The sequence below is a fragment of the Lactuca saligna genome, chromosome 1 (genome assembly GCF_052625555.1).
Source record: "Lactuca saligna cultivar CGN05327 chromosome 1, ASM5262555v1, whole genome shotgun sequence".
NCBI lineage: Eukaryota > Viridiplantae > Streptophyta > Magnoliopsida > Asterales > Asteraceae > Lactuca > Lactuca saligna.
In genome coordinates, this window is record NC_136417.1 from 27,015,515 (window position 1) to 27,087,603 (window position 72,089).

The 72,089-nt window shown below is 35.8% G+C and overlaps 4 protein-coding genes across 5 annotated transcripts; 1 reads left to right on the forward strand and 3 right to left on the reverse strand.

The window, feature by feature from the left end:
* Positions 1–16,903: 16,903 nt before the first annotated feature.
* Positions 16,904–20,866, reverse strand: LOC145029869 (signal recognition particle subunit SRP54 2-like). The gene is made up of 9 exons (XM_078978324.1): positions 20,376–20,866; positions 19,816–19,915; positions 19,546–19,699; positions 19,280–19,430; positions 19,049–19,197; positions 18,711–18,811; positions 18,462–18,619; positions 17,520–17,634; positions 16,904–17,431 (listed from the first exon to the last, which is right to left on the reverse strand). The coding sequence occupies exons 1-9, from the start codon at positions 20,604–20,606 to the stop codon at positions 17,103–17,105; spliced, it is 1,488 nt and encodes a 495-aa protein (XP_078834450.1). The 5' UTR covers positions 20,607–20,866; the 3' UTR covers positions 16,904–17,102.
* Positions 20,867–46,877: 26,011 nt separating this feature from the next.
* SUS2 (Pre-mRNA-processing-splicing factor) lies at positions 46,878–56,773 on the forward strand. Its single transcript, XM_078978332.1, has 17 exons — positions 46,878–47,399; positions 48,057–48,180; positions 48,289–48,381; positions 48,462–49,342; positions 49,705–50,495; positions 50,593–50,678; positions 50,765–50,947; positions 51,061–52,135; positions 52,224–52,350; positions 52,444–53,107; positions 53,198–53,451; positions 53,550–54,166; positions 54,263–55,260; positions 55,359–55,556; positions 55,644–55,922; positions 56,015–56,257; positions 56,376–56,773. The coding sequence occupies exons 1-17, from the start codon at positions 47,089–47,091 to the stop codon at positions 56,565–56,567; spliced, it is 7,116 nt and encodes a 2,371-aa protein (XP_078834458.1). The 5' UTR covers positions 46,878–47,088; the 3' UTR covers positions 56,568–56,773.
* Positions 56,774–63,776: 7,003 nt separating this feature from the next.
* Positions 63,777–65,285, reverse strand: TMM (Leucine-rich repeat (LRR) family protein). The gene has a single exon (XM_078978337.1). It carries the CDS (start codon positions 65,251–65,253, stop codon positions 63,799–63,801), a length of 1,455 nt encoding a protein of 484 aa, XP_078834463.1. The 5' UTR covers positions 65,254–65,285; the 3' UTR covers positions 63,777–63,798.
* A 1,888-nt stretch (positions 65,286–67,173) lies between these two features.
* On the reverse strand, positions 67,174–71,303 carry GSH1 (glutamate-cysteine ligase). 2 transcript variants are annotated; one of them, XM_078978345.1, is made up of 17 exons: positions 70,946–71,303; positions 70,150–70,471; positions 69,910–70,060; positions 69,693–69,800; positions 69,530–69,622; positions 69,328–69,411; positions 69,174–69,242; positions 69,018–69,088; positions 68,859–68,927; positions 68,668–68,761; positions 68,476–68,565; positions 68,291–68,371; positions 68,103–68,195; positions 67,949–68,029; positions 67,779–67,848; positions 67,497–67,629; positions 67,174–67,402 (listed from the first exon to the last, which is right to left on the reverse strand). In XM_078978345.1, exons 2-16 carry the CDS (start codon positions 70,461–70,463, stop codon positions 67,541–67,543), a joined length of 1,557 nt encoding a protein of 518 aa, XP_078834471.1. In that variant the 5' UTR covers positions 70,464–70,471; positions 70,946–71,303; the 3' UTR covers positions 67,174–67,402; positions 67,497–67,540. The 2 variants fall into 2 exon arrangements, with proteins under 2 accessions (XP_078834471.1, XP_078834468.1); XM_078978342.1 differs by lacking the exon at positions 70,946–71,303 and adding an exon at positions 70,619–70,671 and having other exon boundaries at positions 70,150–70,500.
* Between the last annotated feature and the right edge of the window lie 786 nt (positions 71,304–72,089).

Below are 72,089 nucleotides of genomic sequence, written 5' to 3' on the forward strand. Positions count from 1 at the left end.
AATTAGCCTTGTCTTCATCAACCACATGAGAGATACGAAATACCTTTTATGTGCTCTAAATCCAAGTTAGAACAACTATGGGATTAAGGACACTAGAAAACTCTGTAGCACCACTACTCTTGAAAGTTTTGAATGGGGGACGTTTTGCCTCCTTTTTAGAAGATTCTCCGGTGACCTCCTATTTGCCTTTATCATTATTATTTTGTGTTGTTCGAGAGTCTGTCGAATAACACCAATAAGTTTATCCATAATTCGCTCCTCACAAGGGGATACTGGAGTATCTCCTTCATCGGGACGAGGATCTCCACCCACCTATGGCGTATGGTTACTCACCTATTCAGCCATTTCTCTGAAATTTGGAGTAATATAGTATTTTAGAATATTAAGATTTATTATTACCTAATACTTTACTTAAGTCTTTTCTATGGATTGTATCCATATACTTACAACAAATCCGTTCATATTTTGAACTTCCAATAGTTTAAATCTAAATACCAATCCGTGGAATTTAGTTCGCTTAAACTACTGCTTTGATATCATGATTAAGAGACCCAAACTTTCATAATTGAAACAATATTACTCTAAGTTACTCCAAATTACTTCAAAACATGCTACATGCATATTCATAAATAATATTTTACACTAATAATTTGATTACAAAAGACTGGATACAAACCGACTAAGTTTTAGTATATTACATAACTACCCATGAATTTATTATTCATATACATACATAAACCCACGTACAAAAGTAATAGTATAAACTATTCTAAATCTTCCAACAGTATAAGACTATATTGGATGCTTATTACCTGCAATTGTTAAACACTAAGAGGGGTAAGCGGTGACGCTTAGTGAGTTTAATAACAGTTACAATATAACGCTATGTCATATACATATCAATATGATAGAATCAAAGAGGGATAAAGAACAACAAAGGCATGTGTGTATTATATGAAATGCTTTCCATATCATCCAACAATCTGATTCACTGATTTACAATCAATAAGACATAATAAATTCCATACTTGATATACATCAATAAAACTTCAGCCCAAGTGGCATAGATGATATAATTTTTGGATTATCAATTTGCTAGAATATATAGGATTTTAGCCCTACATAGCCCTATGCCAATACCAAAAGTGACACAAAGCATGCTCTACATGGCCAAAGGCATAAGGCCAATACCAAAAGTGATATGAGACATGCTCTACATGGCCAAAGGCATAAATCTGATATAACATAATAATACGAGACATGCTCTACATGGCCAAAGGCTCAAAGCCAATACCAGAAGTGATACAAGACATGTTGTACATGATCAACGATATAAAATTCAAGATAACACAGGAAAGCACATTGAACATATAACACATAACATACATTTGTCCCTATATTGAAACTCTCTATGAAATAGTCTATTGATAAATGATAATTTGGGCAGCACTTCGACTCTAAATATGACTTTTTGTGATGAAACTGGGGATTTTAGTTGAAAACCGGCCTTACTCGGGCAGGGTTTCGACTAAAAAATACGATTTTCTCGGGAATTTGGGAGCGTTGGGACTCGCTTCGGGTGTCGGGGTTGATATTGGGACTTCGGGGGGTTAAAAGTAGGCTAAAGAAGGGTTTTAGAGTGAGAGAATGTAGATTTTGTAAACAAAATATGACTGCCTTCGGTTGCTATTTATAGGAGACCGAGAGTTCGCATTACATTGGGCGTAAATCTCCAGTACGCTGGGCGTACTGTGTGGCGGTGTTCTACGCTAAGCGTAGCTCCGGTACGCTGGGCGTACGAGATGTGTCTTCTGATCGGAACCTGGGCCTCGTTCGTGGCTGAGTTGGGACACACATCATCATGCGAAGGCGTTTGGTGGCTAATACGTGTCTTCATAGTACGCTGGGCATACATACGAAGTACGTTGGTCATACTTCTCCGGCCAGCCTCGTAATTTGTGTCATAAACTTCAAAATTCCGTAACTTTCACATACGAACTCCGTTTTTGATGTTCTTTATATCCACGCGTAGGTGAGATTATGCTCTACAACTTTTGTTTAGACTCCGTCGGCTAATTTTGAATTTATTTTTAATGTTATATTTTTAACGGGTCGGGACAGGGAAAATCCATTAAAATTTCATAACTTCTTTATTTGACATCCGTTTTCATCTGTCTTTTTACCGTTGTACTACTATTGATGAGACATTTAATTCTTGTTTAGGTTGTCTCGGCTAAAAAGTAAGACTATATAAAAGTAGGGGAAATAGAGATTGCTACCAAAACGTATTGGCAATTGATGACTTCAATTTGATTTTTACATTTGTTGTGACCGGGTAGGAATGGGTAGTGCATGACACTAGAATATTATCAGAAGCAGTAGCCGATCCACAAACATCATTCCCGTTTCCACCAACAAGTAAGTTTTTGTTTTTTTTAATATTTTTATCTTAGTTTGAAATTTGATTATTGTTTTGTATTTTTTACAGACAAATATTATCTTTGTGACGACGTGTATGCACACACTCGAGGATTTAAGCCCCATTATCGTAATGTGAGGTATTGGCTTTGAGATTTTCGTCAAAGACGTGCATTGACCAATAAAGAAAATTTTAACCATGGACATGCAAAACTTCGGAATGTCATTGAGCGTGCTTTTGGCATTTTGAAAGTACGATTCCCTATTGAAGAAAATGACACCATTTCCGTTTGTTACACAAAGAAACATTATCATGATATGTTTCGCGCTTCATAGTTTTATAAGGAAAGAAAGACTGAGTGATGAGTATTATGCATGATACGATGAACTCAATGTCTCGTTTTGAAATAACAAAGTGGTCGTTGATGATGATGAAGATGAGATTCCAACACATGGTATTGCAGCAGACCGTGAATATCTGACTTAGTTACGGGATAAAATTGTTGAGTAATTGATGCACAATATAGATTTAATTGTTTTAAATGAAACTGTTATTGTAAAAAAAATATTATTATATGACTAATTTAGTTGCATGAATTTTATTTCCAGTGTTGTATGACCATTATTATTAAAATTTTGGTGTTGAAAAATCATTTTAATTTTGTAAAATCATTTTATTTAAAATTCAGTTTATTTCAGCAGCCTGCAGACGTTAAAAAACAAACAGTCTTTTTATTGCATATTATAGACGTTTGGTTCACTTCTTCTGCTGCAGAGGCTTGCAGATGTGGTCTGCAAATATTTTGGCTTCAGAAAAACAAACAACAATCTTAACTAATCTAAAATCCATAAAAAAAATCTATATATTTCTACCAAGCATCTTAATGAATCTAAAATCCATAAAAAAAATTATATACTTCTACCAAACTTAAAATCCTTTTACAAATTAGAAATAACTAGTCTAAGATTGTACAACCAATCAACAAGGTTCATTTTACATCTTTTTCTCTTATTAAAAATCTACAAACGACTTTGGGAAACATTTATAACTAGTCAATATAACAAACTTATATGATTATGTTAATGTTATTTACAAATTAATAATAAGAAGATAGTATTTTGTTATATAGAATGAGTAAAAACATGTTACCTTGTAGAACCATCGAAAATATCTTAAGTTTATAAACAATTTATTTATTTATTTATTTATTTATTTATTTATGGTTAAAACATGTGCCAGGGAAACAGTGCGAGACTTGCAGTTGTCCCATAAAAATGACCTAATACAACAAATGGTTATTGGGCCCATTACTAGCGGAAGAAAAGCGACTGCGTTGTTCATGCCATCCAATTTCCAACCCAACATATAATTATTGCTGCTTACTCTAGTACCCTTCTTCATTTCGAACGAACGGGTTGGCCAATTTTAGTTTTGAGTAAATTACACGAATAATCCCTATGGTTTGGGGTAATTTGCGTTCTTGATCTCTAACTTATTTTTTTAACTTGGAAGATCCCTATGTTTGTTTTTGTTACGCATTTGATCCCTACTGTTTATTTTTGTTACGCGTTTGGTCTCTGTCTTATCTAAAAAGACTATTATTTAAAGAGGAAAAAATGATAGGGTAGGTGAGGTAAGGTGATGGGTGGGATTAGGGTTGTGTTTATTTAAATAAATTAAAAAAAATCAATTGCATAATAGTCTTTTTAGGTAAGATAGGGACCAAGCGCGTAACAAAAACAAACAGTAGGGACCTTCCGAGTTAAAAAAATAAGTTAGGGACCAAACGCGTAAATTACTCTAAACCATAGGGACTATTCGTGTAATTTACTCTTTAGTTTATTTTAAATTAACGAAAAGACAAAACTGTATAAATGGTCCTTGTTAGCTGAAAATTGTCATTTTGATCCAAAAAAGTTTAGACTGACATCAGAGATTCAAACTTTTCATTTTCTTATAAGTTTAATCCAATTTGCTTTAAACATTTTTATAATGACAGTTTTGCCACTGAATTTATCCTTTGTATTTTCTTTTTTGAAAATTTTTATTATAAAAATTAAAAAAATACTCTCTCTCTCTCTCTCTCTCTCTCTCTCTCTCTCTCTCTCTCTCTCTCTCTGAAAGTCAATGAACAAATAGAGAAACTATAAAACTTCATTCCCTTCTGATCAAAGTAATATACATGAAAATATGTAAACCTTGTTTCTACATAATCCTCATCTTCCTTTGACTGATTCGCCATCAACCCACCTTGTCACTATCACCAACGGAAACAATCATCGTCACCATCTCTCTTATCTTTTGATCGGAGCAACCCTAATTGTTGTATCTCCGACCACCTAATAACACCTACAACAACATCACTACCACTCCTCCGAATTTGTGATGCCGACGAGAGGAGAAAACGGGCAAACACATCGACCACAGTCGATTGTGGCAGTTCTTTAAATAATTTCTAAATCGAGTCTAAAGAGAAGTTGCTAAGCCCGATTTACGAACCCCAATGTTAGAGAATAAGGATTCTACTTAGACGACGGAGAAGAAGGATCATCGCTGCAAACCCTAGCTCATCCCTTTCTTAGATCTTTCATCATCCGAGAATAAAGGTTATCTGAAGGCGCACAATCTCTTTAATCTTTGTTCGATCTTCGCCTCTGACTATGTATCTTTTTCTTCTTTTATCCCGACTGGTGAGAAACGGTGGTGCACCCATCTTCTACCCTACTGTATTTGTATGTATTTATCATTTATGGAATTTGATTTGTGTTTGAGTATTTATCCCCAAAAAAACGATTTTTTTTGTGGGAATTAGATCAGATTCCAGATTCAGATGAAGGAATTATCAGAGCACCTTAAGTGTTCACTGTTTTGTAGAGGGAATACAGACAAAAGAAACAAGGTGTTGGTGGAAATCTCGACGGTAGAAGGTGGTTGCTGGTTTTTACGTTGGCAGCGGTAGTAGTGGTGTGGTGAGGCTGCCTCCGTTACTTTTATGTTCGATACAAATGACGAAGGAAAAGGGAGGGAATCAATTACCAGTGATCGGAGAAGGAGTGAATGGGGCTAATCACAGAAAATAGTTGGGAAAATGGGGTAGTGGCAACGGTGGTTTATAGTGGTTAAAACCCATCGTGTGTGGGTTTTTCTGAGAGAGAGATAGAGAGAGAGAGAGAGAGAGAGAGAGAGAGAGAGAGAAAGAAAGAAAGAAAGAAAGAAAGAAAGAGTATTTTTTTTAATTTCTATAATAAAAATATTAAAAAAAGAAAATACAAAGGATAAATTCAGGGGCAAAACTGTCATTATAAAAATATTTAAAGCAAATTGGACCAAACTCGTAAGAAAATGAAAAGTTTGGACCTCTGGTGCTAGTCTAAATTTTTTTGGATCAAAGTGATAATTTTCAGCTAACCACAGGGACCATTTATGCAGTTTTGTCTAAAGAAAATATTGTTTTTCAAAAAATACTAATATATTGATGTCTCCATTGAAAATAGACTTTCGAAAGATTTATAGAAAAACTGATGCATAAGAATATACTTTTCCGGTAATTTTATTAATCATTTGTTTTCATATATATATATATATATATATATATATATATATATATATATATATATATATATATATATATATATATATATATATATTAATGATTAAAATTGATAATAGAAAATTAAAGAATTATAAAATTTTATTAAAGTAGTAGATTGAAAACATGATGGTGAAAAATTATTTTGTAAATAATAATGTATACACAAATAAACTTAGATTCAATAATAATAATAATAATAATAATAATAATAATAATAATAATAATAATAATAATAATAAAACCCGGATTGAATTGAATATGGAATGAAAGACGAGTATAACTGGAAATTCACTTTGATGTAAAATGTTTTGGTGGAAATGACAAATGGACAAAATGTTTCATTTATTATATATATATATATATATATATATATATATATATATATATATATATATATATATATATATATATATATATATATATACATATAAGTTCAATTGAGAAAATAAAAAAGGTTGAGAATAGGGGAATTATTCTCACCCACTTATTTATTTTTGTCGCAAAAGCCTTCATCGCACCATCGAAATGGAAAATGAATAGACATGTGTTTTCTAACAAAACATATTTCCTTAAACTATGTTAATCATTACCTATATATATATATATATATATATATATATATATATATATATATATATATATATATATATATACACACACACAAAAACATAGTTTTTTTCGTTTTATTTTTATTTTTATTTTTAAGAAGTTATTTTTATCGAAAAATTATTTTAAATATTTCAAAATTCATGATTTTTTATTGGTTACAAGTACACATCCATATTGATATAGTTTTAAGCTTATATATATATATATATATATATATATATATATATATATATATATATATATATATATATATATATATATATATATATATTTCTAGCTATCGTTATTCATAAGTGAATAAAAATAGATCGGCTTTTTACTATAGTACATTCGTTATTCATTCATTAATAAAAAGTATAAGTAACTTTTTTTACTATTTAAGTATCATTTATATATGAATATAGCATATGATAAACATAATGTATTCATATTTAAATATTAGACGATGCATTCACTTGTGAATATTAGATGATAAATTCACTTATGAATATTATATGATATTTTCATATGTAAATATTACGTAGTATTACATGATATATCACATGTGAATATTATATAATATATATTCACTTGTAAATATTAGATGATATATTCACTTATGAATACTACACAATATATTCACATATGAATATTAAAATGTGTTTTCACAAATATATTTTGTTTATATGTTATTCACATATGAATAACATACATACTTGTATATTTGTTTTTTGTTTTAATAATATATACTGATTCGGGTGAGAAAACATATCAATGTGAATATAACGTGGTAATTTAGTTATGTATTTCACCAAACAGTTGGAGTGCATACAAATTAACTTTTTTAAAAATGTTAAAAACATGATACTTTGACTATTTAAATCTTACAAAATAGTAGACTGATAGAGAATTATATGAAAATTTAAAAAAAAAAAAAAAAAAAAAAAAAAAAAAAAAAAAAACGATTTGATTTTTTTCTAACCTTAATTTTGAAGTTTTATTTGATGATCGATGTTGAATGAATGGTATGAAGGAGATTTTTTTGTTGATTATCGATGATGTTGATCGCATGACATTTTGAGTATAATTAATCGTAGATATTGAAGATCTGATCGTATTCAAGCAGAATTGAAGGTTGGATTAAAATAACCAAAAATAAATTTTTGTTGTCAACTGTTGAATGGTGTTGATAAATGTGTTATTGATGAAGATCGATGATTGATTAACACTGGATGACGTTGATGATGGTTTAATTGAAGAAATATGGATGATTGTTGAAGGTTAGAGGAGAAATTTGGATGATGAACGATCAATTAAGAATGAGTTTGAATTGTTATCTAACTCTCTACCGTTACATATTTGAGATTGAAGGTTATTATCATATTTACAAGTTTGTGACCGTATCTTTTTATGCTTAGATTAAATGATTGGCTGAAAATGATTCCCTCATTCTCAACCTTTTTTCTTTCTCAATTGAACTCTCTCTCTCTCTCTCTCTCTCTCTCTCTCTCTATATATATATATATATATATATATAGGTCGTTCGATGAGGATTCAAAATACGACGAATACTTCAAGGACTAACCACGACCAATCAAACTCAATAAAGGTATTTATGTCCAACAACAAATTAAATCGCCTGTGAAATAAATAAATAAAAATAAAAAAAAACTGGCAGGTAAGGCCCTTAATCAAATATGGGCCCCCAAAATTCCACGTTATAGTTGCTCTTGCTCTAATATGGGTTTACTGTTGTGCATATAACGAGTCTGATGCAATTTTAAAGATTTGGGCATCTAAAAAAAGTGAAGCATGACCCATTGCATTAACAAATTCCAATTACCGAACAATTTAATTTCTTTAATATTAAATGTCCTGTAACTTGATTTTTAGTATTATTATATTGTATATTACAAATTATCACAATATATATATATATATATATATATATATATATATATATATATAAATGTTCAGGTTCATTTAAGACCATTCTAATTTTGTAAAACCGTGAGACCAAATCTAAAAATAATTTTAAAATGCAAAATAAATGGAAAAATCCAAAAAAAAAAATTTTAAATATTATTTTCGGAACTTGAATTAACTATAAAAAATAAAATAAAAAAATAAAAAAAAATCCCGTTTTTTTTTTTTAAAATACGTGAAATATTCTAAATAGAATATTACACTGTATATATTCTAAAAATAATTTTAAAATGCAAAATAAATGGAAAAATCAAAAAAAAAAAAAATTAATATTATTTTCGGATCTTGAATTAACTAAAAAAAATAAATAAAATAAAAAAATGTGTCTCACAGTCTCACAAAATTAGGCCGTCTCATATGAACCTAATATATATATATATATATATATATATATATATATATATATATATATATATATATATATATATATATATATATATATATATATATTTGTTAAATTATATTTTCTACAAATTATCACATAGTCACCACATTTTTTTGTTTTAATATTTTTTTTTTTCATATTTATAGTTTCTTTTGTTTTTTTTTTGTCTTTATGATTTTATGATTTTTTTTCTAATTTTTTGAATTGTACTTCGTTTGATTTTTAAAGTTTAAAAATAATAAAAGTTTTGAATATTAATAATCATAATATTTTTGAATCATATTATTTTGGATTATATCATTTTGAATCATTGTATTTTGAATCAAAATATATTCAATTTAATTAAGTTTTTGTTCATAACAAATATTTGATCGTTATTTTTTTGGACCATTCAATTTTGGATTAAAATATAAACTATTAAGGAACATATCATTATTAAACATAACATTTTGCATCATAAATGCTTTGGATGATATAATTTTCAATCAAAAAAATTTCAACCAAAAACTATATTGTCTCATAACTAGTTTTGGATCATAATTTTTTTAATCATAAAATCTATGATTAAGTATCTTAACATTATTGAATCGTAGTATTTTTAAAATTTTCTCAGAAACCCACTAAAATATTATGAAGACCTATTTTTTTTTAGGGTGATTAAGAACCCTAATTATTAGGGTGTTGCACCCTATTAAATGCCTTATACCCTTTGGGTGGCCTCCTTATCCGTCTTCTCTGTCCAGAAAACCCTAGTTCGTGTACCTCCTCGTACTTTGTGGTATGATTTATGGGAAAACTCTGATGTGAAACTTATTTTGAAAACAATATGTAATAAATGATGGTTGTTAGATTTATTTAAAAGTTTTAAAATTTTCAAAATTTTGATGAATGTTACGTATGTTTTAATTTGTGGTCCATCTAACTCAAAGTAATTATATTTTTGTAGATACACTAAAATCCATCAGCCTACACAACTTTCTAATAAAGATGGCTCTTCCATTTTTTTTTAAAGATAGCATATGTTTTTAATTACATTTTTTTAACATCATATGATATTAAAAATTGAAAATCGAAAACGAGTTACTGGTTCGTAATTGCTATCAATTTAATAAAATGAAAACGAAAGTAAATCTGACCTTCTTCCTGAACTTGAACATCATCATCGAAAAATCTGACAAAAAATTATCAACATCTAGAGCTTGAGTTTGCAATTGCTAACATTAAGATCTTGAATTGCATCATTTAAAAATCATAGTCGATACTAATTTCTACATATCCTTCTCCATCTTCATCGATGATCGAAAAGTAAGTCGAAAAACAAGTCGGTAGTAGCGAAGAAGAGAAATTCGATCATCAACATTTATCTTTTGAGATCTAGCAACTACATTGATTGCTCTGGAAGATGGATTCATCATCCTCGGGTTTGGATTTCATTATTTTACTTCCGATCAAGAAGAGTAGGAGGAATCAGATAAGTACCTTGGTAACTGCAATGTAAATGTTACGATCTTTGATTCCGACAACCGATCGTCGATTTTCTTACAGAAATGAACCAATATCCCTGATTTGTTTGGGTGTATTCACTCTAAACCTATGGATCCATATGAGGAATGTGAATGATGGACTCCTTATTCCCTTTTGATAGGTTTACCCTCAAGTATTTTGCCCTTAAAAAGAAAAGCTAAAAAGAGTTTTTATTAATTTCACAACTGTCACCACCATTTTGAATTAAATAAGTTAAATAAATAAATAAATAAATAAATATATATATATATATATATATATATATAAAAATAAAAATAAATAAATAAATAAATAAATAAAAAAAACGCTATTTAATCTCAGTCGCTCGTCTTTGAAAAGCAATAGTCTAGATTTGTCCTTACAGTCCTCACTAATTTGTAAGTCCTCACTCAATCATATATATATATATATATATATATATATATATATATATATATATATATATATATATATATATATATATATATATATATATATATATATATATATATATATATATCAACATTCTAATAGAAACCATTAAGGATGTTTGGTATTGCATATTAAGATGTTTATTTTCTTATTGCATATTAGTGTCTAATGAGCATTTGTGAATGTTTAGATGGAATAAAATACTAAAAATATGTATAAACATTTTTAATAAGTTGTTCTTTTAAATTTATTTGAAAATGCTTATACTTTCGATTATTATATGTGAACTAAATTACCCTTTTCAATGTTTTAACTCTATAAAACCATATGGACCATAACCTTGTGTTACTTTTTAATATAAAACCATATGGACCATAGTCTTGTGTTACTTTTTAAATAGCCAACGATATAGATCAATTTACCATAAAAAACTTGTGTGTTTTTTATATCATTTTTGTAAAAAGAAATTTCAAAACACCGATAAAAAAAAACTTGTGTGTTTTTAATATCATCTGTGTAAGAAGAAATTTCAAAACACTAATAAAAAACGTATCATTTTAATAGGTCATATGGTGCAAGTGAGTGGTGGATAAGTGGTTTCGGAAACGCATCCAAGAACACCACAATCTGGGTGGGGGGTAAGGTGTAAGTTTTTTTGGTGAAAGCTTATCCGATTTCTCTTTCTTTCAATTGACTAGCTTTATTTTATGTATTTCTTTATTTTATTTTTTTAGTTTTTAATATATATATATACTATATTATAAAATATAATAGTCATATCTTGATTTTATAGAGGTATAAAATATATTTTTTTTTGTGCAAATAACAAATCATTATCACTTGCCAAATTTTTGAAAACTTGAATTGACGAATGTTATCAAAAATTTAATTTGAATCAAAATAATAATTTTAAAATATTAAATTCAGCTATATAAACTAATTTATATTTCATAAACTAGACACCGGTAATAAGTAATTTAAATCAAATATATAAACCGATAATATAAATATAAGTTATAAACATAAATTTGTTAATTAAAAGTGGTAAATATTTTATTATATATAACAAATAATAAGATCTAATAACTATTTCCCTGATAAGAAAAGTATTCACCAAAAAAGCTATCTATCGTCGTTGTTTTGTGTGGATACACATCTACTATATCCAAAAAAGCTAACAAATAATAAGATCTAATAACTCATTCTGGGTCTACGTGACTCTTATCCATGTATACCCGGAGGGTTCTCCCCCACTTCGATCCTGCTTACCCCTTGTTGCTTCACATTCAAAAGAGATCCTGACCTTTACTACCATTCCAAAACTTCTACTGGGGAACCCAAGCCCGTCAGGTAGGAATTTGACCATTCCATCCAAATCACTGACCACTCCGAACTAGCGAAACGAACCAAATCTCTCCCAACCATGCTACCGTTACTGCATCCTCCGAAACTTCTCCATATGAGCACATCCCCTAACTACCAACCAATTATCCGAGGTATGAAAATGGCATATAACATAATCACAAGCAAGCCACACTAAAACACCACACTTATAGCACAAATTGATGCAGAACCAAAACCATATAATCATGTCATAAGCTGACAGAAAAGCAAAAGTTACGCACCTTCATTACTCAGTGCTGCTCGAATCCCTGCTGAAATCTACCGGAAAACTCGGCTATGATCTGTAGGCACCCTTGCCCGGCCTCGACAACTGTTGGCGGTACTTGAAGTCCCAAGGGCAGGAGCTGGCACCTGCCCTGCTGGATACAAACTCGGACAGTGGGCCTTCTTGTGGCCCCTCTGACTGCAATGGAAACACAACGAATCAAGTCCCTGGGCGATGGTAACAACACAGTCTCTGCTAAAATGACCAATCCGGCCGCACTTGAAACACCCAGCATCGCCACCACTTCTACGCCTACACACACCCATGTGCGTCCTTCCACACTTCCCACATCGACTGCGGCCCTGATAGTTCCTCGTCCTCAAATCTGAACCCTTGGGCCTCTTACTCGAACTTGTGGCAACCTGAGTCTCATCCATTTTCCTCTTCCCTTCCGACCCCCTGCCCGACTCTTGCTCCTGCGTTACCCCAACGGCAACGCCTGCCGACTGAACAGCAACTGCCTGATCCTGGAGCCTCGCTATCAATCTATCGGTGGTCCTCACAACCATGTCGGGCAGATCCTCACGAATGGCTCGCGAAACTTCCTCAACTAACCAATCATGCAAAGGTCTCTCTTGGGGACAGAATGCCCCACCCACCCCTGCCCCATGATGGCAGGAACTAGAATTGGGATCTCCCTCCCTGATGGATCCCTGAACTCCATAAGATTCGGGACCTAGACGAGCCCCAATCTGTCCTGAAACTAACCCGACCCTAAAGGCCTCAAGATGACTGTCCATGAGCTCCACAATAGCCTCTCTAACTGAACCGAAAATCGCTGGAGTCTGATCAATGATGTTGCGCATAATCTCTGCGGAAATGAAATCCCTCATCTGATCATCAAGCTGCCCGGCTCTTAAGCCCGAGCCAGACCCCTCCTCGACACCTGAACTGCTAACTGGTAGCTCGCGCAATGACACCAAGCTGAAATTATAACAAAATTCGTGATCAATTTACACACTACCGCTGAGGGATCTTTCACACACTCTACTAGTTCCTTGATTTTGCCTCGGCCCCTCTTGAATCGAGTACGGATCCTCTGTTTTCAGTAGTATGGGCCCCTACCCGTACTTTCCACATCTACCCGTACTTTCCTCAAGAGTTACCTCAACTCCACCAAGTCCCCTTTACTCTTCTACTGATCTCTGCTACTCTCATCCTAGGCTTGCCTTAGGGAACCTCTGACTCTACCCAAACAGTCCTCAGCTGCTGAAGGCCTCCTTGTAATGCCAATTAGCCACCACCTGAATACCATCACATGTGATGAGGCTCGAATAATCCTTCGAGTAAAAGTCTCGTCCCTACAACGGTTGGACTCAGACAAGAGCTGCGCAGTAGGGCCAAATCTAGCACTCTTAGATTATCCAACCCTACTCACATGTGATGTGACGTATTCACCTAATGGCTAACTCCCATCACTCAGAGTCCCACAAAGCACAAAGCAAGCAGCATTCGGATAAAGGAAACATACTCAGGCAAAACAATTCTCATAACAAGAAACTGCACTAGCATACAATGCTAAGCTCATGCTATCAGGCATAACCTACACAGGCTATCCTACTACTGTCTACTCAATACTAGCATGTAATTCTTATCAAGCTGAAACACATAAAACAGGCACATAAGGCGTCATCCTAGATCCTTAGTCTTATTCTAGCATGCTGTTCTACTGAAGCTGAAACTGAAACTGAAACTGAACTGAAACTGAAGTTGATAATGATAATCATAACATAACTTGTATGGGTAAATTGGGAGTACTTACTTGAGCTCGGCTGATTGCATGCACCACACCCTTCTTTCTTTTCAAAACTCTTTTTGCTTTTTCTAAAAATTGTTTTCTTTTCTCAAAATTCTTTTGTAACTACGATTTTTCTTTTGAAAACTATATACCACTTCCTTAGTTTGAGTTCAGACACACCCAGGAGCGTGCCTGAATCCCTCAAACCAAGGCTCTGATACCAACTTGAAACGACCCAAAAATCACGACTAAAAATTTCTTTAAAAACATTACTAGAATCATATTTATAAAAACTGTATCATAAGTCATAACATAAATTCTCGAGTATTAATTGAAAACATAATATCATTATCAGAGTCAAACATTCCCAGGCTAATTGACTATGGTGTGTGCACTGCAATCTCCCCGAGCTCCTCTTTTGAAAACTGAGTACCTGAAACCAAAACTGAAAACCGTAAGCACGAAGCTTAGTGAGCTCCCCCAATCTATCACATACCATGCAACAACATATAAAGCACATACTGGGCCTTGCCCACTGCATCGGACCAATGTCCGGACTAACTGGGGCCTTGCCCCCTACATCGGACCGAAGTCCGGAAACTGACTGGGACCTTGTCCCCTGCATCGGACCGAAGTCCGGACTAACTAGGGCCTTGCCCCCTGCATCGGACCGAAGTCCGGAACTGACTGGGACCTTGTCCCCTGCATCGGACCGAAGTCCGGGCTAACTGGGGCCTTGCCCCCTACATCGGACCGAAGTCCGGAAACTGACTGAATCATAGCATAGCATAACATATCAACTAGCATGAACACATATACTGCATACTACATCGGGCCGTAGCCCGAAACACATAACACATAGCACATAGCACATAAATCCTGTCTGAGCCACGAAGGCATCAAACATACTAACTACTGCATCGGACCGAAGTCCGGAAACTACTGCTAACTGAACGGGCCGGCATTGTGGCCTTAGACCCGTCCCTACTGGAAGGAAACTCACCTGATGCTGCTGAACTGCTGCTGCTAATCCTTTTGACTGCTACCTGACCTCTGACTTCGACTGCTGCTCCACTAGCTCTTCAAGCTACCAATATCAATATAACACTTAGTCCAACTGACCTCCAAAGGTCACTAGGTCAATTCTGATCAAGGTCAAAATCCTGGTCAAAGTCAACCTTCCGGGTCAACCCTACTCGCCGAGTCTATCTACTGACTCGCCGAGTTCATATGCTCTGGGTCTTTCTTATTCGCGACTCGACTCGCCGAGTCAATCCATGACTCGCCGAGTCCAACTAGGTCCAAGTCCTGTCCTGTCCAACTCGCTGAGTCACCACCCGACTCACTGATTCGAGCTCCAACTCGAAGGGTTTAGGGTTTCGCGATCTGACTCGCCGAGTCCAAGAACAGACTCGCCGAGTCCTAGACAATCTTCAACCAACTCGTCGAGTTGCTCCTCCAACTCGCCGAGGCCATGCCTAACTTCATCCGACTCGACGAGTTGTTCATCCTACTCGTCGAGTTCCTCCTCATCTTCAAGCTACTCGCCGAGTCCACTCGAAGGACTCGCCGAGTCTATCCAGTCCTCACTTCATGCAGTGGCTTTTTGAGCCAAACAGAGTTTCCAACTCATAGATTCATACTTCTAGGGACTATCCCCCACGTAAAGTGGCAAACTTTACGTGTAGATTAAGAGATCTAGGCTCAAAACGCACTAAATTAGGGTTTATGGCAAACATGCTTCTTCAACATGCCAAGGGCTGATACTTTAGGGGATTCAAGACCAAAACCAACATGGATCTGAGGTAGCAACCTCAGATCTGAACCTCCAACTCGGATTGGTTACATAACATACCACAATGACCAAAACTCACATATAAGAATAGATCTAGATGCAAAAAGGGAGTCCAAGCAACAGTTTATTACCTCCAATTGTTCTGAAATGACTCCACAATCCCAGATCTACAGTCCCTTCTTGCACCTCCAAGGTCTTTCTTCCTCCTCCAAGCTTTAGTGCACTCTTCAAGGCAAGATCTAGCTCAAAAACGGATATGGCGGCTAGGGTTTGGTGTTCTGGGGTAGAGAGGCAGTAAAGGAACCCTAGGAAGGAGAATGAGACGCTTATATAGGCTCCAAGTCCCGAATTTAGGGTTTTCCTCGTTCAGACCCAACTCGTCGAGTCTCCTTGGCCGACTCGCCGAGTCGGTCGCTTTCACCACAACCCGGATCCCGCTCGGACTCGTCGAGTCCCTCCAGGGACTCGCCGAGTCTCCCCTAAACTTGAGGTTTTCTTTCTTTTCTTGGCTTTCCAAACTTTGGGGTGTTACATAAAAACTCATTTTAACAAACTAAGTTGTACCGTATGCATATAAAGTTGTATCAGTCCAAACGGGTTCAAGAATCGGAAAACTTGGACCTGAACCCCATAAGTCTCATCCGATCCGGTCCACAGTCCACAATATTCTCTGAAATCAATCCGGTCCAAGAGTCAATCCGGTCCAATTGTTCACCCTACATCCAACATTTTGGTGTTTGGACATTTTGCATGAGACGGGAAATTACAGTTGTTGTCCTATTATTCAATCCAAATCTGTCAAACACAATATAAAGTTGCTCTTTTGTTATCTCATGTCGAAATCATGTACAATCTACATAAGCACATCCAAATAGTCTTTTACAATCTCTATGATAACCACATAACTAGTTTCAAAAATTCTAGCGAAATGTATAATTAAGCAAAAACATTTATGTTGCATTTTAACCAAGTTGATGCCATGGTCTACTACAGTGCTACTTATCAGCACCACCAAACATACCCATCATGTCTTTGCTAGAACCCATTTGTTTCATCAGATTTTGTAAGCCACCCATGCCACCAATTTGCTTCAACATCTGTGGTGGAAGCACCTTACTCATGTGTTGTGCATTCATGTTTCTTGATAAGGCACTCATATCTCCCTTTTTAGGGATTTTAAGCCCTTTCATTTTGCTCCATATTTTTGCTAGCCTTTTATATTCTTCAAACATTTCAACCACTTCTCTCAACTGACGACCCGCACCTCTTGCTATTCGCATCATCCTTGAATCGTTCATCAGCTTTGGGTTTGTGCTATCTAACTCTGCAAATGAAAAAGGATTGGAATTGTTAATTCCGATGTTTGGATGTGGATTTATGATTACTTGTTTCATGGGTTGGTTGATTCCGACCTTCGTTAGTCATTGAATCCATCATTGTCATGTATCGTTTGATCTTTGCTTGGCTTTCTTTTTCACGCCCTTTTGGCATTAATTCGGAACTGAATCCTGGAAGCATTGAGAAAACCTATGCCATAAAACCAACCATATTAAAACACATGCATATTCCCTCATGACTTTTCGTGTTTTTAAAACAACAAATAGAAAAATCAAAATTTTGTTAGCAGAGTATTTTGAAAGGAATTTGGAACCTGTCAAAGAAATGGGAAGTGGCATAATGTTTGTTGAATAGATGGAACTTGAAGTAAACTATCATGCATTTGGTTGGCAGAAAATGGAATGAAACCCAACAATAGATATTATTTTTTGTTTACTTCAATATATAAAGGTATTTTGGTCTTCTAATAAAAATGGAAGAATGGAATTGGAATTACACACCTAACTCATATTTATACTCAACTAGCACCGACCTAACTGATCTAATAGGAGAATGACCTTATCGCCCTTACTAACGAACTAAAGCCACAACTGTAATATCTAATCCTTATATGAGGTACACCAGAACGGAATCTCGAATTCCAACTCTGCTGGAATCCACCTGTAATATCAGATCCTTATATGGTACACCAGAATGGAATCTCGAATTCCAATTCCGTTGGAATCCACAAACCAAAGGATTAGGAATCTGAAGGAACTGAGTTCTGTTATGTGCATTTGGTTGGCAGGAAATGGAATGGAATTCATGAGCAAGAAGAGAGAAAGCAGATGGAGAATCCAAAGACATGAGAATATTTGATTTTTTTTAATGAGGACATGTTAGGAACTAAAAAGAGGATTGAAATGGAATTAAATTCCAACTCCGGTCAACTCCCACAGAATCACAGAACCGATTTCAATCATGTGAAAGTAAAAATAAACTTAAACAAGAAAAGTAAAAGTAAAAGCATCAAGAACCTGGTTGATGGGACCCATTTTGAGCAAGTTCTGAAACTGCTCATACATAATCCTCATTGTAAAATTCCCTTCTGAGAGTTTTTGCAGAAGCTCAGGCTGCTGATCCATAGGAACAACCTCTTGAATTTTGTCCATGAATCCAGACAAGTCACCCATGCCTAAAATTCAAATGCAACACAAAGTTTCCATCCATTATTTCATATAGAATTCAACTTCATATGAATAAAATCATACAAAAACAATACAAACCTAGAAGACGGCTGACAAACGGTTTAACATCAAAAGTTTCAAATTCATCCATATGTTCACCAGTCCCAATAAATATGACTGGACTTTTTGTCGCTGCAACTCTGCGTATATGATAAGAGAAGATAATAAAATGAAAAAAAGTTGAGTGTTTTCATTTTTTCTCAATAACTGTTGTATGGATAAAGTGCTGAATAGGCAAACAATGTCTGTACAGTTGTATACACAGAGTCTGTTTCTTTTTTGGTCTGAAGGGAATTGTCTGAATGTGAATAAATGACCATTTTACCCTTCTGTTTAGAGGTAATGACTAATAACAGCATTAAGACAATGACACTTACGCACTAAGAGCTCCACCTCCCTTTGCATGACCATCCATTTTAGTAACAATTACAGCTCCAACAGCAACACTTTGCTTAAAAGCTTGAGCTTGGTCAAATGCAGCTTGACCAATACTGCTATCCATCACAAAGATAACAAGATCCGGTTTCTGCATGATTAAACAAAATTTAATTAAAAAAAACTGAAAACTTTAAAAATAAAATCTAACAAAAAAGAACTCGAGGGTATACCGTTGCTTCAGAAACTTGGCGCATTTCTTCAAAAAGGGCTACTTCTTGTTTATGTCGACCACTTGTATCAACAATAATAAGATCACAATTTTCCTTCTTGAACCTCTCAACACCTTCCACAGCAATTTTCACAGGGTCTGACTCCATGTAACTGTAATCAAAAAATGAGGATTACTACATTTCATAAACCTACAAGTTTTTGCATATCATATGATGAATTTCTTGATTTAATTATTTCTCAAGTCTTCAACAGATAAATAAACAACCTTCCATAAAATGGAATCTTAGCTTTTGTTGCATTCTGCTTCAATTGATCAAAAGCACCGGCTCTGAATGTATCTGCACATACCAAAGCTGGTTTCCAGCCCTTCTTTTGGTGGTGGTATGCATATTTTGTACAAGTGGTAGTTTTCCCAGACCCTGAGTCATTCACAGTAGCACATGTCATCAAGGATCCAAATACATAAAATAATGGAAATAAATGTATGATGACAATTTACAGTTTACAAACAACAAAAGCTACATGAACAGAATACCTTGTAAACCCACAAACATGACAACACTTGGTTTGCTTTTCTTGGGTGTGAAAGATGGCTTCCCAGGATCTAACATCTTGCAGAGCTCGGTAAATATAGCCTAGGAGACATAGATAAATCATTGTTAAACAGGACAAAGTGAATCTAACAACATTGTGCCGATATAAGCCACTGTATCACGAGCGTCTACAGCATAAGCAGACATTCTAAACACTAGAAAAATATAAAAAACAGATGTCTCCTCCATTATGTAAACAACTATTATCAGCTAGAATGTTTGTAGTTTGGAATAGAAATTCAATCTGAATCGATTTTATACATTTTGCTGAAGTATAGTTTCAATCACTGGAACCGGACTTCTTAAATCACACCCTGTTTGTAACTGGTTCAACTATATTCAAATTTCATTGCCTTATTTTCCTATTTCAAATTTCTTGTAGCAGCCACATATAATCCAGTCAATGACTAGCAATCCAAATTAACTAATTCAACATATGCTTAGATTACACCGGATCGACAAATATGAGGGAAAAAACAACTACTACAACAAGAATATGCACCTGCTGGATGATTCTACGCTTGTTATGACCTGCAGCGAGATCATCGAGATTGACGATCTTCTTAATATTGGCTTGCATATCACGAACGAGCTTGAACTGAACATCGGATTGAAGAAGAGCGCGCGTGATCTCGTTTAAGCAATCATTAAGGACCTTCTCGTCGATGATCGTGGCATTGCTCATCTGCTGGAGAGCACGTGAAATGCTCCCCCCTAACTCCGCCAACACCATCTTCGATTATTTGCGTTACACGATGAACAACGATTTGTTCAGAGGGAAACTGGAACCAAAATCGAACACTGGTTTCTTAATTGACCAAAACTGGGATAATGGTTACGGTTTCAGATTTAGGGTTTGGATGCTAGAAGGGGGAAAAGGAAAACAACGGTGTCGCCGGCGGGTTAAGTACGTCTACTAAAAACCTTACAGAATGGTTGGCTGATAGACGCACCTACACGGCTTCAACTAGGCTTGGGTGTGCAAATTTGATTTCTAGTAATTCTTTATGCTTTAAGGTTAAAACCGTATTTTTATATCAACAGTGTATAAATATATTAATAGAGGTGTGATTTATGAAAAGTAAGAGGTGTTATTTTAGTGGTTTCCGGATTGCGTCTATTGGCTGGGTTTGAGCGGATTTGCGTACTTTCATTAGTTGGGTTGGAACCGATTTGCGTTTATTGGCTGTGTTATAGCTGATTTGTGTCAATCGGTTGGGTTGGAGCTAATTTCCTTGCATGCATGTCATGTGTTTTATTGTTTTCGTTCAAATGTGCTTGTTGTTTGGGTTTAATTTTGATTGTCTAATTGTTGTTCGGATCCCCTCTCCTCGTTTGCTTCGTTTCCAAGCTTTTGGGGTATGCTTTCCGTTCCTTTTTTCATGTAGATTTTTATTTGGTTGGATTTCGGATTAGCGTATGTTATTTGCAATTTGTATGTGTGTTTAACTGTTCTTTTACTTTTCAATTTCTGTTGCGACTTGCGACTTGCCGATTGTTCTTCGTTTTATTTTTTGTACGATGATTCTGAATAAGTGTAAAAGAGGTTATACTTCTGATGCAACTACGTCACATCGGTCACGAAGAAATTTGTTCTTTGTTGACTTTTATGTATTGCTCGTCTATTACGACTATGATAATATATATGTGTATGAATTTTGTGTCGCATTTATCTCGAGTTAATCATCTACGATATATTTATTAGGATTTTTTAGTTATAATTACATTGTATATTGGAAATTTCATTTAACTCTTAAAAGCATGTGCAACCTAAATGGATCTATGGATTTTCACAATTAATAAGCATGCTTATGAAACAAAACTAGCAAAACCCTATGATAATCGAAATCATGAATAGAACCACATACATTTGCTTAAGTCGAATTAAGTTAATCAGAACACTTGAAGTTTCTTTGGAAATTTAGCTCCAAAAAGTATGGTAGCTTCTAATGTGTCACACCTAAAATTCAAGGAAACCCTAGGATCTAAGGGGTATGCCTCTTTATATAGTTTTCTGGCATTCCCATAAACTATATATTTGAATTTAAAATGATAATATTTTAAATCAGTAATTATCTAGTTTTATTTTATTAGTTGTAGGCTTCTAGAAACTCTATCTAGGGCACCAAAAATGCCCTCCTCATAGGGAGCTTCTAGATCTTCTTTTTTGTTCAACTATTGAATAACAGTTCAACCATTGTACATTTAATTAATTTTAATTAACCAAAAGTCAATTTCAAAATTAATTTTGATTGATTCTCAATTAATTATATATACAGTAAAATTTTAAACGTGCTTGTGTACAGTACAAGTTTACAGCCGGTGGTTTGTGGTTTAGCGTTTTTGATTGGTATCAGTTGTGCCGGCTTAGTAACGTTGATGAACAATAGATTCTTGAGTTGCTTTCGTTCTTTGGAGATAGGGCTACAATAATAACCTTCCGGTTCCTTCTGCCGCTGGAAGTTCCTCCAAACCACCGCCTCACTCTCTCACCACCACCATCGCTCTATTTGATTTAACTTGGTTAAAATTAAATTTGTTTATGCTTGAAAAAACGATATTTTTTGGTCATGTTGCCTATTCGCCACGGATAACAATGACTCTCGTCGACACGTCGTGGTCTATTCTTGACCACGTCGTGGTCCGCTGCTGAGAACCTGAAATAATAATTTAAATAAGTTACATGTTTCATGTGTCCCGCACGAAGTGGCAGCTCTTTCACCACGTCGTGGAACCTGAAATTCCATATTTCTCATAGATCCGTTTTTATCTTTGGTTGCTCAATATTTTCAATTTTAAACACATACAAACTAGCATTCATACTAAAAGATAAATTCAATTTGATTTAATAATAATATTAATTAAAAGTCAACAAATTATAACTCATATAATTTAATTGTTAATTATAAATCAATAGAATTAATATATATATATATATATATATATATATATATATATATATATATTAATTATGTTATATATTGTAAAATATAAATTATATGTATAACACTAAAACAAACATTTTGGCATTGCATGTCGCATTTTAAATGTGCATTGTTACTTTTACAATGACTAAGCTCATCCATTTTATTGTTGTAAAGGAGCTTGAAGGTAGGTCGTTTTGATTCCCAATAAGGTTGGCTTTTAAATGACATTCATTGTTTGTTACCTTCATCGCCTTCTTGCATTTAAAGTGGAGTTACCGAAAGGGTTTTATATGACACTTGTATAAAGTTAAAAGTATTAACTCAATAAATAATAAAACAAAATCGCATTTTATATAAATAATGTGAATCCCTACATCAATAGTTGCAAGCGTCAATGGTGAGTTTCACGACCGTTTTTTAAGCTTTTTATCAAAAAAAAAAAATTTTTTTTTTTTTTTTTTTGGGGGGGGGGGGGGGGGGGGTACATGTTAATTTGATACAAATTGTTATGTTTCATTATTATCGTGGCATTATAAGTTGTAACACATGGTTTGTAATGGAAAGGATTTATGCATGGACTCGGCGAGTTAGGAGGTCAACTCGTTGAGTAGGGTCGTGAGAGCAGGAAACGTGGAACGGGACCGACTCGACGAGTCGAAGGTCAACTCGGCGAGTCCAAACTGTTTAAAGAAAACCCTAAATTTTGGGATTGCCCCATTTATAAACGTCATTATCCGCCCCAGTAGCCTCCCTTAGCACCATAGAAGAACGTTTACGGTCGCACACCCTCTTGTGAGTAAAGTATGATCAATTGGGAGCTTATCCTTGAGTCTTTGGGGAGGATTCCAAGTTTGAGGAAGAAGTATCAAGGGGGAAAACACTAGATCTAGCATCTAGTTCGTCTTGGGCATTGATTTGAGGTATGCACCTGTTACCTAAAGCATAAATTCTATTTGAGAGTTGTGGCCAACTTTGAGGAAATGGAAGCAAGCTTAAATCTGAACCTATCACAAGGATATGGTTCTAGATCTGGACCTCCTTAGGCCCCAAATATCATAAAGTTGCATCTTTTATTGAGTTCATTCCCTCTCCATGCATAAGAACCTTATTTGAAGGATAGTGTTGTTATGGCCATGTGAGGCTATGCATGCATGTAAAGTTCGCAACTTTACGTGAAACATCCTAAAAATACAAGCCAAAAACTTCGTTTGAAAACATTACTAAAACCATAACATCCAAATATCATATAAGAAAGTCATAAGTCGTGTGTCATAAAATGTCATAAAATATGTATCATATCAAACTAATGTCATGGTCATGTCGAAAATATCATAGTCTAACACCCGGGCTAAAATTGTGGTGTGTGTCATGCCATCATATGTGACATCCCCAATTTCACGGCCAGAAAAGACCGAGTTGTTTATGCTTTGTTTTTAAAATCAAAGTAATCTTAAAAAAAAAAAATAGTTGTGGAATTTGTTCCCAAAACAAATATGATAAGAATTTATCAAAGCATTCCTTTAAAGAAATGTATTTTCATTATATAACAAAATCTCGGGATGTCATATTCCGATACAGACACATGAGCATAAATAAAACTTACATTTATTTACACTAATGATTTACATCTCCTTTAAATCTCTCGGTGAAATATGTCTTCATATTGATACCTGTGATACAAAGAAAACTGAGTGGGTCAGGCTTGGGAGCCTAGTGAGCATATAGGGTTTTCAACCCACAATAATATAATTAATATATTCAACCATCAAACAATCAACCCAATTACCCATCCCCATTATCTTCTTTATTTCTTAAGGTTTTACCCTAAGAATCATCTATCCTTCATTCATTCATTCCTAAAGATTGACTTTAAGGAATAAACACAAACTCCACTGTTACTTAAGGCGCATCTACCAACTTTATCATTTAAGCGCCTCTACCAGGATTACGACATTCACTATAAGGCGCATCTACCAACGTTATCCTTTAAGCGCATCTGCCAGGATTACAATATTCACTATTTGGTGCATCTGCCGACCTTATCCTATAAGCGCATCTGCTAGAATTATCCTATAAGCGCATCTGCTAATATTATGACATTCTCTATTTGACGCATCTGCCGACATTTTGCTTAAGCGTATCTGCTAGCATTATGACATTCTCTATTTGGCGCATCTGCTGTGACATCCCCATTTTCACGACCAGAAAAGACCGATTTGTTTATGCTTTGTTTTATAAAATCAGAGTAATCTTTTAAAGAAAACGGTTGCGGAATTTGTTCCCAAAACAAGATATGATAATAACTTATCAAAACATTTCTCAAAGAGAATGTATTTTCATTTAATAATAAAACCTCGGGATGTCATGTTCCGATACAGACATATAAGCATAAACAGAACTTACATTCAATTACACTAATGATTTACATCTCCTTTAATCTCTCAGTGCAAAGCAGCTTCGTATCGATACCTGTGATACAATTAAACTGAGTGGGTCAGGCTTGGGAGCCTGGTGAGCATATAAGGTTTTCAACTCACAATAATATAATTATTATATTCAATCATCAAACAATCAACCCAATTACCCATCCCCGTTATCTCCATTTATTTCTTAAGTACCTTCCCTAAGGAATTATCCTAAGGGTCATCTCCTACATCATATTTACCTCTCATCTCCTTAATGGGTTTTTATCATAAGACATCATATGTGCTCATACAAACCCTAATGCTTGGATCTAGGTTTCTCTATTGTACATGCTTTGAATCCAAGACTATAAACCCTAATTCTAGCATATGGAAATCAATATTAACATATAATTAGGTTTAAGATATTACCTTGATTGTTATGTAGCAATAACAATCCTAATTCCTCCTTGAATTGACTTTGGAAGGCTTAGAGTCACAAGTGTCACTCCTCTAATGGCTTACAAACACCAAGAGCAAATGGAGAAGGTATAAAGAGAGAGGAGAGAGGTTAGAATTCGTCCTTAGGACTTCTTGGGAAGCGATACCCGAATTCATGAGCCTTAGGGTCTTTATATAGGTGTAGAGATAGGGTTTCAGTCATTATCCTTATCTAGTTGCTTATCCACAAAACAACCCATAAGATAATCATTCAATCCTTGTCATAGTCGAATTCTAAGGCCTTATCACCTTAAATTCGTCCAACCTAATAATAAGATAATCCTTACCTTATTTTGTAACTATCACATAATTACAAATCAGCCCCTCTAGTTTAATTAATTACACTTGATCACAAAATTAATTCCTAATTAATTATTGACCAATATTAATTAAACAAATATGATTTCTCATTTAATATATTATTCTTATAACATATTAATAAATCATATTATCCTCTCTCTATATATATTTCTCCAATCAAGTTGCTTTAGTGAAGGCAACCCAAAAGGACCATGCACCATCGGGTCAAGTACATACCAAAATAGTTATGGACTTAGACACTAATCCAACAGTCTCCCACTTGGATAAGTCTAATAACTATTCTGCGTATGACTTCAGATCCTGATCTGCAATCATAGCTTTCCAAAGCCGCTGTCAACTCTGATCCAATCAGATACGCGTGTCCTTATATAAGGGATCATATATTCCTCCATTCTAGATATCGTATGAGATATGATTTTTAATCATTCTCTTTGTACTACTTCTCGATTTCTGATTTATGACGACAGACTAATTGAACAAATCAAATTAGCCCTAGCCCGGTCGAGCATTTACGTTTGTCATCACTAAACCATCGAGGGGCCCAAAGATATCGCTTTTATCCTACCTTGGATAAAAGGAACGGATAAACTTTGATACAATGATTGCTTGCACTCACTAACCAAATCACACACAACAATATGTTTTATAACACCAAGTTACTATTGCGTTTACATATTATCAATGTGCAACCGATTAGCAAGATACAACTCACACATCTCGGTTTCAAGAATATAAGATGATATCGTCTCACCAATCACTTGTGATACAATTCATGGTGTGATCCAAGTGAGCGTGGGTTTAATCCAATGCTCAAATCATATTCGTAAGCACTCATGAACATTGCAGCAAACATTTGCTTATGTCTAATACTCTTTTAGACAATCCACACACCAATTCACGACAGTCTTCATTCATATCTACTTCCAACATATGAACGACTGTGGTCTGTTCGAATAATTCGATTATTCTTGATAAACTCAATTATTCTGGAAGTCAAAACATGCAAGGTGAAACACAAGAATAATACTAATCCCATATGGCCTCAAACCTTTGAGTATAAATAAAACACGTTTTATTTATCACCATATCGATTACTCATTATTTGTCATTTCGGGTAATCAACTTCTTACTTGAATTATTACACTTGTCCCATGCTCCTAGCATGCACACAATGTTTACCTATGGTTCTTACTTTTGTGAAATAGACAAATTGAACACATTTCCAATCATTCTCATTTTACAACTCCAAATCCATTTTCTTAAGTGTAAGAATATCAAATTCTTGTTACTTATAGAATATACTAGATTCTAACACTTTATGCAACGATCCTTTTGTAATGTCACTGCACCAAAGTCTCAAAGACTATTGCCAATGATATTACAAAGTCTTCTAACGTAGATTGTTACAAAGACAATTCCTTAGATATGATGTCTCTCACTCAAAGTACATTCCTTTGAACATCCTTTTGCATAAAAGTTTCTAATCTAGACATAGATTTTCAATATTTACTTCCCAATATGGACACGCTTCCATATGTTCCATATGACAACTTATTCTTAATAGAATCTTATCTATTCGTAATGATGTTGATATTGTCCATCCAATATGGAAACATTTCCATAATTTCCAATACTATACTTCCAACTACTCACAAGCGACCAATTCTCATCGAACATCGAATCGTCCTTTGATAGTTGTTTAATTATTTTAGTCAAAACCAATTCTAGTCCCTTTTCCCTCTAAATGCGCTGGACATTTGGAAAATTTTAGAATGGTCAAACATTAAAGCATTTGCAATCGCTCCTATACCCGAAGCGTATGGGACACGACGCACAATGTTTTATTTTCTATGTTCTCAAAATTCGAATTGTGAAGAGCAATGCCGTAATCATAATCGAAATTTTAAGAACACACTATGTACCTTTGACTAATATTATTAACATTCCACAACCTAATCCTTTATATTTGAAATGAAGCATAATATTCTCTCCCTTAATTATAGCAAAACAACTATTCCATCCTTACGACTTTGCAAAGAATGACTCTTGTTTTCTATAATTAATATTGCCAATTTGCAATACTTTCCATAATAATCATGCAATCATAACTTTTATGCTCCCACTATCATGATGATTACTATAAAACATAACATTTATGCTCCCACTAGCTTCGACATGTATTCAAAACATCTTAACTTCCAGAAAAACAATACTTATTGAATTTCTTAAGTCCATGTTTCTAATACTTGGTGCTTTGATAATCTTTTATCAAGGCTTCTTGAACTTATACACCTTTGCCTTAGATAGTTTATATGTGAGTGTAAACATTTAAGACTAATTGTCAAACCTCACAATTCAAATCATGGAAAGGGATACCGTAACCATAATTGAATTCGAGAATGCAATTTTACAATCACTATCTTCTTAAAATCTTTCTTAGTGAAAGCATTTCCTCACAATCATTTTCATGAAGGAGTAAATCTTATGACACTTAGATTTAAACAGTGTATGTGTTCCTATCCATGTGAATTTGTTAAAACCAAAGTTTAAGACAAATTCAAACTCATATGGACCGAACTTTCTTAATCTTGATTTCTTGCCTTATGGTAGCACAGCTGCCCACCACGTCTTAATCTTGATTTCTTGCCTTATCTTTCTGCCTACTTGATTCTTCTTATTCGTTCTACTATTGATCTAAACCCTTTAATCAATTCAGAATTACACTTAATCTTGTAAGTGTAATCATATTTACTAAGCCTTTAGTAAATCATGACGAATATCTTCGTTACTCTTATGGTGAACTTGATCAACACACAACTTTGTGTACTCGATCTCCTAGTCCTTCACTTGACACTTTTTCAACGAATTTGTCTAATTTCCAAATATGAAATTTCTTATTCATCATGCAACCAGGTTGCGTGATTCCAAATTTCAGTCCAATTGAAATTTGGTGCTGAATCTGGCGGTGTAAGCGACAATGTTGGTGCCCTTCATGGTCAGGCTCCAAAGCTCCTGCTCTAATTTCTGGATCTCGCCCCTCGGGCAGTATTCCTCAATCACGAGGTCTTTCATCGTTTCCCAGCCTATGTCGTTGGCTACGACGAGAGTTAGAGATTTAACGTGGCCGTTCCACCACGTCAGGGCCTTTCCTTCAAAGGTGCATGCGGCGTATTTCACTTTGCTCGCAGCAGGGCATGAACAAATTTCGAAGACCGCTTCAGTCTTCTCGAACCATTGTGAGAGAGCAATGACTCCGCCGGCCCCATGAAAGGACTTCGGCTTGCAGTTGGTGAAATCCTTGTAAGAGCACTCTCTCGAGCGCACAGGGGTTTCAACCGGGATTGATTCCACAGGGGTTCCACCTCTGCTAGCATCAGAAGAGTGATATTGAGCCATGGCAGTTGCCACCGCTACAGCTACGGCAACATTTAGGGCTGCAGTATCGATGACCGGAGGCGGAGGAGGTGGTGGTGCAGGATTATTCCTGGGAGATTTGCGAGGAGGCATCTTTCAGCTATAAGTTTATAAAGGTAAGAAAAATGGTAAGAATCATTTTGTAAGCAACGTGAGAGTGTTATATGGACTAACTAACCATAGCCCAACAGTTGAATGAGTGTTTGAAATCACAACAAGAAATATTAGTAGGAAAACACAAGTGTATAGATTTTTCCCACAATTTAGATAGATTTCAATAATACTGGTATTACTGATGTAATAAGTTCAAGGAAAATCGACCTAACAGTAGGTCTTACATCATACCATATAGAAAAGTTTGACAGTTCTTAGATTCCTAATTAGAGTACTGAAAGTTAGGAATATTTTACAGATAAGTGCTACTTAGAGCACAGATGTTAAAGGCTAATACTTAACCCTAAAGATAATGATGTACTAGACATCATTTAACGACGATGAATATTCCTCGGGAGAACCCTAAGGTCTCTCATTTGACGGACCACCTCTTGAAGGTGTTGCTCATGAGCACTTTGACGAGCTCGGAGTTCCATGACTTCAGCTTGAGAGGCAACCAGATGTTGCTGTAGGGTTTCATTGGTTCTCCGGGTCCGTTCCATGTCTTCTTCAAGACGGCGGATGCGGACTGTGTTGACACCTGAGTTGGCATCAATCTCCATGACCCGGTCGATGGCTGCTCTACCTTGCTCGACATTACGAGCTATTCTGCGGATAATGACAGGCAGGGTTCGGTCAGCAGAGCCACCATTGCTGACGTTGTAAAAGATTCGGTCCCCAAAGTATGGTAAGGGTTGACCCTGTTCATCACTCCAACGATTCAAGTTGTTTGCCCATAAGGGAGTAGGACCTGGAAAAGATGGTCGAGGGTTGTTGTTCGGGGGTTGACCTACGAGCGGTAGGTTGTTGACTTCAGGCTCAGAGTCCGATCCATCTGAGAAGCCTTCAGCTTGATGATCATCCAACGGAATTTGGTGTTCATTGTCAGACTCTGCTTCGAGCATTCCTATGTTGCCTTCATTTGGAAAGTACGGGTCGTCGTGATGGAATCCAACCATTTAAATCTACGCGAGAAGAGAGGTAAAAAGATATGTATGTAGTTAATAGCACAAAATACACCTATAGTATTTTAAGTTTAAGTTCCACTGATCTTTTTGTGGCATTGTTGGTAAGTTTTTTTTTTTTTTTTTTTAGACTTGTTAACACATCACAACTATTCTAGGGCATATGCTAATCACTCCTCGGACCAGCATAGTTGATCAGGCTATGCCATTCCCAGGACTGACTATACATCCCCTAGCTTACCTGTGATATTTAACAATCGTAATACTCTTGTTCTTGTCATTGTGACACTGGTTTTAGTATGAATGGAGACTAGTATACTTAATTAACTATTTTAGTATTTAAAGTATAGACTCTTGGTCAGAGTGTTTTAATCCCAAATGGGTTTATAGTTTAGTATATCTTTTATGGGTTGATATACTTGCTTCACTATAAACAATGCTCTGATACCAATCTGTCACACCCCAAAACCAAGAATGGCGGAAATGTTCCGGGGCGGAGGACGTCATGTAAAGTATCACAACACAGTAAATGTAAATAAGCAAACAACATCATCCATTGCATTAAATATAAAATTTTAATACAAGCGTGTTCCGTACAGTTCTAGACACCAAAAATATAATGTAAATCAAAATAGTATGATGAGTCTTGAATGCGCTCCATCTTCTCAAAAGCTAGCATCGGTACCTGTCTACTGATGACCTGAGAATACAAGTTATTTTGAAAGAGTTTATCAGCATTAAGCTGGTGAATTCATAAGTATTTTAGTGTCGAGGTTTATTATCAAAACGTTTGAACCTGTCGCAAGTATGAGTTGTAAATGTATGTAAGTGTTTGTAAAAGTTTGAATCTCTCAGAAAAACCTATATTTTCTGTTAAAGTAGCCCTCTACCAAGGCTTAACTGTTTTGTATGCTCGTTTGATGTAAAAGTGTGTAATTTCCCAAGTGTAACTATCATTTAACAAAATATAGTTTGTACATTAAAGTTTAAGTGAGGTTATCACCAAAATGTAATGGGTAAATTATTGTAGTACGGTAGTTTTGTTTTATATGAACTACTGCTGTACTAACTACCTTAAACCGGGTTTATATTAAGGTATCGTGTGATAAATTGCACCATACTATCGACTGGTAACATCGACAACGTATAGTCGAAAAATAAGGTATGACGTTTGGCACTCGCAGACCTATCGGTCCCACTGTAGCTAGCAGCGAGGTGTAGGATAGTCAATCCAGTATAGATCTATACGCAAACTCACGCTCTCCCTCCAAGAGACTCTGGCTACAACTCGGGTCATGTCAATTAAGACATGCTCCCATACAGTGGATCACAATTGTTAACGTATTTGTGTATATGCAATATAATGCTACTTGTTCTAGTATCGTTGTATATGTTCTCTTAGTAATAAGTATTGACTCCTGAACGAACTGACTCGTTGATCTAGAAATTGTAGTAGTATGATCCCGTGTTACCCCGATGGTAACTTACTAACGAGGTGCTGATAAGTATGAATATGGAAGTACTTTTATGTCAATACATGTATATATGATATATAACTAATATTGAAACGACCCTCGGATGGTCACCCGAAATTCCACCAGACCACATCCGAATCGAGGAAAAGGAAATAGGACAGGTGGCTTTCCTAAGCCCTTTAAACATTATTTATACAACTATACATATATGGGCATGCAAATTTATAGGTAGTAAAACAAAGTTTACAATAAAGCATTTGATAAGTAAAAGAGTTTGTAAAACATTTTGAAGTAAAACAGTTTGAACAGTGATAAAATCATTGGTTTCCTAGTTATTAATCACATGTGATTAATGCAATCACATGTGATCGAAGCAATAACTATAAGTGTTTAACGTGTATTCCCCCCCCATAAAGTATTTAAACATTTAAAAGCATTTCAAAGGTTGAATAAAGGGGTATGAACTCACTTGGAAGTTTGAAGATAGCGAGATCGAAAACCGAGCAGAGTTTCGTCTCGGGAAACGGATTTTTCTCGGGATTCTCGAGAGTAAAATCGACCCTCGGGACTTGAGCAAAAAGACCAGAGCTTCGGGTTTGAACGGGCACGGAAATCGAGGCAAGATCGTGAGAGAAAGAGAGAAAATGAACAAATTTTTCGGAAAGGCTCGCATCCCTTTTATAGGGGTGCTGAACCGCCTCCGAACGCGGGGCGTACGGGCGTACGCAGCGCGTACCCGTACGTCATCGCTTACGTATTTCGGATGGAGCGAATCGGATGGGACGGCGGGTCGGGTAGCTTCGCATAGGGCGACGTGGATGATCCGAGGCCGTGCCCTCGAGTACGCGGGGCGTACGAGGGTACGCGGTGCGTACCTCGGCCCTTGGATGACTCCTCTTCGGATAATACCGAATTTTTAATAAAAATTATATATAAATTATTTATCAAACTTCAAAAATTCATATCTCCTTCATACGAACTCCGTTTTCGACGTTCTTTATATCCCCACGAAGGTCAGACTACGATCTACAACTTTCGTTTAGATTCCGTTGGTAAATTCCGAAATTATTTTTATTATTTATTTATTAAAATGATGTGATTAAGGAATCTCTTTAAAAATTCATAACTTCTTTATCTGACGTCGGTTTTTGCCAAGACTTTTTACCGTTGAAATACCATTGTCGAGACCTTCGATTTTCGTTTAGGTCATTCCGGCCAAATGTCGCTCGATCTCCGTTTCGAGTTTTTAGCTGTCTGTTGCTAAGCTGAACTTGGAAAAATCATAACTTCAATATACGAAGTCGGATTTGGGCGTTCTTTTTACGTACGATCATGGTTTAATGAGATTTAAACATAGAAGAATTTAAATAGAAACTTTTTGGACATTTTATTATCAAAGTTAATTTTATTAACTCAAAAATGTTTACAATACTTGACCTATTAGGCCATTACAAAGAGTTGAAATATCGGGTTGTCACATTGCATGTCTTTCATTGCCTTTGTCTATATCCATAGAGGTCTTGAAGGCAGATTCACCAATCAACTTTGCTTTTCTATTGCACCAAACCATTGTTGATTCAGCAGTAATAAGCATATAGGTGATATCAATAAGGGTCACGTCGTGGTTCATCATACAATACTCTCTTACGAACTCACTATACGAGTTAGGAAGTGACTGAAGAACCCAATCAACAGCCATCGCTTCACCGACAACGAATCCCATCATTCTTAACCTATCAATGTGTGACTTCATCCCTAAGACGTGTGCACACACCGACTTGCCTTCTTTATGTTTACTTGCCAAAAGGGCTTGAGTGATATTGAACATTTCAATTTTACAATCTTGTGGGTTAGGGAGAATAATTGGAGGAGGAGGAAGTGAAGCATGATTTCTTGTTCCTCGATCGAATCGTGGAATATCATCTTCATGTGGAATGCTTGTTCCACGGGATTTGGGAAGACCATAGTTGTCGAACTTTGACATCTACAAAACGGGAGAAAACGAAATTCAAGTTAGTTGATCGATTGAGTCCTTAGTAAATCACCCAAATGAGATACTAAGGCTTGGACCCAACACAATACGCTACAACCTAGAAGAGGGATGCCGTAATCTAGTTGCAGAATATTTGAAGGTAAGTGAATGACGATTCACTAATTTCCACCATGATAAACGAAAAAGAAATTTAAGTTTTAAATCTATGAAAACTCCTAGATCATTTGAGATTCATTGAACATTTCAATGGCATGTTTAAATCTCGATATGCCCCTCTTGTTTGTGACTGGGATGCCGAGGATCACAAAGCGGGTGTAAATAACCATGCAAACTTACATGGTGCCCTCACATGTTACAATCACCTATTCGATGTGCCGGTAAACCACACACGCTCCACCGAACTATGACAAACATTGAGTCACCCTTTGCTACCTTTGCTTAGAATCATTTAGTGTGTCGGTAAACCACACACGCTCCACTAACGTCTTCGCAAGGGCACAAAGTGTAATTTCATGGAATTGCATCAATTCACTTTTGCCTAAGTAACTAATATTGGGAATTAGAAAAACATTTAGTTACTTTGTATTTCATTATACTTATAATGGAAGGTTTCGTCCTATCCTACCCGTTCGGCTAACGACCCTCCACTAGTCAAGAGTGCGGTGGGTAAGAGTGGATACCCATTCAATCGCCATTTTATAGGCAATTTCCTTAAACACCCCTTATAGACCAGCTTCGTGAATGAGGCCTACTAACGGTAAGACTGACTTTTACTCATACATATATATAATGTTAGACTTTTAATGTTATATATATATATATATATATATATATATATATATATATATATATATATATATATATATATATATAGTATAGGGTGTATTTTACACTTTTAAAATACTAGGTGGTCAAATTTAACAATTATACTTTTAATTCAATTAAATTGCAAACCTAAACTTTTATGGATTTATTAAACTTCTTTTAATTATACTCCTTGATTAATTAATAAAACCATAAGGGTGTATTTGAACTTTTCAAAATATTACTAGGGTTTTAGAATTTAACATTCCTAATTAACTTTTAATCAACTTTTAAATTCCAAAACTTGAGGGCAATTTTTGAAACCTTTTTCAAAACATTAGGGTTTTAACTATTTAAATTTCAAAACTTCAAAACTTTTGGGTTCAAATTTAAACTATAAAACCTAAAGGGGAAAATATAAAACTTTTCATAACAACAAGGATCAAATAACAAATAATTTTAAATTAACATTTAATCACATAATTATCCATACTTGATTTATTTAATGATTTTTTGCAAAACAATTTATCAATTTATTCAAAATAATTAATCAATTATCTTATAAGGAAACAATTATCTTATTAATTGATAAATATCTTCATTTAGATCAAAAATATAGTCAAATATATCATATAATCGGATTAATATTGATCTAACATGATAAGGTAACTATCCATATGCAAAAACAACAAGAAATCCCGAGATAAGCATTATCTGACGAGTTGACTCGTCGAGTCACCTTGGACTCGGCGAGTTCAGCTATGGACTCGGCGAGTCCAGCCTCTAAAACACCAAAAAATCGAATTTTTTAGATATACAATGCATCAATACAATTGAAACCATCCTAGGCTCTGATACCAGTAATGGGTTTTTATCATAAGACATCCTATGTGCTCATACAAACCTTAATGCTTGGATATAGGTTTCTCTATTGTACATGCTTTGAATCCAAGACTATAAACCCTAATTCTAGCATATGGAAATCAATATTAACATATAATTAGGTTTAAGATATTACCTTGATTGTTATGTAGCAATAACAATCCTAATTCCTCTTTGAATTGACTTTGGAAGGCTTAGAGTCACAAGTGTCACTCCTCTAATGGCTTACAAACACCAAGAGCAAATGGAGAAGGTATAAAGAGAGAGGAGAGAGGTTAGAATTCATCCTTAGGACTTCTTGGGAAGAGATACCCGAATTCATGAGCCTTAGGGTCTTTATATAGGTGTAGAGATAGGGTTTCAGTCATTATCCTTATCTAGTTGCTTATCCACAAAACAACCCATAAGATAATCCTTGAATCCTTATCATAGTCGAATTCTAAGGCCTTATCACCTTAAATTCGTCCAACCTAATAATAAGATAATTCTTACCTTATTTTGTAACTATCACATAATTACAAATCAGCCCCTCTAGTTTAATTAATTACACTTGATCACAAAATTAATTCATAATTAATTATTGACCAATATTAATTAAACAAATATGATTTCTCCTTTAATATATTATTATTATAACATATTAATAAATCATATTATCCTCTCTCTCTATATATTTCTCCAATCAAGTTGCTTTGGTGAAGGCAACCCAAAAGGACCATGCACCATCGGGTCAAGTACATACCAAAATAGTTATGGACTTAGACACTAATCCAACACTCCTTACATCACATTTCCTTTTATTTTTGTTCCTAAGGACTTTTTTCCTAAGGATCATCGCATGAATACATAGTCACAACATCGCCTGGACTTGTAATTCATAGTAAGGGTTAGAGTATCATTGCATGAATACGTAGCCACAACATCGCCTGGACTCGTAATTCATCACCTACAGGTTATGAGCCTGCTGGTGTTTCCACGGGGTCGTCTAGAATAGTCTGTGGTCGCCATCTATACTCTGGTAGATGACTACATCGCTGAATTTCCACATCACCGGTCAAGGTTATGGTATCTCCTCTCATCTCACATCACCTATTTATCATTACCTAATTATCATCACCTTTCTATCATCACCTATTTCTCATCACCTAATCATCATCACCTGTTTCTCATCACCTAATTATCATCACCATTATATCCTCACATTTCTCTTATCACATTCGTTTAACACACATCAACTATTTCATATACCCATGTTCTACCCAACATATTTGTAGATATAAATTACATATATAGTTTAAATCATTTAACACCCATATAAAAACATCAATTCCAAGCCCATCTCATATAGACAATTAATATATAACACATAGCACGTATTTCATAGCTAATGTTTTATATTTATGTGTTTAGAAGAGAGTAACCGCACACTCACACATATAAACCACAATATATATACACATAACACGTATTTCGTATAAAATACTTCATAATTATGCGTTAGAAGAAAGTAACTACACACTCACTTGATCAGAAGATGATCGGACATCATTACGGCTTGTAGAAGTAGTATTCTTCGGTAGATCTGGAAGATCTTCACAAAAACCGGACTCCTCGCGGGCAGAGGTTCGGCTCGGGAATTGCACTTCTCGGGATCTTCGGGGCCTCGGGACTTGCTTCGGGGCTCGGGAATGATACCGGGGCTTCGGGATATTTCTTGCACGAAAAACGATGCAAAAACGCGAGAAAACGGGAAGAAATGAGCAACTGAATCGGCTGCACTCGACTTCCTTTTATAGGGGGCTGAAGCCCGATTTATGCGGGGCGTAAATTTCATTACGCAGGGCGTAACGACGATAAGGTCGCTGACTCCCCCATGGATAATATCGGCAAATTTTTATTTAAATTAAATATCGAAATTATTAAATAAACTTCAAAAATTCATATCTTCCTTATACGAATTCCGTTTTCGACGTTCTTTATATCCACACGTAGGTGAGACTACGATCTACAACTTTCGTTTAGACTCCATCGGCTAATTTTGACTTTATTTTTATTATTTATTTTTAGTAGGCCGGGACAGTAAAACTCCGTTATAAAATCATAACTTCTTCATCCGATGTCCGTTTTCGCCTATCTTTTTATCGTTTTACTACAATTAATGAGATCTTCAATTCTCATTTAGATTGTTTCGGCTAAAAACCGCTCGGTCTCAAATCGAGCATTCGGGCTGCATACTGCTAAGTCGAAACTTCGAAAAATCATAACTTCCTCATACGAAGTCAGATTTGGGCGTTTTTTTTTATGCATGCTCATGGTTTAACGTATTCTACGACTTTCATTTAGATTGCTAAGGCTAAATATCGCTCTAACATAAATTCACTTTTTACGTCGCGTTGTGTCGTGTCGGTTCTGTCGCGAAACTTCGACAGGTCATAACTTCTTCGTTATAACTCGGATTTCGGCATTTTTTATATGTACAGAAACCTTGTAACATATACTGTAACTTAGTTAAGATTATTCATTCTGAATAATCTTTCATCATAAATTCATTTTTGACACCTATCGTCTCTAAATTGACTAGCCCGAATCTACGGGCGTTACAATTATCTCCCCCTTAGGATGATTACGTCCCGGAATCATTAACGAAATAGGATTCATATACTGACTCCATAAGTTATCTCTCCATCCTAAGTAATAACCATGATGCTCAATCCTGCATCTACTCTTCGTACTATGTTGGACTTTCAATCGAAATCTTAAAGTTACAAAAATAAATCCTTATCGTGGACTCCTTCTTCTTCTTAGGTTAAATACATTCATTTATCTATTTTAACTAACCGATGGGTCGAGTCCCGATGACCTCTCATCGTAGTTGGACTCAATTTAATATGACCACTAGGGTCGGAATAACCATCATCCCACTAGCCATTACCGAAACAAGGGTAATGACAAACGTGAATAAAACAAAATCAATTACTAGCTTCTTGGTAACCTTGCGACTTTCCCTGATCTAAGTGTGAGTCCTGTGCTTCCGGTAGTATAGATCTCTACTACCATTCACACCTACTCATACTCGTCCCAAGTATTGTCTCGCAGTTAACCAAGTCACCATACATAAATCATATAATCATTCAACACACCAGATAACAAAACCAGTGTTTATATCAATTCTTGAAACTATTACACAAAAGTTCAAGTTCACCCTATACTATGCCTCTAATAGGCCATATCATAAGTTACTATTCACACTGTTACTTCATAACTTGATCATTGGATATAAAATCCTCATCCTTGATTCGCTTCGTCGAGGATCATGTGGAATGCCCTTGGCTGTGGCGGTACATTTTTCTTTGCAGCTTTGTCTTTCTTTGGGCAGTTCTTCGAAATATGACCACCATCTCCACATTCGTAACACTGTACAATCTCTGGAATAGTGACCGATCCTACCACACTTATAGCAGGTCACTTCTCCATCGCATCTTCCGAAGTGCTTCTTCTTGCACTTTTCACACCACTTGGTTTCATCTTTTCCTCTGGATTTCGAGAGTTTGGTTTCTTTGTCGATCATTGAAGATCCCTCGTGTTTCCTTTTCCCTACAACTTCAACTCTCTTTAGACCCTTTTCCCTTATTTGGTTTTCAACATTCTTGGCTGCCCAGATGGTGGCTTTCAGAGTGGTTGCTTGCTTGACTATCGGACCAAAGTCCGCTGGTAATCCATTGGCAAACTTGTTGACCTTGGAAAGTTCAGTTAGAATTAGGTATGGAATAAGCTTCATCTTCTCCGCAAAGCTTGTAGCGTATTCAGTGACGCTCAATTTTCCCTTCTTTAAATTCTAGAACTCATTGTCGATTTCCAGAAGATCCTGCTCAGAGCAGTATTGCATTTTCATTTGCTCCACGAACTCTTCCCAAGACATCTTGCTAGCTTCCCCCTTGGGCATTGAACCAGCCAGTAACTTCCATCAGCTCAGTACTCCAGATTTTAACAGAGGGATTGCAAGAGCGGTCTTCTGTCTGTTGCTACACTCGCAACTTTCAAACATTGTCTCCATCTCGGAGATCCAGTCCATGACTTGCACCGGTGTCGGGCTCCCAGAAAGACATAGTGGTTTGGATGCCATGAAATCCTTGTACTTGCATCCACGTCCATCATTGTCTCCATCCTGATTGTTTCGGCGAACTATTGGTGGGTTGGCTTGACCAATTCTCATTTAGATTGTTTCGGCTAAAAACCGCTCGGTCTCAAATCGAGCATTTGGGCTGCATACTGCTAAGTCGAAACTTCGAAAAATCATAACTTCCTCATACGAAGTCAGATTTGGGCGTTCTTTTTATGCACGCTCATGATTTAACGCATTCTACGACTTTCATTTGGATTGCTAAGGCTAAATATCGCTCTAACGTAAATTCACTTTTTACGTCGCGCTGTGTCGTGCCGGTTCTGTCGCGAAACTTCGATAGGTCATAACTTCTTCGTTATAACTCGGATTTCAGCGTTCTTTATATGTACGGAAACCTTGTAACATATACTATAACTTAGTTAAGATCATTCATTCTAAATAATCTTTCATCAAAAATTTATTTTTGACGCCTATCGTCTCTAAATTGACTAGCCCGAATCTACGGGCATTACATCTGCCGACATTATCCTATAAGCGCATCTGCCAGGATTACGACATTCACTACTTGGTGCATATACCGATATTATTCTTAAGTGCATCTGCTAGTATTATGACATTCTCTAATTGGTGCATCTGCCAATATCATTCTTAATCATCTTTCATACCTCATCATTTTATCACATACCAACTATCTCATCTACCCATGTTCTACCCAACATATTTGTAGATATAAAATACATATAAAGTTTAACTCGTTTAAAAACTATATAAAACATCTATTCCACACTCATCTCAAATAAGCAAACAATGTATAAACACATACCACGTATTTCATAGCAAATACTTAATATTTATGTGTTAGAAGAAAGTGACCACACACTCACACATATAAACAACTTTATATTATACACATAGCATGTATTTCATAGCAAATACTTAATATTTATGTGTTAGAAGAAAGTGGCCACACACTCACTTGATTAGAGATGATTGGACAACACTACGGCTTGTAGAAGAAATATTCTTTGGTAGATCTGGAAGATATTCACAAAAAAATTGGTTTCTCGCGGGCAGAGCTTCAGCTCGGGAATCGCACTTCTCGGGATCTTCGGGGCTCAGGAATGATACAGGGGCTTCGGGGGTACTTCTTTGCACGTAAATCGAGGTAATATGGGTGAGAGATGAGAGAATGAGCAACCAAACTCGGCTGGTCCTTCAAATCTATTTATAGGGCAAAATTGGCCCTTGCCACGTCGTGACACCTTTTTCCACGGCGTGGGCTTGGTCGTCATTGCATGCGTTATCGCAAGTTGCATCTGGGGGACTCCCGGAGGTGTTAGAAGACTTGCCACATCATGGCACTGATTGGGGTTTCGTACCCCGAACTTCAGAAATTCATAACTTTCGCACACGAACTCCGTTTTCGACGTTCTTTATATCGACGCGGATGTGAGATTATGCTCTACAACCATCGATTAGACTTTGTTGGCTAATTTTGACTTTATTTTTAATATATTATAAATATATTACTTATATATTATTTTTAGTAAGTCGGGACATGAAAACTCCTTTTGAAATTCATAACTCCATCTGAACTCCGTTTCCGTCTGTATTTTTATCGTTGGACTACTATCGATGAGATCTTCAATTCTCGTTTAGATTGTTTCGGCTAAATATGTAATGCTCGTGTTTCTGGGCTAAGAGCATTAATAATGTTGTAATAGTCTAGGTCAATCTTTGTAACTCATTTTGAAGTAATAAAGAGGAATTATGTGAATATTATGTGAATTATATGCTTATTTGCTTAATTATTATGATTTAATTAATTAATAATGAAAATAAGCATTTAAAATAAATATTAGAAAAAGCAGATATCTTTTAAGAAAGTTGTAGTGGCCGAAACAAGGATTCTGGAGATATACAAAACTACGAAATCCGAGTTATAACGAAGAAGTTATGACCTGTCGAAGTTTCGCGACGAAACCGGCACGGCACCGGGAAGCGTAAAAAGTGAATATTTCGATAAAGTGTTTTTTAGCCTTAACAATCTAAATGAAAGTCATAGTATTCGTTAAACCGAGAATTTTGATAAAAAGAACGTCCAAATATGACTTCGCATGAGAAAGTTGTGATTTTTCTAAGTTTTAGCTTACCAGTAGACAGCTAAATACTCGAATTTAAGATCGAGCGATATTTAGCCGACACAACCTAAACGAGAATCGAAGGTCTCGTCAATAGTAGTACAACGGTAAAAAGACTGACGAAAACGGACGTCGGATGAAAAAGTTATGAATTTTTAACGGATTTTCCTGTCCCGGTCTGTTAAAAATAACAATATTAAAATTAAAATCAAAACTAGCCGACGAAGTCCAAATGAAAGTTGTAGAGCGTAATTTTATCTACACGTGCATATAAAGAACGTCAAAAACAGAGCTCGTATGCGAAATTTATGAATTTTAGAAGTTTTGGGTGCAAAATCCGAGGAATTTCGCATGCATGGCTCGGATTTGGCCACGTACGAGCCTCACATGCATGACGCGTGTCGCATCCATGGAAGAATCCGAAGCAACCACGTCTCGCCGACCAGCCTCCGACGCGTCCTTCGCATCCGAGCCTCGTTGGCCTTCGCTGCATCCGACGCGTGTTCGCTTCTCGACCCTTCGCATAGCCCGCCTCCGTGTCTCGCTCCTTCGCTGCCACGTCTTCTTTTCGTGACCGAGCCTCGCAGCTGCTACGTGGAGCATTCTCAGCCACGAAGCCCTCGGTCTCGCACCCTATAAATAGGGGGCTGCGAGATCTCCCGGCTAGAATTAGAAAAATGTCATTTTTCACCCTAAACTTATATTTTGACTTCCCCCGAATCCCAGATATCATTTTTAAAGCCCGGAATACGTCCCGAAGTGCTCGAAAACCCAGAAAATTTTATATTTTCGGTTTTGAAGCTCCAACTCTCGCAGAGCCCGATTTTTCAATAAAACTCCCGGTTTTATCAGAAACAATCATTTTAAGGAACGAATTGCTGCCCGATTATCATCAAATCAACTAAGTGTATAGTCACTTTCATCTTACACACAGATATGAAGTTTTTTCTATAAAATACGTGTTATGTGTAATTATATTGATTGTTTATTTGAGATGATTGTTGAATACAATGTTTTATACCAGTTATAGACTGTATATGTATTTTATCTACAAATATGTTGGGTAAAACATTGGTAGACGAAATAGTTGATGTGTGTTAAAATGATGAGAGGCCTCGATGTTGTTGTTGTTCCAGTCATCTAGCGGAGTATGGATGACGACCACAGACTTTTCTAGACAGTCTAGTGGAACGCTAGCAGGCTCGCAACCTGTAGGTGTTTGTGGGCTTGATGTTCACCGGTGTACTCCATCCCCCTCATGGTTGCCTTTAGGACATTTATTGTTGATGAACCCCCTTAGCAGTAGTGTCCATCCCGATGATAAAATCCTTAGACTAGGTCTCTTGTATAGGTGTTTAAGGACGTAAAGTGAGGATAACGGGAATGAGTAATCAGGGTTATTGTTGGTTTGAAGAAATTAATAAATTTATTGTTGATCGATGAAATTAATAAATTTATTATTATTTGTGGGTTGAAAACCCTATATGCTCACCAGGCTCCCAAGCCTGACCCACTAAGTTTTATGTATTACAGGTAGTGGCGCTCGAGCATAGTTGTGATGTGTTGGGATGAGAGATTACGGATATAGGCCTGTAAATATGAAATAATGTAGAAAGGTTTATATTGTATTGTTTATACTTATGTATTGTATCGAACATGACATCCCAAGTCTTTTAATGAAATACATTTCTAAGGAAATGCTTTTGATAAATCTTTATCATATTATTGTTTTGGGACAAATTCCGCAATTCTTTTATTAAAAGATTACTCTGATTTTGAAATAAAGTATAAACAAAACCGGTCTTTTTTGGCCGTGAAATTGGGGATGTCACAAAATATCTCTCTAACGTAAATTCACTATTTACATCGCGCTGGGTCGTGCCGGTTCTGTCGCGAAACTTCGCCAGGTTATAACTTCTTCGTTATAACTCGGATTTTGGCGTTCTTTATATCTACGGAATCCTTGTAACATATACTACAACTTAGTTAGTATTAATCCTTCTAAATAATCTTCCATCAAAAAGTCATTTTTGAGGTTTATCATCTCTAAATTGACTAGCCCTGATCTACGGGCGTTACATCATCCCTCCCCCTCCCCCTTGCTAACTGAAGTACCTGAAACCAAAACTGAACTGTAAGCATCAAGCTTAGTGAGCTCCCCCAAACTACCACATACCGTGAAATAACATATAAAACACATACTAGGCCTTGCCCACTGCATCAGACCGAAGTCTGGAACTGACTAGGGCCTCGGCCTCTGCATCGGACATGAGTCCTGAACTGACTAGGGCCTTACCCACTGCATCAGACCGAAGTACGAAACTGAGTAGGGCCTTGCCCTTTGCATCAGACCGAAGTCCGAAACTGGATGAACATAGCATAACATAATCATAGCATATAATAATAACACATATATTGCATACTGCATCGGGCCGTAGCCTAAAGTGCTTTTATGTGCTAAATGTTTTGTGTGTTAGCTATATTGATGCTAGTAAGTGGTTGCTGAGGAGGTTGGGGCTGAAGAAGTAGTGGTTGCTAAGGAGGTTGGGGTTGAAGAACAAGTGGCTGCTGAGGAGGTTGGGGCTGAAGAAGAAGTGGCTGCTGAGGAGGTTAGGGCTGAAGAAGAAGTTGTTGCCGAGGAGGTTGGGGTTGAAGAATAAGTGGCTGCTGAGGAGGTTGGGGCTGAAGAAGAAGTGGTTGTTGAACAAATGGTGGCTGATGAACAACCAAATGAGGAGCAAGCAGTTGAACATGTAGTTGCTCAACATGTACAAGTTGTTGCTAAAAAGTGTAATAGGAGAAATGGTGGTCATTCTCAGAGGATCACAAAGCTTAAGTTGATGATAAAGGTGGTTACAAAAGATGGAAGTGGGTCAAGTATTGAAAATTCAATCACCTTAATCTAGGATATTTGCTTTTGTTTAAATTATGCCAACAACTTTGAAATGTCACATCTTTTGGTGCTTAGTGCACACTAAAAACAATTAAGTATTGTAAGGGCTCCTCTTTTGGTGCCTTGTGCACACTTACCAACATTTAGTATCGGATGCACATGTTTTGAATGAATACCACTTACTGTTTATGCCCTTTAAATTGTTTGTACATCTATTGTTTTATATTCTGTTTTATGTTTTTTTTACCAAACTGTCCATATATTGCTGTTTGTTGATTTGAAAAATAGTGATTTTAATAGTTATTTTACCAATGCTTTGTTTGGGCATAATGTGACCAATACTTCGTTTGAGCATGAGGTGGGCAAGAAATAATAACGTACAAATTGAAAGTGTGATGCTATTTCAAAAACAGTATTTTGGTCATTTACTTCACTACATCATTACTAATATTTGGCCATTGAATCATATATTTTTTTGACAACTGCTTTATCATTTTCTGTAATTAGGTTTTATGTTACCAAAATCACTCCCAAATTTTCGAATTTGTATATAAGAAGATGGAAGCTTCACTAGTTTCGCCAAAAATGCAACAAGAAGAACCAAATTACCCCTGTTTTTAGTTTCGCCAAAAATGCAACAAGAATGACCAAACTACCTCTGTTTCGAAATTAATGACCAAGATGCCCCTGTTTCGAAATTAATGACCAAAATACCACTGTTTCGAAATTAATGACCAAACTACCCCTGTTTCGAAATTAATGACCAAAATACCCCTGTTATAGCAGCCATGTGTGAGGGGCTGCATGCGGTTCTATATCATTGAATAGAAGTTCATTGCTATTTCTCCTTAATTATAATGGCTTGATGACAGTTATACCATCCATATAAACAACCATTATATACTAAAAGGACAATGATATTTCTTCTAAACATTGTTAAAAGTAAAGTCAAACTACTACAAGTACATTGATATTTCTTCTAACATTGTTAAAAGGGAAATCAAAGTGAAACTACAACTTACCATACATACTAAAAGAAGTACATTGCAAAGATTTAAATATATATACTACATCATTAAACGCACTAAAAACACAACAAAAATCATGATTCTGAACCACTTCAGAAATCATAATTTCCTACTCATTTATGCCAATTCCTTACTTGAAGTAATATATTCCTTCAATGGAATCTACTTTTATTTATGTTTCATCTCTCTTATTCGTGTTTCTTACTCCTTCATCGTCATCAACCCATTTCCAAAGAGAACAATTTTGTGTGTTTGGATCCTTCATATGCAGATTATTTTTTTACCATCTGAAGAGGTAAAACAACATTAACTAAGGAAGTATGTATACAAAATGTACGATAACTTACCAGTCGGTTGGGACAAACCCTAATTTTTTTCCTAGGATTCTTCTTAGTGGTTGAAGTCAAAATTTGCGATGGGAACCCACAACCACAAGGGTATGAATCATCAACCATCTTATTTGTCTTTGAAACGTTAGAGCTTGAGGATGAGATTATGGATTTGGCAAAACAAGATGAAGCCATCACAGATGCTGACGAAGAAGACGATGCAGGAGAGAAACCAATAGTGCTCGTCCCTTATTATGCAAAAGCCCTAATTCGTTTTAAAGAAAAACATATAAATACCATGTCATTAATTTTAAGCCACATCACCAATTTTTTAATCCTACTCATCAAGTAACCTCCAACAACCGGTTACTATAGGTAACATTTGAACAAACAATATATTTTATTGGTGTTTTTTATACAATAACATTATTTAGATAATATTTTTTGAACAACAAAAACTTAGATGGTTTTTTTTTTTTTTTTTTGAATAATTTTCAAACTTTCTTATAAAGTATAAGTCATTTTCCCATTTTGGAAACATGATTGGGCTAGCCGCACCTCATCAGTCAAGCAAACGTCCAACAGAAGTCCGTCACGTACACAGGTGCGAACCGCCTTAACCCTCTTTATTTAGGCCCGTTGTTTGTCGTTGCTTCTATTTTTCTCTTTTCGACTGAGGGTCTCACTCTGTATCGGGTCAGATTCAAAACCCTAGCGACCGCCATTGAACCTCTCGAAACACCTTTCCAGATTTCCCTCCTCCCATCGTCAATCTCTACTCGTCAACAGCTACAATCCCACGAGAGATTAGGTCGGTTCACTTCGTTCCAATTACTAGGGTTTTATGGTTAGGTTTTAGGAATCATGTGGAATAGTAACAACGGACAAGAGATGTGGAATAACAATGGTATGATTGCTCCTCCTGGAACCGGAGGAGTACCACCGATAGCTCCTCCAGGGACTGGAGGTGCTGGTGGTTCAATACCGCCGCCGCCTGCTGCGCAACCTTCTTACACTGTTTTGCCGTCTCCGGCTGAAGCAGAGGCGAGGCTGGAAGAAAAAGCCAGGAAATGGATGCAGTTGAACTCGAAGCGATATGGAGATAAACGGAAATTTGGTTTCGTTGAGACTCAGAAGGAAGACATGCCACCGGAACATGTTAGGAAGATTATCAGGTGAGTTTATCTGTTCTATCGTGGATGTTTGTATAACCTAGTGTTTCAGTAAGATATGCGTCTGTTTGAACTTGATAAAGATGTACACGAGTACATATACGCTGTTCTTTGAACTAGTTACACGCTAGTTATAGCTCTCAGCATACTTTGTGGTTTACTCTGCCTGGACTGTCTCCGATCTTTTTATTTGTTTTTTATTGTTATAACAGTTTTTCACGAGTAAATATTTTGATGTTAAGTAGTAATGTTCAAGGGAGTTGCCTCTGGATCAGTGATGCAAATGGTTTTTCTTCATGCTTGTAAATTATAACGTAGGCTTATGCTGGTTACCCAATCTATATTGAATGTTTTTTGAAATACTTCTTGAGACATGATAATCTGATACTTTGTAGTAATTTGCTTCTGCCCAACCATGCTTTGTGATTACCACCTCTAGAGATAGAATGGAGTGATGACTGAACGATCCCACTAAATATAGACATCCAGTAGGTTTTGCATAACAAAATATTCATACACTCTATGTGTTAGTCAGATATTTGCTAAATGCATGCCTGGCCGGCCTATTAGTTTTAAATTAGTACTAAGTTCATTGGTACTGCTAATTTACCAGCTTGTTTTTCAGGATCATCTAATTTTTCAGTTTGATGTTCTTTACAGGGATCATGGCGACATGTCATCAAAAAAATATCGTCATGATAAACGTGTATATCTAGGTGCTCTGAAGTTTGTTCCTCATGCAGTCTACAAGCTTCTAGAGAACATGCCTATGCCCTGGGAACAGGTACTATGATTCCATTTCATTTACATGTTCCCTTAACAATTTTCCCCTTACCTCATGGATTGCTTCATAATCTGACCTTTCTTTCTGAATCTTTCTTGGCAAATGTAGGTCCGAGATGTAAAGGTGCTATATCATATTACCGGTGCAATCACATTCGTGAATGAGATTCCATGGGTTGTCGAACCAATATATCTGGCTCAGGTATTCCATTCTACATAACTCTAATGTTTATAAATTAAAAGATTACATATTTAACTTTTTGAATTAATTTATTTATGCAGTGGGGGACAATGTGGATAATGATGCGAAGGGAGAAGAGGGATCGAAGGCATTTCAAGAGAATGCGTTTCCCTCCTTTTGATGATGAAGAGCCTCCTTTGGACTATGCTGACAATCTTCTTGATGTGGACCCACTGGAACCAATTCAACTGGAATTGGAAGAGGAAGAAGATTCCGCTGTGTACACTTGGTTTTATGACCATAAACCTCTTGTGAAAACCAAACTTATCAATGGACCAAGTTACAGAAAATGGCATCTTTCACTCCCTATCATGGCAACCCTCCATCGATTAGCAGGCCAACTCCTTTCTGATCTAATTGACCGGAATTACTTCTACTTGTTTGACATGGAGTCATTTTTCACAGCCAAAGCTCTTAACATGTGCATACCAGGTGGTCCAAAATTTGAACCTCTGTATCGTGACATGGAGAAAGGCGATGAAGATTGGAATGAGTTCAATGACATCAATAAACTCATCATTCGTTCGCCTTTAAGAACCGAGTACAGAATTGCTTTCCCTCATCTATACAACAACAGGCCAAGGAAAGTGAGGTTATGCATATATCATACACCTATGGTTATGTATATAAAAACAGAGGATCCTGATCTACCTGCGTTTTATTATGATCCTTTGATACATCCCATAACTGCTGCCAATAAAGATCGACGTGACAAGAAACTTCTAGAAGATGATGATGACGAGGATGATTTCTGTTTGCCAGAGGGTGTAGAGCCTTTGCTTACCAGTACTCCCTTGTATACTGACACCACAGCTGCTGGTATCTCCTTGTTATTTGCACCTCGTCCCTTTAACATGCGATCTGGTAGAATGAGGCGTGCTGAAGATATTCCACTTGTGTCTGAGTGGTACAAGGAGCACTGGTATGTTTTGTTTTCTTATAATGTTCATCTTTTTAATCTCACTTATATCCAAGTAAATTACAAAAATGGTCCCTGTGCTTTTTGAGTGTTACTGTATTTAGTCTAAAATTGTTTTTTTTTTTTTAAAACTGTGGTTCTTATTTCAAGGTTTAACATCTATATTGCTGGCACCAAAATTGATATGAAACCTTAAAATAAGGCCCAAAATAGGAATCCCAGGGACCAAACTCAATATGAACCCTTGAAATGACCAAAACTGATGGAATAAACATGGGTAAAATATAAAGCACATAGATCATTTTTGTAATATACTCTTTACATTCTATTATTTTTTTTACTGTTCTTGCGGATTCTTTTTGCAGTCCTCCCTCATACCCAGTGAAAGTGCGTGTCAGCTACCAGAAGTTACTGAAATGTTTTGTGTTAAACGAGCTGCATCACAGACCACCAAAAGCCCAAAAAAAGAAACACTTGTTCCGTTCTTTACAAGCCACCAAGTTTTTCCAAACCACAGAACTCGATTGGGCTGAAGCTGGTCTCCAAGTTTGCAAACAAGGGTACAACATGCTCAACCTGTTGATTCATAGGAAGAATCTTAACTACCTTCATCTTGATTACAACTTCAACCTGAAGCCTGTCAAGACTCTTACTACAAAAGAGCGTAAAAAGTCACGATTTGGAAATGCTTTCCATCTTTGCCGTGAAATTTTGCGTTTAACAAAACTTGTTGTTGATGCAAATATACAATTCCGGTTGGGAAATGTTGATGCTTTCCAGTTGGCTGATGGTCTACAATATACTTTCTCACACGTCGGGCAGCTGACCGGAATGTATCGTTACAAGTATAGGCTCATGAGGCAGATTAGAATGTGTAAGGATTTGAAGCATCTGATTTATTATCGATTTAATACTGGGCCTGTTGGGAAGGGGCCCGGGTGTGGGTTTTGGGCGCCTATGTGGCGGGTGTGGTTGTTTTTTCTTCGTGGTATTGTGCCTTTGCTAGAAAGGTGGTTGGGGAATTTACTTGCTAGACAATTTGAGGGGCGTCATTCTAAAGGGGTGGCTAAGACTGTTACCAAACAACGTGTTGAGAGTCATTTTGATCTTGAGCTTCGTGCTGCTGTGATGCATGATGTTCTTGATGCCATGCCAGGTGAGATAGATGACCCTAATTTGGTACCTCTGGATTATTTAATCCTATTAATGGCTGCTTTCATAAGTTCTAAACTACCTTTTTTTTGAACTTGCAGAGGGCATAAAGCAAAATAAGGCAAGAACTATTTTGCAACATTTAAGTGAAGCATGGCGTTGTTGGAAAGCCAATATCCCCTGGAAGGTATTGTTTATGTGGTATCTTTTACATTTTTAGTGCACTCAGTCTCCGTTTGTTTTCATCTAACATTGGTGTTGAATTTTTATTAGGTTCCTGGTTTACCTGTTCCGATTGAGAACATGATTCTTAGATATGTTAAGTCGAAAGCTGATTGGTGGACAAATGTTGCTCACTACAATCGTGAACGTATAAGGAGAGGTGCCACTGTTGATAAGACCGTCTGTAGGAAGAATTTGGGGAGGTTGACTCGTCTTTGGCTCAAGGCAGAACAGGTATATGTTTGTACATATTACACACACATGTGTGTGTGTATATATATATATATATATATTGTGTATAACATGTGTATATGATGTTAATTCTGTTTTTTTTTCCTCTCTCTCAGGAACGTCAGCACAACTACTTAAAAGACGGTCCATATGTCACCCCAGAAGAAGCTGTGGCTATTTACACCACCACAGTTCATTGGTTGGAATCCCGGAAGTTTTCACCCATTCCATTTCCACCATTGTCTTACAAGCATGACACAAAGCTTCTTATTCTTGCTCTCGAGAGGCTTAAAGAATCCTACAGTGTGGCTGTAAGGTTAAATCAGCTCCAAAGAGAAGAACTTGGCTTAATTGAACAAGCCTACGACAATCCACACGAAGCTTTATCAAGAATCAAACGTCATCTCCTCACCCAACGTGCCTTTAAAGAAGTAGGCATTGAGTTTATGGATCTGTACAGTTATCTCATTCCAGTTTATGAAATCGAGCCACTTGAGAAGATCACAGATGCATACCTTGATCAATATCTATGGTATGAAGGTGACAAACGTCATCTCTTCCCCAATTGGATAAAACCTGCAGATTCAGAGCCACCACCACTCTTGGTTTACAAATGGTGCCAGGGGATCAACAATTTACAGGGTGTATGGGATACTGGTGATGGACAGTGTGTGGTGATGCTCCAAACAAAGTTTGAGAAGTTCTTTGAGAAGATCGATTTGACAATGCTCAACAGACTTCTACGATTAGTCCTTGACCACAATATTGCTGATTATGTCACTGCAAAGAACAATGTTGTGTTGTCGTATAAAGATATGAGTCACACAAACTCATACGGGTTAATACGTGGCCTTCAGTTTGCTTCTTTTGTGGTTCAGTATTATGGTCTGGTCTTGGATCTTTTGCTTCTTGGGTTGACCCGTGCGAGTGAAATTGCGGGCCCACCACAAATGCCGAATGAGTTCATTACTTTCTGGGACACTAAAGTTGAAACAAGACATCCGATCCGGTTATACTCTCGCTACATTGACAAAGTGCATATTTTATTCCGGTTTACACATGAAGAGGCTCGAGATCTTATCCAGCGTTATCTTACTGAACATCCGGATCCTAATAACGAGAATATGGTGGGGTATAATAACAAGAAATGCTGGCCAAGAGATGCAAGGATGAGGCTAATGAAACATGATGGTAAACTTCTTGATTTTGTATTTTATTATTTCTATTTTTTCTTTTGTATCTGGGACTAAAAGGGTTTATTTTTGTCTCTATATATCAGTGAATCTTGGAAGAAGTGTTTTTTGGGACATGAAGAATCGTCTACCTCGGAGTATCACAACACTCGAGTGGGAGAACAGCTTTGTTTCTGTTTATAGCAAGGACAATCCAAACCTTCTGTTTAGCATGTATGTTGATCGATCCTTTCCTACAAATGCGAGCAAGATATATTGTATTTGTTTTTTAAATTTATAATGATATATTTGTTTATTTATATGTAGGTGTGGGTTTGAGGTGCGGATATTGCCAAAAATAAGGATGACTCAGGAGGCATTCAGTAACACCAGAGATGGAGTTTGGAACTTGCAGAATGAACAGACGAAAGAGCGGACAGCTGTCGCGTTCTTACGAGTTGACGATGAACACATGAAAGTGTTTGAAAATCGTGTGAGGCAGATTCTCATGAGTTCAGGGTCTACAACTTTCACAAAAATTGTCAACAAGTGGAATACAGCTCTTATAGGTCTCATGACATACTTCCGTGAAGCAACCGTGCATACACAAGAGCTGCTAGATCTGTTGGTCAAATGTGAAAACAAAATCCAGACCCGTATTAAGATCGGTTTGAATTCAAAGATGCCTAGCAGGTTTCCTCCTGTTATATTCTACACACCAAAGGAAATTGGAGGACTTGGTATGTTGTCTATGGGTCACATATTGATTCCACAGAGTGATCTCCGGTACAGTCAGCAGACAGATGTTGGCGTGACACACTTTAGGAGTGGTATGAGTCATGAAGAAGATCAGTTGATTCCAAATCTGTATCGTTACATACAGCCATGGGAGAGTGAGTTCATCGATTCACAACGAGTGTGGGCTGAATATGCTCTGAAAAGACAAGAAGCCCAGTCACAAAACAGACGTTTAACACTTGAAGATCTGGAGGTAAGTAACTTATTATCTGCTTATGCCCTATATCTTAAACATTTATATCTGAAGTTATTTTAATTATTAAATATATTCTTTTTATGTCAGGATTCATGGGACCGTGGAATACCAAGAATCAATACCTTGTTCCAGAAGGATCGGCACACTCTAGCCTATGACAAAGGATGGAGGGTGAGGACAGATTTTAAGCAGTATCAGGTCTTGAAACAAAATCCATTTTGGTGGACCCACCAGAGGCACGATGGTAAACTTTGGAATTTGAATAATTACAGAACTGACGTTATCCAAGCCCTTGGTGGTGTTGAGGGTATTCTTGAGCATACTTTATTCAAAGGCACATAGTAAGTTTCACTTGCTCTTTTTCATCTGTTATTTTTTATTTTTATAGTTGACCATGAATTTGAGTTCTCATTTTTTTTTTTTTCTTTTTTTTCTACAGTTTCCCAACATGGGAGGGTCTGTTTTGGGAGAAAGCCTCAGGTTTTGAGGAGTCAATGAAGTACAAAAAGCTGACTAACGCACAGAGATCCGGTCTGAACCAAATTCCCAACCGTAGGTTCACACTTTGGTGGTCACCTACCATCAATCGAGCTAATGTCTATGTTGGTTTCCAAGTCCAACTCGATTTGACAGGAATCTTCATGCATGGGAAAATCCCGACCCTCAAGATCTCCCTCATTCAAATCTTCCGTGCTCATTTATGGCAGAAGGTCCATGAGAGTGTAGTGATGGATCTCTGCCAGGTGCTGGATCAAGAACTAGACGCATTGGAAATCGAAACTGTTCAGAAGGAAACCATCCATCCAAGAAAGAGTTACAAAATGAACAGCTCATGTGCTGACATTCTCCTATTTGCTGCACATCGTTGGCCCATGTCAAAACCCAGCCTTGTTGCTGAGTCAAAAGACGTGTTTGACCAAAAAGCAAGTAATAAATACTGGATCGACGTGCAGCTTCGTTGGGGTGATTATGATTCTCATGATATCGAGCGTTACACCAGAGCCAAATTCATGGATTACACAACAGATAACATGTCAATCTACCCTTCACCAACAGGTAAACCACCAGCTGTCAGTAATACTAATATATTGTTTGTTTTATTATCTAAGTATTTTTACTGAATTTGTTCCATGTGTTGATGTATGCTTTCAGGTGTCATGATTGGACTTGATCTTGCGTACAATTTACATTCCGCTTTTGGAAACTGGTTCCCTGGGTCAAAACCACTGCTTGCTCAGGCTATGAACAAGATCATGAAGTCGAATCCAGCTTTATATGTGTTAAGAGAACGCATAAGAAAAGGGTTGCAGTTATACTCTTCAGAGCCAACAGAACCTTATTTATCATCTCAGAACTATGGAGAAATCTTCAGCAATCAAATCATCTGGTTTGTGGACGATACAAATGTCTACCGTGTAACAATCCACAAGACCTTTGAGGGAAATCTCACAACAAAACCAATCAATGGTGCTATTTTCATATTCAACCCCCGAACTGGACAACTGTTTTTGAAGGTGATTCACACAAGCGTGTGGGCAGGGCAAAAGCGTCTTGGACAGCTGGCGAAATGGAAAACAGCAGAAGAAGTTGCAGCTCTTGTTCGTTCTTTACCTGTAGAAGAACAACCAAAACAAATCATTGTCACGCGTAAGGGTATGCTTGATCCACTTGAAGTCCACTTGCTCGATTTCCCAAACATTGTCATAAAAGGAAGTGAGTTGCAGCTTCCTTTCCAAGCGTGTTTGAAAATCGAAAAGTTTGGTGATTTGATTCTCAAGGCGTCTGAACCCCAAATGGTGTTGTTCAATATATACGATGATTGGCTGAAGAGTATATCGTCGTACACTGCTTTTTCAAGGCTGATTTTGATCTTGCGTGCTTTACATGTCAACAATGAGAAGGCGAAAATGTTGCTGAAACCTGATAAAACCATTGTCACTGAGCCACATCATATTTGGCCTTCCCTTACAGATGACCAATGGGTGAAGGTTGAAGTTGCTTTAAGAGATTTGATTTTGTCTGATTATGCAAAAAAGAATAATGTCAACACTTCAGCTCTCACACAATCTGAGATTCGTGATATTATACTTGGTGCTGAAATCACTCCGCCTTCTCAGCAGAGACAACAAATTGCTGAGATAGAGAAACAGGTACTTGCCTTCTTTTATTTATTTATTTTTATATATTTTGAATGTAACTGTTTTGTGAAGATAGTTACTGATTAATGTATGATCTTTATATCTTATAGGCAAAAGAAGCTAGTCAACTGACAGCTGTCACCACCAAGACAACAAACGTTCATGGTGACGAACTCATCGTTACCACCACAAGTCCTTATGAACAAGCGGCATTTGGTTCCAAGACAGATTGGCGTGTGAGGGCAATATCGGCAACCAACCTTTATCTCCGTGTGAATCACATCTATGTAAACTCGGAGGATATAAAGGTAATTTTACTTTTTTACTTTTTTTTTTTTTCTATCTCTTGGATGATGTTGTAAGTTTATGGAGGGTCTTACTTTTGAATTTAACAGGAAACTGGATATACATACATCATGCCGAAGAATATCTTGAAGAAATTCATATGCATAGCGGACTTAAGAACTCAGATCTCTGGGTACCTGTACGGTGTAAGCCCGCCTGATAATCCTCAGGTGAAAGAAATCCGGTGCATCGCCATGCCACCGCAATGGGGTACACATCAACAAGTCCATCTCCCCTCAGCTCTCCCTGAACATGACTTCCTTAACGATCTTGAACCGTTGGGATGGATGCACACGCAGCCTAACGAGCTTCCTCAGTTGTCACCACAGGTTTGTACCTTGGTACTTCATTTTATGCTATTTATCCCATAAGGGTATTTTTGTCGTTTTACCAATTGTATGAATGAATTGATATGGTACAGGACCTTACTTTTCATGCTCGGATATTGGAGAACAACAAGCAATGGGACGGAGAGAAATCGGTCATATTGACTTGCAGTTTTACTCCGGGGTCATGCTCTTTGACCGCGTATAAGCTGACACCAACAGGGTATGAATGGGGGCGTGCAAATAAAGATACCGGAAGCAATCCGCATGGCTATCTGCCAACTCATTATGAGAAGGTTCAGATGCTTTTGAGTGACCGTTTCCTCGGTTTCTATATGGTAAGAAACTTTTTTGCCTGTGCTTATCATTTAATGTTGTTTCAGTTTTGAACACTCGTTTAAAGAGTGGGGTTTCTTATTATGATGTATTTAACTGGACTTTGTGGGTTATATATAGGTACCTGATAATGGGCCATGGAATTACAACTTCATGGGAGTGAAACATACGGTTAGCATGAAGTATGGAATAAAGCTGGGGACTCCTAGGGAGTATTATCATGAAGATCATAGGCCGACACATTTCTTAGAGTTTAGCAATCTGGAGGAGGGTGATGTGGCGGAGGGGGACAGGGAGGATACATTCTCTTGAGTAATATGTCGCCTTAAAACTTTCTTTTACCTACTTACAACTTGTCTTAATCTGCTGCAACTACTGTCTTGTCAGCTTGTTATACATTATACAATGATAGTGTAAATAAGGATTTTGTTCTATGTTTCTTGTTGTTCTGTATCATCCACACATTATGGTGCTTGCAAACCAGTATTATTTCAAGGATGTTGACAATTCTGTCTTCATTGAGTGAGTGTTTGTGCTGGAATCCTAATGTTCAGCTAGATGTTGGCCGTTTTTTTTTTTGACGTTCTTGGGTAAATCTAATGACCTGTGTTACAGTTTCGCAGTCATCCAAAACATTCAATTTAAAAAATATAATTTGTGAAATATCTTATGGTCATGAAGGCTGATCCAGTAACATTTACAAAAAAACATTTTCGAAATCAGAATTGAACTTTAATCAAGTCTATTGCTAAAACCCAATACAATCTTAGTTGTGTTACTTGAAAGGGGCCGAATGAAAGCTGGTCAGCAAGCACAGCAGTCTGAACTTGATGATGTAAAATGATCAGCCCAATCCAGTCTTGTGAAATGGCTGATTTAGCCTATCCAAATTCGCAACTCTATTTTTAGCTTCACTTTAAAAGTAGCCTATCATTATTTGGTCGTGCTTGGTGAGGAATGGAGGAGTACCGTTGCCGACAAACCTCTTTTAACCATAGCTCAAAACACCAAGAGGCCAGAGGTCGAGATATAGTCGATGCTATCAATTTATAAACCAAAGAAGACATCCAAAGCCACACAAGGGGATCCACGTTTTCTGTTCATCAACTTGGAGAAAACATATGAAGCTAGGTGAGTTTTAGGACAGTACTATACATATAATGTTGTGGTTGGATTGCATCAAGACACTTTGCTTTAGGACTGTAGTGAACTGAACGTTCAACAAGGTATTAACCGCTCACACAAACACGATTTTTTGTTCTTTGTTAATGATCATTTACGTTCTTTTATTTACTTATGTTTGTTAATGTTCATATATGTTTGAGTATTTTAATTTTTCCTAAGTCTTTTCTAGCAACATCTATTTAACGGACTAGTTTTTGTTCGTTTTATATACATATGGCTCTTGATTTGGATGTTTATGTTCATGGTCATTTAATATTTATATATGTTCATTTAACATCTTAAAAGCATAAGCGAACGGACATGAAAAAGGAAATTCGTTGAACAAACGAACACTAACAAGAAATTATGTTTAGTTGTATGTGTTTGTTCGTTTTTTTGGTTAACTTAACGAATGATCGTGAACAAACCCTAGTTTGTATTCATTAGGTTTGTTTACCGCCCAACTTAGCCTATTTATCTTCATTTTAATATGGACGGGATTTCTGGTGAGATTTAGGGAGATGTGCTATATTATATGTTTTTTCCCTAACCACATTGTTTTGGTGATAGAGACTAGGATTGTGTTCTATATCAACTTGGATACATAGAGGGCGGCACTGGAAGAAAAAAAAAAGTTACAGATGAGCAAAATAATGAATAAGTTATCTATGATGTAATTTCTAAGGCAAAATGATAATATAAAACAGAGTATGTACAGGTTAGAAAGCTTCAAGTACATAAGGTCTAGGATCAATTAGGAAGGAGGTGTCTGATGATGAAGTTATCCAACACATAAATTTGTGGATGACCAAAGGACCTTTTGTACAACAAAACGTCATACTAAATTGAAAAATGTTTTTTATAAGTTGACAATAAAACCAACTATGTTGTATGGATTAGAATGTTGGCTAACTAATTATGAGCATGAGAGGAAGACGCAAGTCATGGAAATAGAGATGATGCGGTGGGCATATGGTTGAACATTAATTGGACACTATATCAAACACATAGAAATTTGTTGAGAACAATGCCGATCAGGCGATCACCAAATAGTCGCCGGGGGGGGGGGGGGACGTTCAATAAGGAAGTGAGATTTAACAAATGAAAGTTTAACTATATATTGTTATAAATGAATAGTGTATCTATATTTTAACTAATATTATTCATTACATCATTTGTATTATAAAAAAAAAGAGTTAGAGTTGAAGAAGAGTAAGTGTATATTTTAACGGATAAATGTCACTGAATTCCAACCAACTTTTGCCTTTTGGTTTAAAAGGTTTCTTATCTATTTTTTTTGTACTATAGGTTACTAAACTATGAAAATCGGTATCAAAAACATCATTACTTCAAATGTGAAGGGGTAAGACGGCTGTTCTTCTTAGTTGGCATCTTGATAATCATATATGGTCCACGTGGCATGCTGAGAACGTCCACATGGATTTTCTATAATAAATATAGTATTATTAAATTAAAATAAAATAAAAACAGAAAAATCAAAACCAGATCTTGAACAATATCTCCTAAACATCTATAGTTTGCCCCATCTTCAACCTTGACCACGTTGGATGCAAGGTACCAAATCCTTCTCTTTCACACCTTCAAATCCAACCTTCTTCGCCACTTCAACAATGTCGGAGTAGCTCCTTGACCATATTTTGCTCAGATGAGAAGCGGGTAATCTATCCATAAATTGAGCATAAAAAACATCAAGATACGGTTCTTGCAAGCTTTTGGAATCTCACTCAGCTTGAGCATTTGGAGCTCCAATGGAAGAACATATGGGGTCATGCCTAGCTTTATCTGCCAACATAACCGGAAAAATAACCCAATTTTTTGGGTCTGATGAATTTCTAGGTCTTGATACTTGCATTTGGCGTTGAGCTAATATGTTTATCAGGCTTGTAACTTTAATTTTTATGAGTTAAAAGTCTGAAACTCAATTGAAATATTGAAATTTTCCTCAACATGGATCATTAGATTTGTAGGATTAGACCTAACAAAAATTGAAATAAATTAGGAACCTAGCACCTGATCATCGCCGAAGGATTTGTTCATCGGCAGTCTAAGTTCTTTAGTTCGAAGAAGATTGATAAGAAACATAGATGATTTAACAAGTTGTGTGGTGTGATATTGGTAGATTCAATATTGGAGGAGAACAATTTGTTGTGGTATTTGAGGTCGATGGATGGAGGGGTAAATTGGTAAGAGTTCTGAAACAGTTAGAATGAATATGTTTTTTTTCCCGTTTTTTAGAGATGGAACCATCATTACACATTGAAGAAGAAATACGAAGAGGGGAGAAAGAAGAAGTATTGTGTAGACTTCGTAGAGAGAGAGAGAGAGAGAGAGAGAGAGAGAGAGATTTGTTACACAAAAAGTAAAAAAAAAGCCATGTAATCTAGATTTAACCGGTGAAACCGGGAAAAATGCGTTCATTACCCCTATTTAACAGGTCAATTCTAAGTTTAGTGGTTTATACTACAAAAAATATATATATGAGGATCGTTTTAAAAGAAAACTCTAAAGTTGGTTGGGCTAAAGTGATATTTACCTTATTTTAAACAAACAATAGAGTTAGGTTTGAGATGTGACTACTAAGCTAAAACACAAACACAATGTAACAAATGCTAATTATTATTTTCATGATAATTTGTTAATTAATTACAATATGTAATATATATTGTTTATCTCAGCACATGTTTCGCCTTATTTGTATTAGCACTTTATGTCCATATCATCTTTCTAGATGAAAAATACAAAATTATGAAAAGTGAGTTTTTATATCTTTTGATATTGAGAAGAAATTAAATATCCTTTTATTTTTCTTCCAACAAATATTCCTATCAATTTGAAATGATAACAAATATATAATTAATGATAATTTTATCCAAATATAACACTTGTCACTATTTTACATGGGTAGAAAGAAAAATAAAAAGAAAATGTAGGAAGATATTTAAGTTTCACATTTTCGGTCAAGCACTTCAGACTTCCATCAAATCACTCCATTTTCTTCGATCTTTCATTGTTTTACATTTTAGTACTTACGGTTACAGTAAGTTGTTAAAGTTTATTTAATTTGTAATTTTAGTACTATTGCTAAAAATACTTTACATAAACTTTACGCATCGTTCGTGAGTTTAATAAAAGAAAAGAAGAAAAGAGAAAAGAAGTCATGAGAGAAAAGAATAAAAAGGAAAAGAAAACAAAATTTTCTTTGTGTTTCTGAGTTGGAAAGAAGTGGAAGGAAAATAAATAGGGGTGAGCATAATAACCGAAAAACCGAACCATAACCAAATTAACCGATATAACCGAACCATAATAACTGAACCGTTTTAAAAACCATTGGTTCGGTTTCTAATTTTTGTTAATCGATAACAAACGATTCGGTTATGGTTTATAGGTTAACCGAACCATTATTAACCAAACCGCTAACTGTATATTTTAATGCATAAAAATTATGGATTATATATAAAATAATATAATCAAACTTATTTAAGACCCATTACATTTCCAAAATATAATTCATTAATCTTCACTTATCAGGAGATGAACATACAATCAAACCATAAAAGGATGATCACGTAGTTTATGCAAACATACACAATTTTCCAGTCATGCATTGAGTTATATTATTGATTAATGTTGTAATATCTAATCGGCTAATTCTATAATTTGTAAACATTATTCACAATTAGTTTAATCTTCACCTCATAATCCTAATCGGAGGCTTCTCACACCGTTAATCCTAATAAAAGATTGTTTTAACTTTATAGTTCTACTTGAATGATTTTTTTTTTTTAAATTTATAATCAAAACTTCTAGGTAAGTTAAATTTTTATTTCTTCTTCACTTTATGATATATTAAGAATGTATTTTTTCTAAAAAAATTTGCTTTTTATTTACTGTTTTTACTTCACATTGAATGTATATGAGTGATTTTTTATTTATTTATTTATTTATTTATTTATTTTTATCCAGATAACACGTAATATAAATGTTTAACTATTTTATTTTATACTTTTTGATTTAATCGCATTGAACATGTATGAATGTTTGACTTTATTTTAATGTTAATATCAATTATCAATATACGAAGTTATTAATGTCAATTTTTTAAATTTGTTATACTTTTTATTGAATTTTTTTTTTTATTTTGAATGTGGCTATGTGTTATTTTATTCTATTACTATAAGCTAGGTTGCAAACATTGGTGCCGATGACTTTTTGTATTCTCTTTTCATTTTTTATGCCCCTATACTTTCGTTATTTATATTATTTTGAACATTATGGTTAACCAATATTAACCATTAACCAAAACCGTTAACCGACAAAAACCATTAACCATAACCAGTATTAACCATACCCAATGGCTACCAAAATGCATTAACCAATCATAATGGTTATGGTTCGGTTTTGATCAAAAACCGAACCAAACCGCCCCATACACACCCCTAAAAATAAATTATTTTGTTCTTTCTTTTTAAATCCTCCTAAATCGGGAGGAAAGTTAAGATGGAAGGTGATCCTCCCATTTCTCTCCACTTCCTTCCACTTCTCTCCTTTAATGAAACTCAGGAACACCATTTTTTTTTTTTTTTATTTTCTTCTCATTTCCCCCAATTTCCTTTCCTTTATCCCATCAAGTTGAACTTGAGAACTGGGTGTTAACGATGATTAAGCAGTATATTAACAATTAGTATATTTTGTATAGCAAGTAACCAAAACGTGAAAACTATTTAACTAAGACTAAATTGCACAAATGGTCTCTATGGTTTGCTTAAAATTGCCACTTTGGTCCAAAAAGGTTTGGACTAGCACCAGAGGTCCAAAGTTTTTATTTTGTTGCTTGTTTGGTCCAATATGTTATGATTTTTTTCAAAATGATTGATTTGCCCCTGTTATTATGATTTTCTTTTTTTCTTATTTTGTTTTTCTGATTTTTAGATTTTAAAAAAATAATAAATAAAAATAAAAATTAAATCTCTCTCTCTCTCTCTCTCTCTCTCTCTCTCTCTCCCTGTGTGTGTGTGTGTGTTTGTAAAGAACACAATCTCCCACCATCATCTTCTTCCTTCATCCTTTCTTCTTTCACACACAAATAAATACCGACCCCCCCACCATCGACCACCACTCTCTGCCACCACCACCACCATTTATTCTATCTTTACCTCTCTCTTATCTCTCATACATACACACAAAAGAAAACAAAAATACAAAAAAAAAACATTAAATCTAGAAATCAACATCAAGTCACATTCAACCAAAAAAAAAAAAAAACTTTGGATCTGAAGTTGTGATGTGTCGCCGATGGTGCTCGTCGATTCTCAAGAGGTTGGAGATACATCGACCATCCATCTTCCCTCTTTGTTGCCGCCGCCGCCATCTCTTGAAGCCCTAAACGGAGGCGCATCTGAAACCCACGTTTGCAAACCATCGCTTGAAACCCTAAGTGCCACCGAAATCAGAGAGTAGAAACAACATCGCCGAAGAAGGAGAGAGACGGGCGGCTCCCATCGTCTTCGTCGAGTTGTGGATCGCAGAGACGGTTGTTTCGGAAATCAATTTTTAATCGAAATCCAAAATGGTTCCAGAAATCAATTCTCGATAAAAATCAGAGGAAGTGAGTGGGAGATGTAGTGAATCAGATAACGCCCGACAAGTAGGTTTCTTCTCGACGGCTCACGGGTCTTCTCAGGCGTTGATGTGGTGGTTGTGTGTTCTTGAGTGGGAGATGTAGTGATGTTTGACACATTTGGGTTGATTTAGTTTGGTGAAGCGAGAGAGATGATGATGATGATGTTTCCGGTAAGGGTTGTGGTGGATGAGGGTGGTCGGCGGTGGAGTTCATCTGTGAAACCGGTGTTGTTGGGTGGAGTATTCAACCACACACTTACAAATAGATTATGGAGTGTGTGTTCATCATCGATTATGTTCGTGTGTGGAGTGTGCGTGCGTGGGTTCTTTCTAGAGAGAGAAAAAAAGAGATTTAATTTCATTTAATTTTAATTTTAATTTTTAATTTTTTATTTTTTAAATCTGAAAATCAGAAAAACAAAATAAGAAAAAAAAGAAAATCATATTAATAGGGACAAATCAGTCATTTGGAAAAAAATCAAAACAGATTGGACCAAACAAGCAACAAAAAGAAAACTTTGGACCTGTGGTGTTAATCCAAATATTTTTAGATAAAAGTGACAATTTTAAACAAACCATAGTGACTATTTGTGCAGTTTAATCTTTAACTAATGAAAAAGAATATGTAAAAATATTCCTAACAAATATCATAAAACATAATTAAAAAAATATATATACAAATTTAATTACAAGAAAAATACGTCTACTGCCACTAACTGATTTAAAGTCTAACTTTTACTTATAATAAAAATACAGAAAATACAACTACCGTTAATAACTGAACTAAACCTACACTATAACTAATTCCACCGTTCGCTAGACCCGGTTCACCTTCATTTGTCGTGGCAACGTGTTGCACCATTTGAGCCGGACCCGGTCTTGGCATATCACAATGATCAATACCCGAATCCGATAACGAGCCCAAGTCGGATCCAAACCCGTTTCGACCATCATAACAAAGCCCTAAGTTGTTTTCAAGCTTCAATTTTCTTCTCATTCTCCAAACGATTTCTTTATCAAACGGAATCGGCCCCATCAATTGGTTGTCGTTCAGCCTGAGCTCGCTCAAACCGTTCACGTTCCGGAAACTTGTTGGAATGGATCCGTTTAAACGGTTCCGATCAAGGTGGAGGATTCGTAAGTTTGGTAATCGGGCTATTGACTCAGGTATTGGTCCGTATGAATCTGTATCCGAGAGGATTAAGATCATTAAGCTTTTAAACTTATCGAACGCGGTGGATGGAATCATGGAACTGATCGGGTTACCGTTGAGGATGAGAGCTTGAAGGGAATCTAAGTTATTTAGGGACGTTGGAATTGGGCCGGAGAGGCTATTGTAGCTTAAATCCATCAAGATTAGACTCGTTAATCCGCCGATGGAATCGGGAATTACGCCGGAGAGTCGGTTACGGCTTAGATCGATTTTCATGAGGGAACCGCAGTTTCCGATTTCGGTTGGAATTGAACCAGTGAGGTGGTTTTGGTTGAGGTCTAGTATAGTGAGTTCAGGAAAGGCAAAGCTCGGAATCGAACCGGTTAATTTGTTACTACTTAAATCTAAAGACTTTAAACCAGTAAACCGGCTAAAAGAAACCGGAATTGAACCGTTTAGGTTGTTCTTGTGAAGATCAAGAACCCTTAAACCGGTTAGATTACCAAGTTGAGTAGGAATCGGACCCACATGTCCATTTTCCCTTAAAACAAGAGTCTGTAAAGTGGGGCCCATTAGGCCCAAAAACGGCGGAATAGGTTGCGGCTTGTCGGTAAAACACCGGTAGAAAAACAAGGTCCGGATATGTGGTAATTTGGTGATGGAAGGTGAAATATATGATCGGGTCGGGTCACAAGTAGGAAAAGCAGTGTCATCTGATAATGCCCCAAAAGATAATGAAACAACATGAAAAACGTTGTTTTTATCTGGCATGCACTCAATCCCATGCCAACGTCCTCTACAGACATCCGGGATGTCAGTGGCCCAATCGTTTCCGGTAGCTTTCATGATGTCGTAAACTGCTTGTTGCTCATCACGGTCGGTTGTAGCACCATTGTTGTTTACAGAAAACCCTGTTTGAGGTGCATCTACAAGAGCAGATGGGACCCCTGAATCCGACATAATGACTGTAAACGAGAGACATGTAGGAATGAATAAAGTAAGGGTTAGGGTTAGGGTTAGGATTGAAAGAAAGAGAGACATTTTTTTTATAAATGGATTCAGAGAATTATTGTGAGAGTGAGGGTTTTTATAAAGGATTGGAGTACAAGAATAATAATAAGTAATAAAGGTTTTCACGAGGAAATGGGGATGTGAAATAAATGCAGGGTACATCAGTAAATGTACTTCACGAGAAATACACTTTGTTATCAATGTTTGCAACTAGTGGGGTTCCATTTTTTTATTAGTATTTTTTTTGTGGGGTTTCCTTGTGTTTCTCAACGTCTCATTTTCTTCTATGTTGGGCTGATTCAAGTCTTTCATGTCACTTAATGGTTAATAAGCACAAGTCAACCATACACCTTACACATTACTACCTGATAAAGGTAAACAAAATCGATCTTGGACTTGGATGTTTTTTTTTGGTCCGGTATCGTCTGATAGTCTTTGCGATCGTTGAACTGTCCAAGAATTTTTAACTATAAAATCGGTCCAGCTTTGTTCTATTATCTTGCTTCATAAAATCATTATAAGAAAACTTACAAATTGTTTCATAAAGTTACATAACTTGTAAAGCACAAACATATTGAAAGAACATCTGAGAGAAATTCTAATAATTGTAGTTGTGTCGTTATACGCGTATTTCCGGCCGGATGTGGTGTTCGATGATGCATATTCTACCAGACAATGAAGTTATCGTCACTTTCTTATATTCAACACTGGTGTTCGTATATTGCCAACATTCTTTCCATTTTCTCATCAAAAGTCTCATGTTATATGTGGGTTAAGACTTAATTAAATGACAAATTCCATAAAAATCATTAATTAAGTTTTCATAAAAATTTGATTCACACTGTATTTTTGTCTCAAATTGGACATTCATTTTACCCACTTGTTACAATTCTAACGACTACTTAAGTTGTCAACCAAGTTGCATGTGACATGTTGACATGATACTATTCTCTGACATCACTTGAAAAGAAATCTGAAATACAGTGACTTTTGGATGTGATGAGAAATGTCAAGAATCACTTGAAATGAAGATAAGAATGTAGCTAGAATTTGCTACGGAATTATGATCTTTAGTTATACTAATTCTGATATATGATACGGACTTTATCGAACGAATGACCAATTTTTTATAACTTTTCATAAATAGATAGTGATTTTAAATCATTAATGAATTTTTCAAAGCTTGTGGATAACTATATTGTGGAGATTTTATCGGATATGAACTTAAAACCTAAAAAGGTACATATTCATTGTTATTCCTTGAATATCTATTAATTAATATTATTAACTTTATCGTGGTGGACTACTATTGCAACCAAACTGGGACATTACTTAATATGGGTGGTCACATCATTTGCAATTTCACATCTCAAAGTTGGTGTGGTTGCAATGGCATTGTCAAGTAATAGTAATTGTAATTGTAATGAATGAATGAATCAATCAATCGTGGTTATCAACATCTAAAGCAATGTGATTATAAGGGTAAGTTGAGTTGTCTTCCTGTCGATAATACATAATAGCATCTTAAATTTCTTTTTAATCATCACTTCATTCCCATCAGTAGTATCACTTCAATTCACAAAACAAAATAATTCAAATATACACATTTTACTTAAAACAAACCAAGTAGGGGGTCAAATAAATAATTAATAAGCTTTATGTTCATTTAACTTTTTGAAATGTCTATAAACAAGGAGGCCAATTATGAGCATGGAAATCATAAAAACTTACAACTTTATATTCATTCATATGAAAAATATATAGTTTAAGCAACTTCCACTGTATTGTGTTTACCATACATGATACATGAACCTGGGTTGGGTTCAGATAATAGTAATAATATTAATAAAACCCAAACAAGTATCAATATTGGTAAACAAGTAACATGGAATGGTAGGTCAGTTGATGGAGACTAGTCTCATATGCCAGTATGATGTCTACTTAGGAATGTAGAGGAAACAACCATAAAGATAAAGACGCTAATTCAATACAACAATATTTTCTTACAAAACTAAAAACAAAAGTACACACAGAGACACAGATCATTCATTCGTAAGTTGAGTTATTCTGCAGACTGCAGGTAGGTAGGTAGGTGTACAACTCACTCACTGACTGACTGCTGCAATAATAATGATTGCATGTTTTTCCATCATCATATCATTGGTGTCACAGCTTATTCCTACAAACACATATACATCATGTGGTGTATTTCATAACATACAGTGTAGAAAGAAACCAAAAGGTTTTTTTTATTAGGAAAAAAAACAACATACAGAATAAGAGGAGGAAATATGGACAACAATCTTCTTCTTAGTAGTTAGTAGAGCAGTTCCTCAAATACAGGATCCACATTTTGTCCCCATTTCCCGTGGTACAACTCCAGGAGCTTCTCTGCTGGTGTTAAACCTGAGCATCACATCACATCACATGAAACCAAATTTGTAAAAAATTTGATGTAATTAGTAAAAAAGAAACACCCTTGCATACATAGTTTACAAATTAAAAACAAATAAATATTGGGAAATCAAATAAGAAGTGTGTAAGTAATTCTTCACCTGTTCTAACAACCTCTGCCACTTCATTTAAAAATCCTGTTTCTTTGTATCCTCTTCGCTCCAGCCCATCCTGCATACATAAAACATACATGTTATATATTTTTTTTATTAAGAGTATGTTGTATGTATCAATAATATATGATTAGATTGATAATTAATTAATTAATTACCTTTGCAAAATTTACAACTTCTTCAGCAACATGTTTCAGCAATCCATCACGGAATGGGGTTTTCAGACCACTTACAGGCACCTAATATTAATAATATTATCCCATTGCATTGCATAATGAGAAACAAAAAGAAAGAAAGAAAATTCTTTACTACCTTATTTCTCAACATTTGTCTTTCTTCTGCAGTCCAATCGGCTGTCATGTCCAAAACTTTTTGCAAAGAAACATCATCATACAATATGCCCACCTGTCATTTTCCATTTTCCATTTTTATTTAAACAACACATATATACATATACTATTATTCATCTGTCTGCATATTTTCAACATATTATTACATACCCAAAATGCAGGTAATGCACATAACCTCCTCCATGGTCCTCCATCAGCACCCCTCATTTCCAAATACCTTTTCAATCTCACCTGTTCAATCACCAAGTAACAAATCCCAATATTATATATATATATATATATATATATATATATATATATATATATATATATATATATATATATATAGCATGTACCTCAGGAAATATTGTTGTGAGGTGATTCTCCCAATCATTCAGAGTTGGATATTCTCCTGGAATTGGACCAAGTTTTCCTGCCAAAAAGTCCTGCATGCATGCATGCAAATTATCATCGCATAGACAGATAAATAAATTACATATATACATATACATATATAATATGTTTTTCAAATTTATTATTCAGGCTACCCTGAAGGACAATCCAGCACAGTCGATATACTTTTGCTTGCGATACACAAAATACATAGGGACATCCAGGGCATATTCCACATATTGCTCAAACCTGAGAGCAAGTCCATTATAAAAGAAATGAGTGTATCAGTATCACTATATAAACATATTCAAAGTAATATTGATTAATCAGGGGAAAGGAAAGTTACCCAAAAGAATCATCAAACACAAAAGGAAGCATTCCAGCACGATTGTTATCAGTATCCGTCCAAATTTGACTAAATATATAATACAAGTTAATAATTTATCAGTCTCAGTTTCTAATTCTTTCCCTTCAATATATATTATATTTGAAATAGAAACCTGACCTCCTCATGCTGAGATAACCATTTGGTTTTCCTTCTGTAAATGGTGAATTTGCAAACAGTGCTGTAGCAATCTGATTCACATTCATGTAATATATATATATATAAATTCACACCCACAATTACTGAAAACTAATATGCATACTCTACTCCACTCACAGGTTGTAAAGCAAGACCAGCACGGAACTTCCTTATCATGTCTGCTTCAGAAGAGAAATCCAGATTCACCTGCCAAGGTCATATGTGTAATTTCAACTCTTTAATTAAAAAATAAATTAAATCAAATCAAGAATTAGTTGTATGTAATATATACCTGAACAGTACATGTCCTGAACATCATGTCAAGTCCAAGAGTACCAACTTTAGGCATGTAATTCCTCATTATCTCATACCTTCCCTGACAAAACATTCATTCAATGTCATTGACATTGACATTCTCACCACACACCATATCTCAAATCTATTCCTTTTCTTTCATATTCAGAAAATTACTAAAATAACTAAATTATTTTTACCTTAGGCATTATAGGTATATCTTTTCTCTCCAATTTTGGCTGGAAACCAATCCCTATAAATCCAATTCCCATCTCTTCAGCAACAGCTTTCACCTGTAAAGTAACATACACATGGGTATCATTTTCAACACATGGAATTATATAATCATTACAATTTACAAACCTGGTAAAGGTGTGAATTCACTTCTGCACAGGTTTGATGGAGAGTTTCAAGAGGAGCACCACTAAGCTCAAACTGACCACCAGGTTCCAGAGATATACTTTGTTTTCCCTGACAATTTTTTTTTTTTTTTTTTTTTAAAGTTTAGAAATAGACCACATAGAATCAAACAGAAAGCTTAGGTCTTGTTTGGGTTTTTTAAATATGCAGTGCTGATTACCTGTTTAAGCCCAATTATATTGTCCCCTTCCATGATTTTCTCCCAGTCAAATCTCTCAGAAATAGCATTAAGCAGATCTGCTATTTGTCCATATGTCATAGGCTTCAATGTTTTCAGCTCAAACCCAAACTTTTCATGTTCAGTTCCTATTCTGCAATAGCCATAACATTCATCATTAATCAACACAGATACATATGTGCAGAATAAAATAGTTAGCATAAGAGACAAAAAAGTAAGAACCTCCAATTTTCCTTAGGCTTGCATCCAGAAGCAAGGTACCCCACAAGATCTTCTTTTGTAAGTGGGTCTGTAGCAACCACTGCATCCTCTGTGGGAGGACTTGCAGCAACAATTACTTGATTTCCTCGTTTGGATTTTACACCAATGGCATCTACATGATGCATCTTTTGGCTACTCTTGGAGGAGGAATCCCATGGAAAGGTAATGGTTGAGATCCTAGGTCTAAATGCACTCATGTTGTTTACAGATGATTTACATAGCAAAATCTCAGTACGAATGCCATGGGATTGACTTGCCTGAGACATTAGTACCATTTTTATCCCTGCAAAACACACCAGACACCACCACCAACTGGAGTTGAAAACATACAAAAGTGAATACTAACAACATTATGTTTCAGTTAAAGAATCATAAGCACGAAAAAAAAAAGGTTTGATTTTGGTAAGATAATAGCCTTCAGTGAGTATACATTGTCCAAATACAGTCGAGTAACCATGATAATGACATGTGGCACAACATAACAATCTGCAAAAAAAGTTAGCTGTTCAACTTGCCTTTCATACAACTATTTTTATTTCCTCTGACGCACTATTTTTATCAGTTATCACAACCAAACTTTAGGACTTTGCAGCAACATATCAGAAATTCAGAACCAAACTTTGATTACAATCAAACATTGAAACGCTTGAAGTTACTTACTATAAAACCATTAAAGAAAGCTATAAGTCTGGTAACATTCAACAACTGACAAATTTATAAAAGATATATTCGAGATTCAGCTATTGTAAAAGTTTACCAGTTGAGGAGAGGAGTGATGAGGACGATAAAGATCAGAAGTACAGCTGGACAAAACGTCAAGGAGGTTGGAGGTCGGAGGTCGGAGGTCGGAGATCGGATGGAGGTTGTAATCGCCGATGCTCAATGGTTGTGGGTTGAGCTTGAGCGATGTGACTCGTGATTCGTTACTGAGGAGACGAACACCTTTGGATTTGTGAGTGTGATAACCCTAGCCCCTTTGTAATCCTCGTAATCACGCTTTCTCTCACTTGGCCACTCTCATAGTATGACAGTGGACAGTGAATGGCGAGAAATTTTAGGGTTCTTTATTGATTCCAGTGGGGCATGAGGCGAGACCCGCCCGAATAAAGATTTACGGTTAAAATCGATCCATCATCTTCAACGACGCCACATTGGACTCAAGCGGTCAGGACGGCGTATCCTACTTTACTACGTTGTTCAATCTTATTTTTATTCCCTTTTTATTTCTATAAACTATATAGTATAAAACTTAAAAAGAACTTCAATAAAATAATTATATTGTTTTTTTTTTCTATTTTCAATGAGCACCATACGATTAGCTTTTTTCTTTATTCGAAAACCTTTTTATAAGTAAAATAACTGCCAAATTTAGACAAATTTATTAATAAACATTATAGACAAAATATTGATCAGGTACCGACCTAAATCCGAATCAATTCCAAATATATGATTTGGTACTTGGTTCCTATTTTCACCCCAAATTGGTTTCAGTGTTATGTCATTCGATTTTATTTTTTTCACGAAATAATCGATCATGTGTCAGATGCCAACAATTACGTATATTTAATATACGTAAATGACGTGTGTTTATACATACACACAAACAAGATACTACATAGTACATACAATCTTTTGGTGGTTAGTCATGGTGCATCTTTTGTTGTGTCTTGCATGCATGTCTCTTTGCATTTGCTCAATTGTTATTCAACCAAACTAAATCTATAAACCTATAAAACTCTTATTAAAACTATTATGATATCGACTTCTATGATTCTCGTTGCAATCGTAGTGTAATATCCGGATTCGTTGAGGTATTTTATTTAATTTAATTTCTGAATGTTGAGGTATTTTATTTAATTTAATTTCTGAATTTTGGGTGACGTGGTGGAGACATCACCACA

Excerpts from the sequence above, each read along its gene's own strand:
- LOC145029869 (XM_078978324.1), bottom strand. The coding sequence starts at position 20,606 with ATGGTGTTGGCGGAGTTAGGGGGGAGCATTTCACGTGCTCTCCAGCAG. Across the intron at positions 19,700-19,815 it reads CATGTTTGTGGGTTTACAAG|GGTCTGGGAAAACTACCACT; the intron begins GTATTCTGTTCA and ends TGAATGACTCAG. Across the intron at positions 17,635-18,461 it reads AAATGGGTCCCATCAACCAG|GTTTTCTCAATGCTTCCAGG; the intron begins GTTCTTGATGCT and ends TTTATGGCATAG.
- SUS2 (XM_078978332.1), top strand. The coding sequence starts at position 47,089 with ATGTGGAATAGTAACAACGGACAAGAGATGTGGAATAACAATGGTATG. Across the intron at positions 48,181-48,288 it reads TGCCTATGCCCTGGGAACAG|GTCCGAGATGTAAAGGTGCT; the intron begins GTACTATGATTC and ends TGGCAAATGTAG. Across the intron at positions 49,343-49,704 it reads GAGTGGTACAAGGAGCACTG|TCCTCCCTCATACCCAGTGA; the intron begins GTATGTTTTGTT and ends TTCTTTTTGCAG.
- TMM (XM_078978337.1), bottom strand. The coding sequence starts at position 65,253 with ATGTCTCTCTTTCTTTCAATCCTAACCCTAACCCTAACCCTTACTTTA.
- GSH1 (XM_078978342.1), bottom strand. The coding sequence starts at position 70,668 with ATGTTGTGCCACATGTCATTATCATGGTTACTCGACTGTATTTGGACA. Across the intron at positions 70,061-70,149 it reads AAGCCTAAGGAAAATTGGAG|AATAGGAACTGAACATGAAA; the intron begins GTTCTTACTTTT and ends TGGCTATTGCAG. Across the intron at positions 68,030-68,102 it reads GACAAATGTTGAGAAATAAG|GTGCCTGTAAGTGGTCTGAA; the intron begins GTAGTAAAGAAT and ends TATTAATATTAG.